Source organism: Anser cygnoides, chromosome 12 (genome assembly GCF_040182565.1).
Source record: "Anser cygnoides isolate HZ-2024a breed goose chromosome 12, Taihu_goose_T2T_genome, whole genome shotgun sequence".
In the NCBI taxonomy this organism is placed as follows: domain Eukaryota; kingdom Metazoa; phylum Chordata; class Aves; order Anseriformes; family Anatidae; genus Anser; species Anser cygnoides.
In genome coordinates this window covers 3,373,911-3,434,858 of record NC_089884.1, presented here as the reverse complement: position 1 = coordinate 3,434,858, position 60,948 = coordinate 3,373,911, and the positions used below count along the sequence as shown (strand labels likewise).

The 60,948-nt window shown below is 41.0% G+C and overlaps 1 long non-coding RNA gene across 2 annotated transcripts; it reads right to left on the bottom strand.

Annotated features, from left to right (window-relative positions):
- Window positions 1–399: 399 nt before the first annotated feature.
- On the bottom strand, window positions 400–22,062 carry LOC136791758 (uncharacterized). Of its 2 annotated transcripts, none has more exons than XR_010834336.1 (4): window positions 21,152–22,062; window positions 10,718–10,829; window positions 1,868–2,086; window positions 400–1,322 (listed from the first exon to the last, which is right to left on the bottom strand). It is a non-coding gene; the product is annotated as an uncharacterized lncRNA (long non-coding RNA). The 2 variants fall into 2 exon arrangements; XR_010834335.1 differs by having other exon boundaries at window positions 1,928–2,086; window positions 21,152–21,359.
- Between the last annotated feature and the right edge of the window lie 38,886 nt (window positions 22,063–60,948).

The following is a 60,948-nucleotide window of genomic DNA, read 5'->3' as shown; positions in this document are numbered from 1 at the left end:
CAAAACCCAGGTGGCAGAGGCATGTGTGTTTGTGACCACAATGCCTCCACAAAAATCATTCCTCTTCCTCAGATGTTGGCTTCAATGCTTCACTGGAAACCCTTCTGGGGAAAACCAGGTCTTGCAGTGGCGTTCAGTGGAAGATAAAATTCAGGAGCTACAGGGACAGAGCATGCGGGCATAGTGAGGAAGGAGAAATGATTTTACAGCAAACTGGGAGCCACCCTGCTCACCACGTTCCCCAGAATATCTCATTTAAGCAGATCTTCAAGACTATAGCGCCTTTCATCCAATTCGTTTAGGCTGACTTTATGGATTTTTCCACCTTAGGAGAACTAGGAAACATTTTCCACACTCCCTGGGCAGTCCTTCAGCCAGTAAATGGTCACACAGCTTCTTCTTGCCCGAAGGCAGCTGCCTGTCCCTTGTCTGCAAGCAGTGTGACTTGGACTGCCTCGTGCTGTAACTGCTTTTTGTTGCGCAAACGAGTGAATCCAGTCACTCAGACCTCACTGGGGATCTGGTCTTCATAAAGGAGCACAAGGTCATTTATAATAACTGGAAGGGGCTGACCCACGTGCAATATGTGAAATCCCAGTGTACATGTACATCTGGCCATCCTGGTTTTTTAAATGATGTATTTTCCTCCTTCCCCCCGCCACGTTGTCCATTATTCTGATCAGTGTGGACAAGACAAATAGCACCACACACCAATGCGTCTCTGTCAGAGGACGGAAGCGGTAACGAATGCTGCAAATGCCTTCTCAGAAGTCACTGTTGACCTTACTACTAACACAGACGTTTCTGATTCAAGAGGCGACTCCCCCTGTGCTCCATGAGTTCACAATTCCTGTATTTGCTTGGTTATTTTTCTTTATCTCCCTGCTTTTTCTGCTAACTTCTTCCATCGGCAATGGCCATCACTCACTGGGTCAGCCCAAGCCAATCTGAATCGGAGCATTGGCAGCACTTCGCTTATTAGTCAGCCAACTCATGGGATCCTGGCAACCTTTTTCTCTTTATAAGGATAGGGTCCAAGCTGCTCTTTGATGTTGTCAAACCATGACTTCCACTGGTCTCCCTGCTGATTTCTTTGCTCTTTCTCCCTGGGAGTAGAAAGCCACAGGGAAGCATTTAGTGTTGTATCAGGCATCGCGCCAATACGGTTTCAAGTCTTTGTTACTGTGCGGAGCAGACAGCCTGTCCGGTCCTGGATCTATAAGAGGGATGCTTTCATCTTATAAGAATGTTCTGTGTTTCTGTTGTTCAGGTTGTTCCACCTATAGAGCCCATCCAGGCAACCTCTGTAACAGTCAGTCTTCCTGAAATCCAAATAACAAAAATCTAAGTCAAACACAGAGTTCAAAGTTTACCCAGAATTTATGTTTTATGGATTCAGAAACATAGAGGACAAAGTGAAATCTGCATTTCTGATGGGGTATTGATTTATTTCTACTCCATTTGCCTCCTAAGGCTTGAAATATGTGGACAAAAAGGAGTCATTCTCCATATCTGAGGCAACACGAGTGAAATTCTGGCCCCTGTTAAAGTCAATGGCAAAACTCCCATTGACTATGGTGGGGCCAGCATTTCACCCCATGATTTCTCATCTTGCTTTATTTTATTGACCTTTCTCGTGAATACTAGCGAAATGCAAATATTTTTTTCCAGCACAAGTCTTTGTACTCTATGAACTCTGCTGGATCCAAAGTACTTCATATGTATATAAGAAAAACAGTTGAAAACAAAAGAGAGAAGAGATAACCGTGCAAATAATGATCTCCGCAATCTATAAAAAATGGCCACATTCAAAAACATATAGTGGTTTAAATGGTCAGAATAAATAAAACAGGCCTAATGTTTGCACCATGAAGAGCATTCTTAAGCCTGGATGGTATGGACCACACTTCTTGGGAACGCAGATCACCTCCAAGGCCACCTCAGCTTGGCTCTGTGGTGGCCATGAAGTCACAGACACTTCAATATCATCGGAGAGTGTACAAAGCTGAAGGAATCCATCACTTCTGAGCTGAGGGGATGGAGGAGGATTCCATTCTTTCGGCTTTATTTTGGTGAACTCTTCACACTGGAAAAAATGGATATTTCTTTCTCTGTGGGTTCAGTCTTAACATGGAGTGAATAAAAACAGCTGATTTCAGAGAAAAAGAATTACCCTCCTTGCTTTCTCCCAAAGTCTTGTCTCATCCTTCAAATACTTTAGAATAATCCCCTCTGTTTTGCCACTATGAATCCAGGAAAACCTCACGTTTCATGAAATTATTTTGTTGTTTTGTGGAAAAGCTCACTTGCAGTACAGAATTGTCATTGCTCTTTTACACTTTTCACAGTACTCGTCCCTTGTGCACCAACCCCAGATTTTCACTACAAACTTTACAACCAGGATCCAATGTAATATGAAAGGGCTGTGATGTACCAGGTACTCAGGCAGCACCACTGGAAGAGACCTTCCATCGGTATGGAAATGACAGGTATTTGCAATCAATTTGCACTATTTAGACAGTCATGAAAACAGTAGAAGGAGGAGAGCCTCAATAAAATGTTCTTGGTTTTACAACAAGCAAACAGAGGCACAAGAAGCCATATAAGTGACAAGTGAATTAAGGCAGCTGTGGTGGGAAGAAAGCAGAACTCTTGACTCTTAAAGCTGACATAGTATTATACCCAACACCTCAGTACGATAGAGAAGGCAGAAAAGACAAAAGCCCAACAGTTTGGATACTTTGATATTGCTTCCAGTGCAGAACAAGAGCAGAAAGCTTCTCCCAATCCAGTCTTCATTTTCATCCACTGCCCCGGTGCTTTTCAGCACTTAAATCCACAATCAATCTCACTTTTGCAGGATGTATAATCCAAGGACCATCGTGTGTAGTGCTGCTGTAAGAACTTTCCTTTGCAACCAAATAAAAATCAGGCTACATTTTAAATGCTTCAGGCTTACATTTTCTCCCTTTACACTTATTTTGTTTCTCAATATGCTTAAAAAAAAAAAAAACACAACAAAGAAATTGCAATCATCTCATGGTTCATGTTTTGATGCCTCGTGGACCACCAGTGGTTTGCAGACCACAGGGTGAGTAATGGTGCACGAGAGCCCATTGCATGTTAAGTCCTCTGCTCTGACTCCTTCTGCCAAAGGAACTCTGTTCACACCAGCGTATTCGTCCATGCTTTGTCAGACCTAATTCTGCCTGATTTGAGTTATGAAGCTTCCATCATGTCTTTGGGGAAAATTATTTCACTGTTTGCCATGTCTCTCAGGCCAGAATGTGGACTCGTGAAGCCTGCGGTGTGTATTTAGTAGAAGAGCACTTTGAAATTAATAAGGTTGAGGAAACAGGGCCAAAATTCTGTCCTCAGCCTCACTGGTGTGGTGCTTGTTAGAGCAGAGAGGAGCCGCCTGAGTGACAACGGATGGAGGGTGGGGGACTTCTACGAGGGTTGATGCATCACTGAATGTGCTTTTCCCAAAGACCTTTGGGAAATCCTTTGACCTTAATCACCCCAGCTGGGAAACCGAATAAACCATCAGGACCTTGCTAAAAAGCCAGCTCCTGCACTTAAATCAGTGTTACCACTTACATAAATAACAAACAAATCATATGATTTGGGCCCTATTTCCTGGCTGGAAGGATCGTGAAGACTGATCACTCACACAGAGCAAATTTTACACCAGTTTTGCTTTATAACAAGTGCTGTATTGGACTTGTGAACTTGGGTTAACAATATTGTTCTTTCTGAAAATATTAGCGCTCACTCAAATGCTTCAGACAAACATCCTATGAAGACTTAGTGGCCTCAGCTTGTTTGACTTGGAATCAGACTTGATTTCTAATTAGCCAATCTTCAGCACTCTGTCAGAAAATGCAATGAGCTGCCAATTTTCACACCTTAGCCCAAAAAAAGATCCCAATAAAAATCTTAAGAAAAACGGCCTATCACTTCTACTACTAGGAAATTCCCAGTATGTTCAAGGCTCTTCTCTATTCATGCACATATGCATGCAAACATTCACTTATATGTATATTCCTATGCACTCACAACTAATATCCAAATCTTTATATGAGCTTAAAGAGCCCAAAGTAAGAATATTTTCTTAATTTACTACAATTTTCCATAGACAAGGAAAGAAAAGTTTCAAGTATTTGAACAAGCCTCGACCATTTAAAATAACCAATGCAAACCAGCATTTTAGCTGTTTAAATCAAAACACATGCACTGATGTTTTTATAATAAAAAATCAATAGGGAAATGAAATAAAATCAAGAGTGTATAAAGCATGCTGAAATATAAGCTATCAAACAGCTGTTTCAGTCAAACATAGAAGTGGTACAAGTAGCATAGCTCAATAGAGTTGAAACTGCGCTCATCAGTATTTTATAGGCCTTTCAAAAATTCCATTGCAAGTCCCAAATGTATCCATAGCATTTTGGTTCCAAATTTTGTTCATTTGGATTAATTGACAGTCATTTTCCACAGCCTTCAAACCTCAGATGTAAGCGGCTTCTAAGGGGACACCAAAGTACAACCACTTGAGTGGGGAAAGAAAAAAAAGGTTTTGCTTGAGAAATGGCTCAGTAGTTTGGGTCTATCACAAATTAATTCAAACTTAACTCAGATCCAGCTTAGAGGGAATCCTTGAGGGTGTTGACCATGTCACAGATATCATGCGTTGTTCCCTTCTACAAATGTACATGAGAAGGAGCAGCCCCTACTGCTCTGTACTCTGATCCTTCTTCTTTGCAGTTGTTTGGAGGAGTAACCTTTTCACCACAGAGATTAAAAATCTGAAACCCATTTAAAAAAAAAAAAAGTATTACTCCTCAAATGGTTAATTTTCATGGAGGTTACTTCTCTACGTAGAGGTTATTTTACCCCTGGGAACCAGAATAAGCTAACATGTTGTTTTATGGAAAATGGTAGAAATGGAGACTAAATAGCAAAATTTATGCTCTTAATGGTGTTGGCATACCCAGAAACGTCTCCATCTCAGTTTTGTTTCACATTTTCAGGTACGGTTCTGTCTTCTTTTCTACCACTAATAGTGTTCAGATACAAGGGAAAATATTGTTCGCTGTCAGCCACAGTGGTTGTACAGCTTCACAAGCCCATATACTTTACGTGCCTATAAATCGCCTTATGGGGACCTCTTGACACTTATTCAGAGCATCTGGTACAAGAAAAGACAGTGGGTTTTAGTCCTGAAGACCTTTTTCAGCTGTTACAGATCTCCTACCTCCAGCAAATTCCAACTGACTTCAAGAAAAATTGGCCAATTAAAGTCTAGGTGAGAACTCCCAGATTTGGCCAATACTAATAAAATTATAGAAACGTGATTTGCTTCCTCAGCTAATAGTTTCCTTAAAGGGACTACCACATGCCACCACCTTTCTCTAACATCTCCCTGCAGGCCAGACCTGGCTCCCCTTCTTGCAATTCCTACTCTAATAGATGTCAATGGCAGTCACGTCTGCTAAGGATTATTTGCATTCTTTACACAAGCAAGACTCTTCTTTGAGCCCTCATCTTTAAATTCCTCTTTACGAAGGTTTTCACTCATATCACGATCCATTAACTAAGCCATATGTAGGATTCTCCATCCAGAACTATTCCACTCCCAGAAACACAACTGCCAGGGAGAAATGAATATTTGGATCCATTCCTGTTTTCCTTTCTGGCTGTTTATTTAACACCGGAAAGATTATTGAAGATGTTATCTCAGAGAGAGTTCACTGGGGCATTTTTCTGTGACTGTATTATTGCAAGCACAGTCGGCTGGCTCTTATCTTCAGCTAATTAAGGTGCATTAAGCAGGCAAAATTGATCAAACGTGCACTGACCGTAATTTCGTTTGAGCTTTTTTGGTAATGTAAACATGCTATTTCTTGCATCTTTTGTTCAATTTGAAATGGCTCTGCTTTGCTTCCTCTACCTATAAACTAGAGAGGTTTCACTGGGGAAAGGGCTGTTTGTGTGTCTGAAACTCCGTTCTTCACAACCACTAGCACGTATGTAAGATGGTGTAATACAAAAAGGTCCACATGTCCGCCATCAAAAGCTCTGTAGAAATCCACAGCAAGTGTAAAATCCCTGCTAGGAGAAGAGCAAAGTATTTATAAACTGATAGGAATGCCCAGATGGGACTAAGCCACGATTTACAATCCAGACTCCTGCGGAAAACAGCTTTTCTCCACCCCAGTCTCCCCAGAGACTCCTGTCCGTTTGAGAAGAGGAAATACGTATTTGCCACTCCAGATATGGCTATTTGTGGTCACTCAAAGCTGCCAGGGCTGCCACAGATTGGGAAGCATTTTTGGTGCCCCTCAGAGCTCCATCAGTGCCTGGTCCAGCCGTTCTGATGCTTCACCGTGGGATTAACCCATGCAGTAAGGAAACATGGGATTAACTCTATTAAAATGACATAAATAATATGCAAATAATGTCAAGCAGACTTTAAGACATACCTCAATGTCACCTTTTGGATACATAATGTTTAACTGTACAATTATTATTATTTTTTTTTTTGCTGCATTTTCAGCATTTTTAACAGACCGAGGCTGAATTTCATGGTCTGTTGGTAATTTGTATGCATTGTTACCACTCAATGATCGTATTATTTCTGGTGACCCCACTTGAACTTGCTTCCCTTGAGTCCATGGTGGGTCCAGGAGGCGAGGGCTTGGTTTACTGCAATGAGCCCTCAGTGGGACTACACCTTTGGACCACCCAGGAACAGCAACAAGCTGAGCACAGCTGCCCATGTGTTTCATAGCATTGCTCATATCTGGAGCCCACCTGCGCTCCTTGACCCATACTGTGGCTTCCTGTTCATTGCTGGTCTCATTCAGACCCGCCGTGCCCCCACGGTTTAGCTCACAGGTACCTCAGAGACCTCACCTCTTTCTCCCTCCCTCTCCTCACAAAATCCACTGCAGAGGTGGAGCTGACTTTATTTAACCGAGAGCAACTAAATGCAGGTGGTGTAAATGTGGCGGGCTTTGCTGGAAGCCATGGGAACTCCCATGCCAATTTGCATTCTCCAAGAGTCTGGCCCAGGATGTTTTCTATTTTAATTTTTATGTCTGCACCTAACCCTCCAGTTGGATGTATTTTAAAGTAAACAACATTGATAAATAAAAGCTTGTGCATTTCCCAGTCATCCCAGAGCATTTCTGTTCCTCCCTCCTTGCTTCCCTCCTCCTGGTCTTTTACTGCTTGTTACAGATACAACAAATAAATATGCAGCCAGCATCTCAAGTTTCCTCTTGCTCAGTCGATTCATCCTGAAATCTGGTTTTTGAATGGCCTTCTTCTAAGAGAAGAAGTGCCAAAACAGAGAATTTAGGTTCTTGGGTGGAAAACTCCTGATGCAGGACTTTTCACCCCAAATTAGTCATCAATCATCAACAGCCGCGTACATTTTACTCTGACCTTGGGCTTTGCTGGAGCCAAAATTTAAAGGCTTAACTGGCAGGATGGGAACAGAAACGCTCAACTGAACAGCAGCCAGCAAGTAGCCCTGTGATTTCTTCTGGATCCGGATGGTGGAAACAAGGGGGGAGAGTGCCCATGTTCCAGGTAGAGGTAGAGGGGTTATGGAGCCAGGGCTGCCTTCCCTGTCAACTCTCATGATGCTCACCTTCTCTGGCCTCCTACACCACCAGCTCCACACTGTGTGCTTAGGCCCTTTTCCGAATCTGTGACTTCAAGAGAATTCACCTTAGCTTGAAGCCCCGGCCTTTGATCTTGGTAACCAAGGTCTTTATTTAAGATGGTAATTAACTGAATTTAGTAATGGAAAGATTTTTGAACTTAACGGGCCTGTAAGTGTTTGAAAAGCACTGATTTTTTTTTTTAAATTTATAAATCTCACCCTTTTCCCACTTTGTGAAACTATTTTCTGTTCATCCTTTTCATTAAAGACCTCAGACTGAAATGCTGGGACTTGTGACTTGGGAAGCATATGGATTTTACAGCCCATGCAAACCAAAAGCCGAGGCATTCATCCACACAGACCATTTGTTTATTGTCCCAGCAATGGGACTTTTTGGCTCAGCAGCCATCACAGGACAGGTTCCAGACTCACAGCTTTTCAGCCTCTCACTGTGTGTCCCAGCTGCATCAAGACCCTGGCAGGTCTAATTCTTCTCCAACAGCCACCTTCCCTCACTTAAAAGAAGCCTGGGGATCGTCAGGCTTTGGTTCATTTCCAAAGCCTATTAATTGAACCTGCAGGGCTTGGTTCTCCTAACACACAAGGAGCCCAAATCTGGAAGCTTCACACAGCTGCTCTGATTATTGCAAATGCAGAGCACATGCCAGTCTTACATCTCTACATGGGAAATACAGGACTATTCCCAGCCCTGAGGGACTCAAATGGGTAATTTTTTTTTTTTTTTAAGGTCTCATTGAGTGCATGTTTCCTGGCTCTGAAGGAATTATTCCTGCACAGAAACTGTGTTTGTGTCCAAACAGAGCTGTAGAAAGGGTGGGGTGAGAAAGAAGCTTGCCTCAGAGGCCGGCTGAATAAAGGGAGACTTTCTCACACCCGGACATCTGCTGCCCAGAGTCCATCCGTCTCTGGCCATAACCAGAGAGAGCACATGGTGATGGGAGCACCCAGGGCCAGGGGGCAAAGGGACAGGAACTAGTTGCCTAAAATGGCCCTTTTGATGCAACATGTGGCAGCTCAAACATGAAATGTCCTGAGGGCAGCAGAGAAGCTCCTGAAGGCCTTGCCCACCTCAGAGCTTCCTGTAGCTGTGCTCTTTTTTTTTTCTTCCAGGCACACAGGGGAAATAGAAGAATTAGGTTTTACATCAGGGCTTCTCCAAAGCAAGGGGCTTATTCTGAGGCACTGCTAGAGAGCTGAAACTTCTGCAGACACTGAGTGAAACAGTCCCTTACCAGGCATCCTCATCTTTCCAAAGAATCTGTTTTGTGGATGAAGGCCAATATCTCCTGCCTCTGTGCCTCCTTTGTGTTTGCCCAGTTTGAGTAGTGGCCATCTCTTTTCTGTTTATCTTCCTCGGCTGGGGATTTTGAGCCTCTATGATTCCAGCCAGCCTTCAGACAGCAGCTGAAGTCAGCAACCCCCAAGTAGCTGTTTAATGTGGTTTGAGATGTCCTCAGGGGTCTCCCTGACCAAACAGTTACTCCTAAAGGATACGGGTCTCACACAGGTTCTGTATCAAGTTTGGCAGCCCCATGTAGGTGTCTCAGACACTTCAGGATGTCTCAATGCAATATACTCAAGCCCAACTATATATGGCTGTGTCAAGGTCAATCCCCCATGGCCCTGCTTGGGCATTGTTGTGTCCATAACTCCTTACAAGACATGTTTCACCTTCCAGGCACTCTGCTTAACTCTGAAAAACTAGAGGTTCCCCTCATGAACACTAATTTCACTGAATGGAAAGGGGATGAGGAGCAGGCTCAGCCTCGGCCTACAGCTGCTGTAAGTATGCAAGCTGTCCCCAACAGCTTCTGCCCAGGTAGAACCAGTTCCCACAGATGACAGGAAGGCAGGGAGCAGAAGGGAACAAGCACACAGAAAGCCATTTGTCTGAAAACTGGGACACACTGACTGCAAATATTTTGCAACATTCACTCAGCCCTAATAGGAACTCACACATTCCTTGAAATGGGCTATTCATTATACCACAGCTAGTAAAAAAGAAGGGATTTTTTTTTCCCCTAGCCCTTAAACATATGATTTTGAGCTCCAGCAAGGACTTTACGAAGTTCACATGGAGAAACTTCAACTGCAGCGTGCCCTGCCTTCAGCCATGTGCCGGCTGGGGGCACTTGCTTGGGGCTCAGCAGGCCCAGTGCAGGCCTGTGTTCATGGGCCCCTTGTGCCTAGGAAGCTGTGCCAAAGCCATGAGCTTTTATTAGCACTAACTTTCCATTTAGTCGGGAGGGACCGTTCCATTTGCTTCCCCTACAGTATAGCACTGGCTCCACCTCAACATTTGCACCTTATAAAGTGTTGTCATGACCCGACTAGAGCAGTTTATACAAGGCCCTTCAAGATCCCCAGTAATGAAGAGTAAATAACTGAGGAAAGCTTTCTCTCACTTTGCAGCTTTCTTTCAGTCTCAAAAGAAATAAAACAACTTACTTAACAGCATTCTTTAATCTTTTGCACCAGTGGCCTCCTTTATAGGGTGTTATACAGAGCCAGTGTAAATCCAACCTCTGTAATGGGGTCAGTGTTTCTCAACAGGTGTTGGGTGGATACAGCCTAAGATCTATTTTTTCAATAAATGTCAAGCCAGAAAGCTTGCTGTTCATACACAGGCAGCTTTAACATGTGGTTCTCTCACACGCTCACCCCTCCCCAGTACCCCCTTCCCAATCTTTTTTTCCCAGCAGCCCACCAAGGCCTCCAATTTAATAAAGGAAAGCAGTGAATGCCCACTGCCCAGCGGTAGGAGCTAGAGCCGCTGAGCTTCAGGCACAGACTGCAGAAAGGATTAAAGGAATCCATTTGCTGGAAACAAATCTTTCCTTCTGCTCTCTTTCCACCAAGGGGCTGCAAAACAAACTACTGGGGCAGGGGAGGTACAGCAGAAACTACTGGCTCGCCCAAAAAGACTTGCTGCATGATTTGGAAGTAGGCCCGGGCCTGATCCTGAGGCTCTTAATTATTCTTTTGCTAAGGCAAAATGCTCTTCAGAGCCAGCAGAAAGCTCACCTGTGTAAGGATGATGTTAGTGGGCCCACAGCCATCGAGTTTCATCCTGAACCAAGTTTGTTGACCAACAGATTCCTTCCAGCAGGGGCACAATTTTACATCTCCTGTGCAACTGTGCAGCAAAACATACCACAGTGAAACATGACAATTAGTTACAAAGTTAGCTCCTGGATAAGCAAGTTATTTAAATAACACATCATTAATGCCCATGCATACGACCAGTATTTTCTATGGATCATCTTATATTTAAATGAAAGTATTTAAGTCTTCAGATGAGTCTTCTTTGAATCAAGCTAATGTTCCTTCACTGGTGATTGCCAGGTAACTAGTAATAAAACAGGTCCCTCAGGACTGCTGCTGCTTCCCTGGTGCCAGAACATGCTGGGCTCCCCGTTTCCCTGCATGTCCATGCAAAGTATGGGTCCAGAGCACAAAGCCTGCTTCGCAATATTTACTTGTGGTGTGGCAGACTGTGCTGCCTCCCTGCTTTCTTATCCGAATAAGATAGGGAAATTAATGCAAAAATATTTCCCTGAGTATTCATACAAATCTGTGGGCAAAAATAATATAAAAATCACACTTTGTAGTTACTTGGCTTATTCAAAGTATTTCCTTATGTACTTACTTTAAGCATGGTTCTTGTCTTTTAATAAAAACACTTCAATATCTAAACAAATCCTTAGGCACTTGGCTTAATAAGAGGCTATAAGAATTGAAATATACTGAAAATATTTGTGGAAAGCAATTTGCAAGGTATTATAGAAACCAGACCTTAAAACATTTGCATGTTCAAGTGTCCTTGCTAGCTTTTTTTTTTTTTACTAAAAAAGTATATGTGGTTGTCAAAAGTGAACAAAGTTCTAATTTCAATATTTCTGAACAAACATGGGGGCTGATGGAATAAGATATCCAGATAAATTGCTATCAATCGAAATAGTAGAACAGATATGAGGGTATTGAGAACTGTTCAGATATTCCATGAGCCAATAGAAAAGCACATTTCAAGAAATCTTAGATATTTGTTAATTTTTATGTGGTGGTGGACATAAAATTACCAGTGGTATTTAGCAAATAAAAACCCCTTTTGTTTATATCAGTTTTGATTATAATGGTATTTTGTGGCTGCCAATCCAGCTTTGTCTGGCTAGATGTTAGTCAGTTAAAAAAGGAGTTTCTTTCTGTTCTGTTTTTATTTGGTAAACCAGAAACCAACTTACTCATTATACATTCTGAAAACAGTTTTACTAATCTCAGTCAAGTACTGCAAACATTTATATACATTTTAGGAGTATGAAAATGGGTTATGTACAGTAAAGCACAGGATCCTTTGGACTAGTGGAAGGTGGCATTTTCTATGTTTTCTTTTTTAATCCAGTTTGTATAGTCAAAACACTAAGAGTGGATATCTACCATTGTTTTTGTATTGATGCTGCTCAGCTCCTGTGGGGTTGGATCTTGTCTCTATAGTAGACAGAGTTGCAGTAGAATAGAATGTAACCCAAGGATTGGTATACTTTCACATAGATTAGGACAAAAACATGGACAGAGCAACAATGAGGTAAATAACAGCTGAGGAGCAAACCTTATCAATAACTTCCAAGAATGTTTGGACAATGCCAAAATCAAGAAGGACCTCCATCTAAATATTTTCATGCTTGAGTAATGATGAAAACAAATGATTTCTGATGAAAAACAATAAGATATTTGAAGTTAAATTGGATTATTAGGCTGTCTACTATGCTGTTGTGAATATATTTTTTCCCCAATAAAATTATGTTTGACTAAGAACTTAGTCTTGATCAGAAGACTACAGAATTTCAGGAGGCACAAGAAAATACAAATAATTCTGACAATGCAGTGGGATACTATTACTTTTAGATTTTAAATAAACACATTATTTAGAATAAGACATTTTCAAGATTCAGGAAAAGATTAAAATGCCAGAGATGTGATACCTGTATGCTTCAAGTGAAACTGTCTTTGCAAGGAAACAAGTGATGTAATTAGTGACTCACCTTGCAAAGGTGGAGCTAACGGGAGAATTCAAGCAAATTTTAACATAAACCAAATAGAGATATTTACACCAAAGAAAAGTATTCCACAGATATTTGATCTTGCAATTACATTAAGGTTCAGAGAGCTGGGTAATAGGTGCTAAGGGTGATTGTACTAAGATACAGCCTGGGCAAGAGGTGCCACATAAACCATTAATGTATTATGTGACTATTTAAATTTGAAGAATAAAAACCAACATGGCCTTATCTTTATATCCTGCCTCTGTTAGCAGCCAACACTTACTGGTTAGGGAAAAAGGTTAAAAACCAAGGACAGGAACAGAATGATCCTTTCCCTGGTTTGTCCTTCCAACTCCCAGCAGCTTAGGAACAAAGCAAACCAGACATTGCATCCAGACTCCCATGTTCAGTAGCCACCAGTGAACTTATCCACCATTAATTTGTCTAATCCCTTCCTGAATGCATTCTTTTGGCCCCCAAGACATTGTGGCAGGGATGCTGAATAAATATGATCTCTGGATATTTGCTGAGATTTTGCAAGCATAAAACAAACAGTAACATTGGATTAAGTCGTGATTGTGCAACCCAATCTCCCATGTATCTCAATGGGAGTTGCAGCTCTTCAGCTTCATTTGCAGTTTGGCTTTTCTGTAGGACAGGGGCTGTTTGTTCCTCACAGGTTTGAGAAACACTGAGCTGGCATCACCGGGAAGGAAAAATGGAGCTCAGTTCCGTATAGAACTTGGGCATTGGCACATTGTTACCCCAAGGATGTGTTTGTTAAAAAATGGAAAAATGTTTTCCTGAAAGTTACTCATGCATTTACAAACTTTTGCCACAAAATCAAAATGCTACTGTAAATACAAAAATTGAAAAGTGACTAAGAAAACCCACATCTCTTGGTTTTCATTGGAAATCATGTAAAAAGTTTGTAAGCTTTTAATTAAAAAAAGAAGGCAGCCAACACAGACACATTTTGGAGAAACTCACTGTATTAAAGCCTGTAATTTTGGTTAACTAGTTGTTTGGAGAATATTTTCAGGCAACCCAAGTAAGAAACATCTTTGCCTTTTTTTTTTTTTTTACTTCCTTACAGGAATCAAACCCTTTGACAGTATCATAGAATTTTCTTTCAACCAAGAAAGTAGTTCTGCTTTCAGGTGTTGGGACAGCCATAGCTCAAATGCAAAAGCACCTCTGAAACTAATAATTATACAGCTCAGACTTGCTCTATGTGCATTTTCATTTGAGATTTAAAGAGAAATTGTTTTTAATCTCTAAGCATAGGGATTCAAGTTACAGAGGATGTAAACAGCCATATGTGAAGATTATTCCCAAGTTCAATACTAGCATCATTAGTACTTGGTAAGCTCTTGAGCCAAAGATACCTTTATTTTATTCATTTTATAACACCCTAGTTCCTTCCCTTGTAATACCCTAGTCCACTGATTAAAGTTCTGCCATGTTATCTATCATCACAAAATTAGTGTTAAGACCAAAGTAGTGACAAACCTAATTCTCAGAAAATCTTTCACATTTCAGAGTTTGAATAGAGATCTGAAGTATTAGAAAATATAACACAAATTGTTTCGACATGTGAGCATCTAACTGCCATATACACGAGGACAAACATTACTAGTGATGGCAAGACCTGGACGGTCTAAGATGTCATTATCATTAGATACCTTCACCAAATAATCACAAAATAAAATAAATTTTCAGCTTTGTTTTGGCACTTAGAGGGGACCTTCTGGCAGAAGAGACAGAATAAAATTTCAGCCACTGTGAGATGGAATAAGATCCAAAAGTGTGTAGCTATCAGGTCTGGTCGCATACTTTTATTCCAAAGCATGATCTTTAATAATCAAAGGCTCTGAGTAGGGCAATTGGCTCCAGCACAGCTTCTGGTGACATGTTTGTAAGATTTTTGGAAATTCTGTGCACCAGAAGTAGGAAACTGATGTGGGATTTACACTGCAAATATGAGAAAAACTTGGAGGGTCCAGAGCTAACTGGGGAACTAGTTAGCTTCTGCTAGGGACAAGAATGGGGAAAAGACAAGAATGGGGAAAAAAAATGAATCTGCAAAGGAAGCTGCATTTCAGAGGTCAGCAGGCATAGGGGTAAAGTAAGAATTGCCAAAAGTCAAGCTGAGTTAGACCTTGCAAAGGATATTAAAATAAACAAAGTTCTATAATCAGAAGAATAAAAGAGAACAAGAAAAGACATGGGTTGGCTGTGCAGTAAGGATGACGCTGAGATTAAAAGAAAGCGCGTATAACTCCCAAATTAAATGAACACATTACACGTGCTTTCAGTGAGAGTGTATGGAATACAGGGTAAAAGCTGGACACTCATAGGAATTAGTGGCTGAAAATGGTTGTTACCACATCTGAGAAGGGAAGAAAACTCAGAGGACTCAATATGCTGAAATCAGTGTACAGAGGGGAAAAAAGGTCACCCAGAAGAGTGGGAAAGCTAGCACAGTCCACTAGTCAGGATAGAAATAAATGCATTCAGCTGGGGTGACCTGAACATTTACACATGCCTGCTGCTGTCCTCAGTAATCTGAAAAGCTTTAGAAAAAAAGATTACAAACATCAAGGTAAACACAAAAGGAAGAAAACGTGAAGTGAGTTTACCTGAGCAATTCTAACATGCCATCTTTCCCTGATTTTCTCCATTCTCTGAGCAGAGCTAAAGAAGCATGCAGTGCTTCAGAGGAAGTCCCTGAGTAGCAAAGATGATGGGAGCTGGCACCAGACTGCAACCCAGTAAGAAACCAGCTAAACAGAAACTGATCACATTGTCTGAAACAAATGGTAGGAGGTTACAGGCTGTTCCCAAAGATCAATCATGAGACCAATACAGTGTTGTTCTATCTACCATAGTACCAAAATTCAGACAAAATTGGACAAAGAACCAAATTTAACCCTGGAGAGCCTCTTCTGTAATGATTAATTCAAGAAAGCACTTAGAAAGAACTAGAGGACCTGGACAATTGGAGTAGTAGAAAAGAGATTTAAGACTTCAAGGTATACAAAAAGTTGAGGAAATGAGTGCAAATTTTCTCAAGTCAGAATTTACCAGTGAGAAAAGACAGACCTGAGGTATATACTCAATCTCAATAAGACTACCAGTCACTAAAGTGACTTGATTATGAGAGAGGCAAGGGAACACTAACAAAGAGGAAGATAGGAATGCAATTGTGAAAGATACTGGTCCTCACCTAAAGTTCACCATACCTTCAAGTCACTGATCTGAATGAACGCAGAGGGTGTGGCTGCTCAGTGGAATAGCAATCTTGCCCTCTTCAGTTTGGCAAAGCAGAGACTGAGCAGACAACTATTCCCTGACATTGCATCCAGGGAAACATGCTGGTGAGGACAGAGAACACTCTGGTAAAGAACAGCATCAGCATAAGTGTCACTTGCTGGCCAGAAAAGCATTGACATGTTCAGAAGGAGCAGAAACAATCTGAGAACATCTAGCTTACTGAATGCAGTGGTCTCTTCACACCGAGTCATTTCCATTGGCAGCAAGAGGCCCTGGAACAAGCTTCCTGCAGAAGTAGTGGAGTAAGGAGCAAAGTAATTAAAAAGCCTAAAGAGACCCCAGAAGTTCTTTGCAGTTCCTTATTTCTGGACCAGTAACTGGAAGCTTTGTCCAGAGCTTATTAAATTGTGCAGAATTTCTTCCATTGCTCTCTGTCAAGGCCAGCATTTTATACCTGTCCATATAACAGCCATCAGGGATCAGGAGGTACTAAATATAGCTATTAAGTAGCCTAGTGCTCTGAAACACTGGGTTTCCATTCCTTCTGAAACTTCTGAAGTCCTCTCCTTCCCACCCCTACTTTTTGAACAGACATATTAACAGAGAACTAGGAATGAGCCATAAATTAATTTTCACGGTTTCTAAGCCAGTTGGCATAAATCATTGCAGCCAAGCTGCTGAGCAAAAGAAACATACATTTAACAGATAATTTTTGTGGAACAGTGATATTTACAGTTTTGAAGAGCTACATAATTTTAGCCTCTAACAAATATTAGAAGGAAAGCTTTACCCTGTTTAACCTCGAGGCACGATCAAGAGCATATTTTTAATGTGTTTTTTTTCTGTTGTTGTTCTGTTTACTCTCCTTTCTAATGTCATCACTAACATTTAAAAGTTTGTAGAGCATTGACATGGGAAATAATGAGAAGATCAGTTTTTATAGAAAAATCTCTTTCCATTCATATGAAATGTTTTCAAATTAAATAAAGGAGTTTACTCTGAAGTTCACTTTTGGTTTTTCCCAGTTTACATGTCATGAGCAGCCTGTTTCAATGTTTTAAAATTCACATTGTGTGATTTTCAATTGAGATAAAATCTTTTAGAATGAAGTGAACCATGAATAAAATCTCAAGAACACAGGTTTAAGTGATCTTTTTTTGTAAGCTCTGTCCAAGTCAGGATGCTGGATAGTCGCTTCCTGACTCGATAAAGCAATGAAACATTGTCCCACAGTATATAGACTTAAATACTCACTATAATGAATTGCAGCCCAATATTAAATCTGTGCAATATCCCAAGCTCCAGATATGCTGACCCAATCACAAGACCAATAAATTAAGAAAATGAGAATTTCTCAAGAGAAAACATTTAAGTGCTATTTTAACAGTGCAGACAGGGTAAAAGCTGTCTTTTTGCATTTAAAAGTTGCAATTCATTCTCAGGCTAGAGTTAGATCAATACAATATACCAGACTCCATCATGTTCTAAATGCATAAAACTGAAGACCAAAAGGAACTATCTGATCATTTGCAAACAACCAGACTCTTGCATTTCACCCCGTTCCTCCACTGTTGAGCCCTATAGCTTGTACTTGGTTAAATCATTCCGTGTTCAAGGTATCCCCATCCCTGATATAAGACCACAGAGCTCATTAATTCTGGAGATGAAGCTGCTCTCATGCTGATAGCTTTTTATTTTGTGGAATGACAGTTTTAACACACAAAACCCACCATTGCCTGCACAGGCAGGCACACAAAAAACCAAACCCTGCACCAAAGATTTCTCTATATGGCCAGTTTTGCTGCAGTTAAAGGTCAACCCATAGCTGTGGGATCCCAAGAGCATCCTGATCTTTATCTCTGCCTGAGAAAATGGCAGAACGTAGCACATAAAAACGTGCTTTCTGCGCAATAGGACGAAGCCTGCTTGTTCGATGACTGCAATTTAGGGAACATGCCTTGCATTCTGCCATGGCAGGGACATCATTAACCTTCATTTTTTAAAATCTGTAATTAGGAGTATCAGTCAACTTTCTGTTTTAAAACAGTGTGTTCTCATGAGAGCTCCACAGGTTGTTTGAAATCTGGGCCTCTTCCCAGTATTTTTCAGCCAGTTTCCTGAGCTTGCTGACAGAGCTGTCTGGACGGCCACTGGCTCGCATTCCTCGCAGTCTCTGCTCCAAGCCAGCTTCTTTGGGCCCAATTTCAACAAATACAGACGGACCACCACAATCCAGAGCTCAACGTGGGACTGGCACCACATGCCTTCAAGATATTAAACATAAATCAGCTGTGGCGAGCAGAGACAGATGTGGGCGTTAAGAGAACTGCCAGCTCCATACACTAAATATGGAGTTTTACATAGGGAATGCCAAAGATCGCAGGTCTTTCTTTAATGCAAATTCGGCTGAAGGAGCAAGAACAGCAGCCAATTAAGCAGCTTGCAATAGAAAGCAGGCACTTTCTATTGAATTTGCAGATGGGAGGCCTGGGTTCAAGTCAAGAGAGAGGGCAACACTGCAAAGGCAAGTTGCCTTGCTTGAGACCAAGGAGAAAGAAGTCAGTTCAGTGTTACGGTAACACATCCTGGGAGAGCATCGTGGTTGGGGACTCCTGTAGTCCCACCGGGGTGTCCAAGCCTCTCTCCCCTGAATGGGGGAGCACTTTCTCCTCCGAGCCCTCAGAGAAGGGGCAAAAGCAAATCTGTCTCACGAAGCCTGCCTGAAGGGATGGGACTTTGTCAAATATGCTATGAGACATTAGGAGCACGGCATCAGCTTGCTCATTGCTGGAGGCTTCATGGATTTTGTAACCAGCACCAGGAACAACCCTGATTCCATGCCATAATGTAGAAATACGATAGATAACATTTATGCACATGAATAACTTCATGTGCCTCAGTCCCACTGATGCCAACAGCTTTCTGGCATGAGAAACATAACCCAAAGCATAGGGTATGTATCAATAGGACATGCTCTGAGATGTTACCATTCTGATAATGCATTTTGGTTCCAGCATACTGGCTGGTCTCTATTTGATATCTCACCTGACAGCTCTATCCTGTTTTAAAAAGCATAGATGACAAAGATTAGAAGCCGCTTTCTGTTCCAATGCCTTAGCTAAAGCAGGGCAACATCACAATCAAAGTAAAGCACTAAGCGTTTCATCCAGAAATCGGGATGTTCCACCAGATTCTGCTTGGGAAGTTTACATTGATTACAGACCAGAAACATCTTGTTAAAACTCTGAACCAAGAACGACTCGAGCAGCCAGCAGCTGGCAAATTGCAGAGGTGGACTCTCATGTTAGCATCTTAATACCATTACATCAGGTGGCTTAGAAACACAGAAGTGCTGACACACGCTCCTGACTGCCATTACAACTGACAGCGCTCCACATACAATCAGACCTCGCTTGCAGGATTTCTCCTTCTAGGAAAGTATTGTTACTGCAAAAGATATTGCAGTGAGAGGAAAGTTGACAGTTTTAAGAGCTCTGTCTGCATTCACAGGGCAGAGGTAGCAACTTTTGCCTCATTGCAAACATTTATGGTGCCAAATTTATCGACAAAGCACCACTACTGGTGTCAGCCCAAAGGTGCTGTTTTGAGTGCACTGTATCTGAGCATCAACACACAACTCCTCACTGAAAAACATTCCTCCATGTTACAGGATTTCAGAGTTTTCCATCAGATTTCTACATTATGGCATGGAACTTAGTAAGAAAGGGGAACTCACATGAAATACTTTTTCCCCCAAAGACATAAACATTAAAATTCTTTGGACAGGGTGATATTTTATTTCTAAACAGGATTCTACCCCTCCCTTCCAAATCTTCACACTCTATTCACCCATTACCAGAATATTTACAAAATATTCAATATGAAGAATAGCAAGTACTCTGCAGAGTGTTAGAAAGGAGGTGTGTTTGGAAACCTTAATCTGTAATTCAACTACTTGCACAGCTCTGTGGTTGATATCAGTGAATGCCCCCTTCCCCCCCCCAGCAGTGACAGGGTTTCTTGAATTCTCAAGAAGTCAGCAAAAACCATCAAAGGCTTGACTTAATATCTCTTAGCAAAATATTTTTTTCTCTTCGAAGAGGACAGCAAAGATATCCATCCTCAGGAGAGCAAACTGATGATGTATAGGATACATTCTGCTGGCTGGTAGGATAGTGCTATAGATTAGCACATTGTTTCTGAACTGGCCAGCAGAATAAATGCTACAACCCTAATGTGTGCCAATATTTTCCTTTTCAATAGCGAGACTATTTAGGACATAAGTTCAGAGTGTTGTTGTGTTGCAGAATTAAGACAGAGGAAAAAAATGTATATTTTCATATATCAGTAAGCTTCGTACATATCCATTCAATAGAAGCCAAATTTTGCAGCCAAGGACATACAAAAAAAAAAGAGAACAGGATGTTGCTCTAGGGTTCATTACAAAAGGTGAGCCCATCAGCAATATTTCCAAGGAAGTAGATGTTTTCACTGCTTTTATTTTCTGAGAGGCAGCACTTTGCACTCTTGGTGAATTAGGAAGCAAGATAGCAAATTTCTTTTTAGCTGGAAAAAAGGAAAGAGTGGAAGGGGCAGCTCTTTCTTTTCACATAAGAAGAGTAGGAACTTGAAATGATCCCTGCTGTACCTCTCTGCAGCCAGCCTCTCATGAGAGGAGCCTCTCTAGTCCATCTCCATTCCAGAACAGTTATCTTTCCTTTATTTTTAGGATGTTCCCTGAACCCAATTTCCCTCCAACAACATAAGCATGTGAGATGCAGGGAATAAGATAAAAATTGTAATATACCCATCAATTTTCTTATCTCTCATTAGAGATAAAGAGAAACAGCTGAAAAGCTGAAATCTTCCCTCACTCTCCTACCAGAAAACAACAAAAAAAAATTAAAACAAAAAAACTCACCCTTTTGAAGGTGTTATTTATTTGTTAGAGTATTACTGCAGCTGGGTTAATGTTGTCAAGACAGACAAAAAAATCATCATAAGAAGAAAGCCTAGAAAATAAAATTTAGGATGTTTAAGTTCTATCTGCAATGCTTATAAAAATAAAGCTACTTCCTTGGAAACAAGAGAGAAGAGAGATGATTTTCTGCATCAGAATGAAAGAAGAAGAGAGAACTGTTACCTGCTTCCTGAGAGCTGGTTTTCAGCAAAACTTGGAAAATATGCTTACCACTAACATAGGAGCAGCCTCAGCTGAGGTGACCCTGCAGCAGCACAACCTCCCCATAAATCTTTCAGGCAGAAGCTGCAAAGAGCAGCATTGCACAAATTTATAAATACCTCATTTAAATCTAAGCAGCTGGCAATTATGGAGACAGATCAGAAGGGTAATGCCCTCGTTTCCTTTTTTTTTTTTTTTTTCCCCCCTCTTTCCTCATTAACATAGCTACATTTAAGGAGCAATTATTTTGCAAACCTGCCCCACCTGCTTTGTCAATAATGCGTGTTGATGCCAAGCTCTCACTGTTTGATGAAATTAATTAGTAACAGTGGTGAGCCATGGAAGCAGCTTTGTGGACCTACCAGTGGGGCATGCAGAGGTGATGGACAGTCCTCCCCCTCCCCTCCTCCCACCTAATGCATTTCCAAGCACGAATGTGACACAGGGTGGGCTTGCACAAATAAAAGGCTCTGTCTGGTTAAAAAGACTTATCTGGTTAAAAATAAAGTTCTTGTTCTGGAGAACCCCCGGTGCATTCCTGTTTTGCAGTGGTAGCAAGTAGACTTTTTCTACAACAGACTTACCTACGGGCTCAGAGATTCAGAACATACAATGCCTTTACCTTTCTCTTTGAATAAAAGCTGAACGATGGCCCCTCTTGTTTTCTGTTACAGTACATTCTGGTTTTGAATATGTTTCTCACCGTTGTTGAATTCATATCTATTAGCAGCAAAGTTAGGGAAAAAAGATGAAGAGCACTGTCCCCTTCTTGCGTTTTGGGTTTCTTCCTTTGCTTTGTACCATTAAAAAACTTCTGGACAGTATGAGCAACTGTTTTATTTCAGATCAAGTCATAAAACACATTGGATGAAAAAGACTAAGGAGTGATTTATTTTAGCACCATTTAGAAGTATTAGGGCATGCCAAGAGATTATAATATGCCAAAAAGTTGCAAACATTCAGTATAAAAACAAAATCTGTGATGACGCTGTTGAAAATCAGGTTAAAAATAGAAACAAGGTTTGCTAGGAAAAAACTTTCAACAAGAAAAATACATGCAATCGTTTGACTGGTCCATACAGGGGCACAGGTGCTACAAGGAAAACTGGTATGTTACATGAAAATAGAAGCTAGGTTTTAAAGGTTAACAAGGTCTTAAAGATGAAAACCACAATCAGGGTTTCAATCTCTTGCATTTTGTTGCAATACTGATGCATTTGGAAATAAATAGAAAGAAAAAAAAAAGCAATAACTGTTGCATTTTGGTTTCAGACTGAGGCAGCGTGGCTGAATTGCTAATTGCTAATGAAAAACTTAGCATACTTTATGGATAATTTGAAAGGTCTGAATTTTGGATGGATATTAATTCCCTGTCACATTGTTATCACTAGTTCTGGGGGACAAACATCTTTTTTAAAAAGTTGTAATGGTAACAAATGGTAACATATGAATTGTCTCATGTAATCCTGTAGAAATCAACCAAACGAAAAAGACCCTTCCTTCACCACTTCTTGATGGGTCTCAGCCGATAAATCAATGCTCCTTGAGCTCTCAGTTTTACCCTCATATTCACCACCTTTCCATATTTCAGCCCTATTGCGTTTATAGAGAACACATTTCTTGAATGGGATTCCTCGGTTTCTGGAGTTTAAGCTTCGCTCTCCAGTGTTTTCAGCTGCTGCTGGTTTTACTAGTGGATATAATGGATGCTAAATTTACCATGAGCATGATATTTCCAGTTTGAGCCGCCTTTGATTAACTGGCACTCCAGTAATTCAAAATGCTCATGGCTGTTGCACCTAGCAGACCTTTGGCAGCTTGCGTTGGCTGCCCGTTTTTCTTGGGAGTGTTCATGGGGAAAGGAATTTTATGTTTGCTAAAGCCCCTGATGGTGAAAAATAAAACATAGCGGGGCACAAACCCCCTGGAGAGGTCAAGAGGGCAGCAAAAAAGTCCTGACTCGATTGTCCTTCGGAAAGATCTCTGTGCAAGTTGTAAATAAGCGCTCTGTTTCTCTGCACCTCTGACTGAACCTCACAATTCACAGACTGCTCGGAAATTGGGTAAGTGTTTTTTTACCCAAACTTGAGTAACCGCTTTTAAATGTATGGTTGGAAAATCTGGCTTGCACAGCAGACCTCACAGTCATTCTCCCAGTGAAATTCAATCCTCTTGGTTTATTTTGTTTTACCTAGGACACCACTGAAGGAAAAATGGTTTTGGAGGAGATAAATCTCTTTCCATCCATGTCTATGGCTTTTTTACAGAAAATCTTGTTCTTTCTTTCTCTCTCATGATTTCTATTTATTTATTTATTGGCCTTCAGCTGTAATTTGGATAATCTGTTTTCTGCCCCCTGCTTCACACAGAATGTAAGGCAAAAACCCCTTTCAGGAGAAGACCATTGGACGTGCGATTTCCTACAACCATGACTGGGTGTCCTTGCTTGCTATGTTTGATAAGTAATCCAGACAGCCAGAAATGATTTACTGTGAGTCTGCCTTTGCCCTTGTGCTAGGATTACAATCTGGGAGGTTTTTCAACAAGCATTCTCAGCCCCCATTTTTAATCAGTCTTTCACATGGATAGGCCAAGAAAAAGTTGTAAAGTCAGAAGAAACGCTGGCATCTGTTCTGTGACTCAGAACAGAGCAGAGGTTGTCTCCCTTCCATTTTCTGCAAACTCCAATTTTTTTGTTGACCACACACAAATGGTTCTAATCAGCTTCCAAAAGGCTCTTGCTGGCATTTTAAGATGTTTGCTCTTTGCATTCTTCTCAACATCCCCCTTTCCTTTCTCATCTGAAAGCAAAGAGGACGTTAAAAAAGTGGACAATTTTTTTTCTTTTTTTTTTTTCTTCTTTTTTTTTGTGCTGAGCGATTTTGGTTTTCCATTAGCTGAACACTTCTATTGAAGGGTGTTGTGCAATGAAAGTGCAACGGATATGGAAACCTCTTTATTATGTTTGGAATGTCAATTCGGACATTTGTTTTAGTTGGACCATACGAAACACAGTCATGGCAAGAACAAGCCAGCAGTTTGCTTCTTTAATGACCCTTCCTTCGCTAATGGGGCTCAGGCTGTCAAGCAGTGATGCATGTTCCTCGATCACAGGTGAATTCAGGTGCTTGTCTGTCCGGAGCCAGCTGGGAACTGACAATACCGATGTCAATCAGCTACCCAAGAGGCGTGATTGGCGATGCCTCTTCGAATGGAGCATCCTTCAATCATGCCATTGCAGCATAGGAAGCCATTAAAGGCTTTTTTCACCTCTGATGGCACGGAGTTGCTGAAGACATTGAGAGAAGTTGAAAGCACTTTGGGAAGAAGAAAAAGAAAGGTGGTTGTTGGCATGAGAGCTGTTGTGACTTCCTGTAGTGAGAGAGCACGGAGGTTGCTGAGAAATAGAAAGCACAAAAAAGAAGAGGATATAAAGCCCAGCAACCAAACAGGTTTGTCTCTTCCAAAGGATTTTCTCCTCTGCTATAATATTAACAGCGAAATATATTCCTTTATATAAACAAATATAACCCCCAAAAAATGAGCCTTTGGCATAGGCCAATAAAATCACACGTTCTGAACAGGGCCAGGCTAAGATGGAAAAATACTCAGTCTCTTTTTCCTAAAATTTACCATATTTCTCCACTCTCCTTTTTTTTTTTTTTTTTCTTTTTCCTTTTTTCTTTTCTTTCCCCAACATGAATGTGGATGTAAGACCTGCAAGATTTTGCAAGTACATTTCAGTGGCTCACAGCCTCAGTGCCAGAGAGTGAAACCGCAGTGGCCCTCAGCAGCCTGACTTCTGTGTGGTAGCACCCAAGAGTTGTTATAGCTTGAAGAACATCAGATGTTAAGTTGTAAATGTCTCCAGAGAAAGGATCCACAACCCCTTTGTAGCCCCTATGGGCAGTCTGATATCACAGAGTCCACGCCAAAATCCCTGGGCTCCTGAAGCTATTTTGTACCTGAATGATCCTTGGTTCCAGCAGGGTTTTGATCAGACCTTACACATGAACTTCTACCACAGCAGATGAAGTTCAGCCACTGATTCACAGAATTGGTCAAAAACCCACAGAAAGAGTGAAAAGACTCAGATTTTGATCTATGACAAGATGCAACAGAATGGGATGACACATGGGTAGAGAAGCTCTAGAAGCTAATGGCTCAAATCAGTGTAATTCACAGCCTTGAATAAGAAAGGGAAGATTTAAAAGAAAAATACTTTTATCTGAAATTTCAAGCAGTTATTTGCACTTTTGGAATTCAATAAGAGATTCAAAAAGCACATAATGTTAACTAACACCTTCATAACCAGAAAAATAAGCAGGAAGTCACAAATCTACTGGCTAATACACCCTAAACCATTTGTAGTTCAATATCCAGTTTGCAACCAGAGCAAATTGTTCAAAGCAAAGGAGTCACCAAAATTAGCAGGAGTTGTTCTCATACCATAAAGAGCATTTTAAATTGGTGTCACTACTGACACCAGCTGAAAGTATGACTTCACACCCCTCAGAGCCTTGTTTCTTGATGTTAGGGTGTGTAGACAGCATACTGGATGTGTGAGGTGTGTAATACTTGAGTGTTTGATGTTGCAATGGCTCCCAAAGCCATGGATTTCAAATTTTCCTCTGCCAACGCCCTTTATAGACAAATGGCAAGATTTCTTTCACAACAAAAAGAATTAGTTCACAATTGATCTCACATCTTTCTGTGGGTTGGAGAAACCTAATTTACTCTGAATGAGTCATTCCTGCATCGTTTTCTCCTTGCGGCACAGAGAACAGTTTATGAAGGTAACCACATCAGCCAGGCAGAAGATGTCCACTATTAATGAATGTTAGCAAATGTTAGCAAACCTGACCTTCAGATTTTTCCCCTTTGCACAGTTTTTCCGTCTTAGATGAGGTTTGGGATGAATCAAAGATGAATTGACAGAATGTTTGTCAGGTCAACTGGTGTTTAGACACCCCCAGCTGGCACCCACCACCCAGAACCCCACTCAATATATAGGAGGGTCCACCATCCTAATTCTTACTGTGTTTCTCATTCTTTTCCTAGCCTATAGATAGCCAGGTGAAGCAGGTATAGTAAAGCATAGTTTGGTATGTGAGGCAGGTCTGTAAAGCAATGGAGAAGTGACAAATGCAAATGATGACATACTTGAGAATGGCAAAGAATCTTTTCTCTGATAAGATAGGGTAGGTATCTGAAACAACTTAGGTACACAAAAAAATGGAAAACTGAAACTTTGCCCAAAAAGGTTGTTGATATCTACGCTCCATTGGCAGTGTCAGGTTTTTTTTTTTTGTTTTTTTTTTTCCCCTTTCTGTCTTCCTCAATGCCAACTTGCCAACTTTCAGCAACAGAAAGGTAGGTAGCGTAAAAATATAATGTTCTGTTTTCATTATTTTGAACTAATTTTCTTTTGCTATTTTTAACTACTATGAATGCTATTGCTACAGGGAATAGAATTATTTTGCCATTTTAGCAGACTGGAAAGAAATTGAATGAACTTTAGCATGCAGTGGGATCTTACTCTTGCCAACACTTAAATGAAATAGGTTTGCCTGTGTTATTATAATACCATAATAATGTAATTACGTAGTACTCGCAGGATGTTTTACATCTCTGCAGTAGTGTGACATTAATCTGTGCAGTAGCTGAATATTATCTCCATTTCCCAGATTAGGAAAGAAAGGAAGAGAGCAAATCTCTAGGATTATCAAGAGTCTTGAAAGAATATTAGCACTACAGCACAGCTAGGAGCACAGAATACTCTCTTGAGGAGCAAAAGACAATCCATAAGAATGCTCATCTGCCTTATGCAGTTTTGAAAGTAAAAAACTTTCTGAGCTTTTTTTTTTTTTTTTTTTTTTTTTTTTTTTTAATCTTGACACAGACATATCAACCTGCTTCAATATCTTTGCAGGTTTACAAGGATGTTTGTGACAAAGCAGAGGGGTTTATTTGGTTTTCAAGAACCCATATTAAATTCTTTTCGTGATCAGTGCCCAGATTCATCCAGTGCCCTCATTTATTCCCCTCAAATCCACACCCCATCTTCAGGACCACTTGCTTCACTCCCCAAAGACAGCTGCCTTTCTCCAAAATCTCTTCTGCCTTAGCACTAAGCAGTCTCGTGTGCTCTGGATAAATGTCCCTATGAGCATTTCCATGGCCATATTGCATCTTCCCCTTCTTTCCTGAACCAGTCGGAGACTTTGCCAAGTTAACTGAAGGACACCAGCCCAGTCCGTCACTCCTGGTGGAGGGACACGGGTAGGAATTTCTTGCAGCCTCACTCCTGGGTGAAACAGCCTCTGCAGATCCATAATGATTTGTCATTTCCTCATTCCTGGAGGCCTGTTCTTCTCCAGCATCCATGTGTGAGGCCATTTCTATTAATAGCTCTCAGGCTTTGCATTTCCTGCATCCAGAGTGCTAATGAAAACTCCTTCCTGGTACTCCTCCAGGGGAAAGGCGGTTTCCTCCGTCTCCCCATCCCTATCTGTACATCTGGTCATCCGACCTTCTGGACATTCATGTCCTATGGCAGATTTACATGAAACATCTGCCTCGTTTTTGGTGTGGTGGGTATTCTACAGTGAAAAGGCACACGCTGTCTCAGGACAAAAGCTGTTTCTCCCTTCCCATATGACTCTTCCCGTTCTCCAGAAGGGAAATAGCAATCAGACCTTTTGCCCTGGTTGACTTATCATACTGCTGCTTCTGCCTGAGTCAGGCTTCCTCTAGGGTCTGTTAAGTGAAATCCTTCATCCTGCATAATTAAAACTTCATCCTGATTCTGAAGGCTGTCTTGACAGGTCAAAGAATATGAGCTGGGGATTTTGGTCTCTGCGGTTGGTATCATTTGACAAGGATAGATGTATGAGCTACGTCCTACCTATGTAAAGCTCTTCACCAAGTGACAGAGCAGTTTCACATGGTGGAGGGCTGCACCACTGTCTCTGCTCAAGTCAAACAATAAAAACTCCAAAGGCAAATGAGACTTAATATTCTGCTGACCCCGTAAGAGCTTTCTAGAGCTGGTCCAAGTGATACAAGAGTTAACTTCCCCTCCCTTCTGTTCCCCTGCCCTCTCCGAAGCCAGAGCCTCTCGGTGCTATCAGACTTCCTGGAGCGATTGCCATCTCTGTGAACTGCAGTGAGAACTGCACAGCTCAGGACAAATCCTCGCTGCTCCTCACTAGGGATGCTGGACTGCTGCTGCGTGCGTGTGGCTGGCAAGCCACGGGCTGCCAGGGACCAAGATGCTTCCCGCACTCTTCATAGCAGTGCCAAACTGTTCTGAGGGCATGCAATCAAATCCCAGGGAAGGGGCAATTTGCGAGTAATTTTTGGTTTCCGCTCATTTAGGAACTGAGGAGAAAGGGATGGGATGTGTTTTGGGAGTCTGATGAAGTCTGGCACTTTTGAGGTAAATGGAGTAGCCATTTTTAGGGGGTACATTTCCTAGTTTTTGCTAAGCTTGTGTTTTCTGTAGAGAATGTGATGTCTAAAAAGCCAGCAACATTTGGTTTCCATTCCCCCCAAAGAGACACTTGTCTCCAGACTAATAAATTTGAATCTGAATTTGCAGGCTTGTAAAAAATCTGGTGCCAACATGACCTGTTTATGTTTCCTTATGTTTCCGTTTTCCTGTTTGAGGAACAAACTTTGTTAGAAGTGACAGGTTTTGAATCATTTTGGGGTTCCAAATCAATACGTCCACTGAACTAGATAAAAAAGGAACATGGAAGGAACCATTTCAAATATAAATCAAAGTACTTTTATGAAGGATCTGTCACCGACATGGTTTGGATGGTTTCACCTCAGCAAATTGTTGGCTGTTGAATATTTTCTCCTGAAAAGAAATATCTCAACAGCAGCTAGTTAAATGTTGTGATTTCATATGGCGCCTTTATTTACAATGTGGCATTATCTTTAACAGCATCTATTTATAATGATCTCTACGAGATAATAAACAGTACTATCCTATTAACAGGGACCTCAAGGTTCAGCCAACAGCAAGGGGAGCTTGCCAAAAGAGCTAGGTGGCCTTCTATGCAGCTTAGTGGAGCACAGCTGATGGTATTTTTTATGTCCCTATATTGCTGTGTTCCCACTCAAATAAATATGCTTTAAGGTGTGAAGAAAAGTTTATTAATGTGTGTGCAATCTCATGGTCATTTGGGGTGTTCCGTAAGGGGAACGGTGCTACTGAGCCTTTCCCATCAGGCAGCTCCATGAGAGGTAAACCAGCAAGTAAAGCTGGCTGTTTAATCAGGAGAAAATCATGTTATTTCCCTGAGAAAGCTCCCTTCTCTGTAGTTGCCCAGTGTCATGGACATCATGGGCATCCAGGGGCCAGAGCCCATCTCCACACTAAATCTCCTGAAAATTCTAAATCAGGAAAAAAAAAAAAAAAAGATGTATTTCTGCCAAAACATAGCCCATGTGAGATGAAGAAGATTCTCTCTTCAAGATCATGGATCTGTCCCACATTTCATGGGTCAGACAGAGGCAGCACTCATAACAGAGGATTATTTTTGGTGTGGTTTCCATGCTTTTCAGACCCGAAGATGTTCTGCCTGTTCCCTGCCATGACTACTGCCATTGCTTACTTTCCCTGATGTTGAGTCCACCTCAGTAGAAAGGGAATTTCGTAATCAGACTGGGAAGCATCTAAGACAGATGGAGGCTTGGGTTGGAAAACTATCTGCAGCAGACAGCAACCCTTGTGTGAAGGCAAGCAGAGGGTTCCCGAGGTATCCCACAGAAACAAGTCCCCTTCTATGCAGAAAGCTCAGCACCCCCCACCAGGGAAGAGCCCATCCTGTTCCAGTGCACAGCAGATGGCACATCCCACCAGAAAGCTTTCCACTCCTTTCATCATGTTATTTATTGCTTTGTTCCACTCGTGGAGGAAGAGACGGCTTTACCCAACATCTTCAATTTTCAAAGCCAAACAAGCTGCTATAAAGGCCTTCTGTCACCACTGGGTTTATGCATGTTATATGTTTGACATCATGAGCCATGGCTAAACACATCTGGGGCTATAAGCAATAATTATGGAACAGTATGGCATAGGAGGTTTTATTGTTTTAATTACAGCCTTGATCCAGCCTTGGACAAGCACCTTGGATCTGCTGCTATCCAGAGGCAGAAAGTCCAAACCTTCAGGAGTCCTCCCTGTGTCACACAGCACCTTTCATACGGCACCGTCCTTAACTACTGAGGTCATCTGGGATGCAGGACAAGCGTCCCACTGAAAGGCAGCTCCTGCTGTAATGGCTTGAAATTTCCAGCCTACGTTTACAGGCAGATGGTTTATCCTGGAGCAGGTTTGGCAACAGCAGGGATCGTCGTGGGACAAAACAGCCTGGGAAGTGTATTGTAGACATAGGGCACAGAAAGGGCTATATTCTGCCTTTCTTCTCTGAGATAACATGGGACTATTATCCATACTGTAAAATAAATGATAGCTTGGAGAAATACGGGTGAGCTCCTGTATGGGCTCCCCAGACTGCCTGCTGGGATTTATAGCAGCATGTTTCTGTGCTGGCCAGCAAGTTCCCCTGCTTTGCTGGATCTCCACTGCCGTGGGCCGGCCCTCAGAGGGGGATTGATGAGCTCCAAATGGCCTTGTCACTAAGAAGTCCCAGCCATCAAAAATCTCCGCTTAAACAGCCTGGGAACCCTCAAAACAGGAAGCGTGATGGAGTGTGTGATGCACAAAAGCATCTGAAACCTGCCTGCTGAAGGACACAGTGTTTGAGAAAGCAACTTATGTGAATATTAACACGTTATATATTAATCCCATTTGCCAAGTTGCTCTTTGAGATTAGTTCAGTCCTCTCCATTTCTATATTGGAAATGTATGAAAAAACAACAAAGCCTCACTTCTCAGTTGCAAAACGGCGATGAAAGCAAGCTGTGAAGGGTGGCTTGTCATCTTAGACGAAAAATGTGCTCCATGTCCAGGGGGTTCAGACTGTGCCTTGGGAACCCACGAAGCATAAGATGTTAAGACAAGGACTTTTTAAGATGGGCTTGAGTGGATTTACGACTCTGGAGCCTTCACTGAGGCTTTCCACAGGTCTCCCTGCAGTTCGCATAACAACAGAGTCCTGATTCACAGCCCAGTACTAAAAACTTGGACTTCCCTCAAAGAAAATGGAGGAGAGAAAAAAGATATCAAAGAGATCAAAACCGTGTTTGCTGTAACATCAGAAATCAGATGGTGGCAAGATCCTCTGAAAAAAAATGCTTCAATCTTCTCCTACTACCAGTGGCCAACCTGTAATTATTAATGTGTCAACATCTCCAAGAACAAATTATCTCAGTGACCTTCCAATTCCCCTCCTCAACTGGAGGATGCTGCTCATCATAAAAATGTTTTCTCTATGTTATTTCTTGTGATAAATTTGTAGATTTGTAGAAAAAGCAATTGCATTAAAACAGTTTTAATTGGTTTCCTGTGTAAAATTGCCTATAAAATATTTTTTATTCAGTGGCTAAAAAGACTGAAATACCCCCCTCCAAGCCTTCTGTCCTCTACACACAGCCCTGAAATCCTGCTGCTATGTGACCTGAAATATCAATTCTTTTTGGGGTAGGGAGGCAAGTTTGTACTGTGGCTGAAAGGGCACTTTTCATATCCTAGTCCGTGGTATTAATTTGTTAATAATGCATATCCAGATGAAGACTAACACTGAACTTTAACAATGGTTGGGGAAAAGTTACTAGCAGGGTGATATATCGTATCTTTTTACTTCACATATGGGCTCTCCCTAGTTCAAAACAAGATGAGGTCTCAAGTAGCCTGTTCTTACCAAAAAAAAAAAAAAAAAAAGGTTGACTTCAGAACAATGGTATGTGCCCTTAGGGCTGCTTTCCAGGCCACGCAGGGTTTAGGGAGAGGCAGAAGATATATCCTGAAATCCATGGGTGAGCTTCTGTCCACAGCCCTTCTGCAAATTCCACCACGCAGGTTTGGCAAAACACTGAAAAACTGCTCACAAAACACCATAGCTGAGGGGTTTTTACCATTAATTACAAGGGGAATAAATCCTTATGGATTGCAATTAGCTTTATTCTTGCCTACCAGTAGTACCCTACACCATATTCCCTGTCACAGCAAATTTTCGAGTCCTAAAACCTGGCACACAGATTAGCAGATTACTGATCAGTTTACTTAGCAGATTGCTGTGGTCAGCTGAGCTGTGGTAGGTTTGAAGGGATGTTTTTGATCATTTCTAGGCAAAACGTAGGCCAAAGATGTTTCCCCTCGGTTTCAAGCCTGTAGCCCCTGCTTATGCTGGAGCCTTTGCTGTGCAGAAGTTCGTCACACTGCACTTAGAGCAAGGAATTCGCTTTGCTGCTCTTCACAGGTTGAGAGCGTTGGCAGTGAGCAAGTCAGAAATTCAACATTTCTGCTATGGTATCATAACACTTTCTATTAATGTTGCATTTATAAATAGTTAACAAAGGGTAAGTTTATTTATTTGTACCAAATAACCATCTTAATAAATGGCAAATCATTTTTATAGAGACCAGAACCTTGCTTATAACCCAGGTTTATAACTAGCTATAAAACCTTGTTTGACGTGTTTAAGCTGATGTTTGACACATTCTAGCCATGTTTGCAATTTTCTTATAAAAATCTCTTAAATATTTATTTGCCATTTATAAGTCATTTACAAAGGGAAGCATTAATATAAAATATGACTACTGCATACAGATTTTAGATACCCAAATAATTGAATTGTTTATTTGCTCTCTGTCCTCATTACTAAATGAAGTGACATGATTTTTATTTTTTCTTTATTCAGTTTTTCTGGAAGACAGAGTCTCCAATGGAAAAGGATTAGTGCAATATTTAAGGCCTGAACTAGCCTTGAATTTGTGACAAAAGCATTGGTTATGGATGTGCAAATTTTTACCAGTATTGCTATAAAAGGAGTCGTTAATGTGCCCCTAAACAATTTTACACCATCATATAGCATTATAAAATATTTAACCTCCAGCCCCAGAGAAATCTGTTTTAACAAGGTCCCCAAGTGCTGCCCTCTTGCTTCTCTCCCCATTCCCTGGCTGCAGAGATGGACCATAAAGGGAGCATCCTCCCTCACATCCCCCAGACCCTGGAGGGAGATGCTGTGATGGATCCAGCTATACCAGAGTGACCACCTTGCCTCTTCCAGGCAGCTGTATGAAAGTATCGGCTTAGTATTTTTGCTTCCCTTTCTGCCTATAAATATAGTGATGTGATATACTTTGCTGGCTAGAAAAACCTCTTCTCCCTTCTATCCCCTCTCTGCAGAAAAATGGGTAATAATAGACAAGAAGATAAGAAAAAAAACAGAAAAAGATGAAAAAGAAAAAGAAAAAGAAAAAGAAAAAGAAAAAGAAAAAGAAAAAGAAAAAGAAAAAGAAAAAGAAAAAGAAAAAGAAAAAGAAAAAGAAAAAGAAAAAGAAAAAGAAAAAGAAAAAGAAAAAGAAAAAGAAAAAGAAAAAGAAAAAGAAAAAGAAAAAGAAAAAGAAAAAGAAAAAGAAAAAGAAAAAAAAAGAAAAAGAAAAAGAAAAAGAAAAAGAAAAAGAAAAAGAAAAAGAAAAAGAAAAAGAAAAAGAAAAAGAGAAAAAGAAAAAGAAAAAGAAAAAGAAAAAGAAAAAGAAAAGAAAAAAAAGAAAAAGAAAAAGAAAAAGAAAAAGAAAAAGAAAAAGAAAAAGAAAAAGAAAAAGAAAAAGAAAAAGAAAAAGAAAAAGAAAAAGAAAAAGAAAAAGAAAAAGAAAAAGAAAAAGAAAAAGAAAAAGAAAAAGAAAAAGAAAAAGAAAAAGAAAAAGAAAAAAAAGAAAAAGAAAAAGAAAAAGAAAAAGAAAAAGAAAAAGAAAAAGAAAAAGAAAAAGAAAAAGAAAAAGAAAAAGAAAAAGAAAAAGAAAAAAAAAGAAAAAGAAAAAGAAAAAGAAAAAAAAAGAAAAAGAAAAAGAAAAAAAAAGAAAAAGAAAAAGAAAAAGAAAAAGAAAAAGAAAAAGAAAAAGAAAAAGAAAAAGAAAAAGAAAAAGAAAAAGAAAAAGAAAAAGAAAAAGAAAAAGAAAAAGAAAAAGAAAAAGAAAAAGAAAAAGAAAAAGAAAAAGAAAAAGAAAAAGAAAAAGAAAAAGAAAAAGAAAAAGAAAAAGAAAAAGAAAAAGAAAAAGAAAAAGAAAAAGAAAAAGAAAAAGAAAAAGAAAAAGAAAAAGAAAAAGAAAAAGAAAAAGAAAAAGAAAAAGAAAAAGAAAAAGAAAAAGAAAAAGAAAAAGAAAAAGAAAAAGAAAAAGAAAAAGAAAAAGAAAAAGAAAAAGAAAAAGAAAAAGAAAAAGAAAAAGAAAAAGAAAAAGAAAAAAAAAAGAAGAAAGAAACATGACAAGAAGGGAGAGTGAGTTGGAGTGTGGCTGCTAAGTCTATGAATCAGACAGAAAATTCCTGTCCAGGCCTGGGAATAGGACACAGAATGGGAATTTCCACTAAATCTGTCTCCTTTACAAAGGCCCCCACATTTCCAGTGACTTTCTCACCTTGAAGGGTTTTGCAAAATGCCAGGGACACAAACAAGCAATTAGTAGTGATTTTCTTGTGCTATTTACCTCCTGTGGATAACACAAGAAATCCTCCTGCTCCCATCCTGTACCATTGCAGGGAGTTTAATTTGTCTCTCTCTAAATAAACACATTCCATTTTCAGTTCTTCAACAGAATTTGGTGAGATTTGGCTGCCTGGTGAATTTCTCTTTCTTCAGTCATTCCAAAGGTAAGAGTGGGAGAAATCACTTCCCCCTCCTTTCTGATAACAACACACTTTCTTTTTTTCTTTTTTTTTTCTTTTTTTTTTCTTTTTTCTTTTTTCTTTTTTTTTTTCCTCATAAAGTATATGTCAGATCTATGTTGGGTTTGTTAGTGGGTGAGAATGGATGTCAGGCATTCAGATGGACACAGCTATATTAGGACGTGGGGGCTAGCAGACTGGCAGCAGGAGGATGGAAATGCATTTTAAGACACTGAAACCATCTAGGGGGTACGGAGCACTCCAAAAAGCACAGAGCTGGTACACAGCACAGTGAACCAAGACACAACCTCAGCGTGCACGGCAGGACATTTCTGGGGAGGTTTTTAAAGGTTGCTGCAGAGCCATTGAAACTACTTTTCTTATAACCCTGCCAAGAGAGCCAACACCCCCAATAACCTTTGATTTAATACTGCCCTGATTGAAGTCAGTGGTAAATTTTTTTGTTGCTTGCAGTGGAGTTCATGACTCTGTAAGTATACAGGGCTTAAAATTACAGAAAGGGTAATTTAAATGTCTAAAATATATTTTCTAGACAAGTCCAAACTATAATTTTGGTGTCTTGGTGTTCAAAAGCTGAAGAATTTACCAAAGACCGAACATGACCCTTTGTAAGCCCCCAGTAGGTACAGGATAGAGTGTAAATACCACATGTGAAATAAAGGTAGGTAGTTCACTGCATATAGCTTGTTCTTATACTTCTGCAAATTATCTTTGCAAATTACTTTTGCAAATTATGCAAAGTACTATGAAAGGCTCTTTGTGAGCTAGAAAGTCCAAGTGAGAAATATATTCTTCCTGAATTATTTAGCCTAGAACTAATAATAACAAGAACAATAAAAATAAACCTAAAAAATGAAAATGGCTGCTAAGCTCTGTAATCAATTCTTCCCTCATTGTAAATCTTGTGTGGTCTCATTTCTGGTCAGCGTAGAAACAGGAAATGTTGTTTTCAAAGGAATCGTTACAAGGGACCTCTTTGTTATTCGTCCATGCAACACTTTGCACAACGAAGCCTTAATCTTGGATTAAGTAGGTGCTACTGTAACACAGTAACTAATTACATCATGTGTGGGAGCATTATTATTGATAAGCATAACGATAGTAAAAGCAACAATATTAGTAAGGGACTATTAAGTGGAAGACTTTAACTTTGGAAGGGTTTTCTTGGGAAATCAAGCCATGTGGATTCTGAACAGCTGAAGGGACCAAAAAAGAAGAATAAATGTTCAGAGCCATACCACACACCCAGTGGTTGTCATTTATGCTCTTCTCTTGGGATTTTATATAAAGGTTTTGCATTGGCTGCATCATGTTCCAGAGAAAGCAAACCTGCAGCAATTTCTTGTCTTGATGTCTGGAAGGTTTCTGTTGGAAAGATGAATTTGCATGGGAAGGGTCCAGTCTGGACAGTATGGGAGAGCTCAGGAACCAAGCTTGCTTCCCTAGTTCTTTTATAAATCTGGGAAAGAGGGGTTCAGGATTTCCCCCAGTGGAACTTTAAATATTTGAATCTCTTTCCCTAATAAACTGCTTTCATAATAAAGTGCTACCATGTGTAAATGCTAACCGTTCACTGACTCAATACCCACCTGGAGCTTCTCACTGGGGTACTGCTACCCTTGTACACGGCGCATACACCCATCCCTGTAAAAAGTAGCAGACTGTGCCCCTTTAATAAATTACACCATAAATTTTACAGACTTTACCCCGGTGACTTTTTAAATCTCACTTTGGTTATGCAACATCATCTTGCAATAGGAAACATCCTTCAAATGTTTAGGTTAGAGGAACAGAATTTAATCCACTCAAGTTATTTTAAAGTGTAATAAATAAATAAAACGTACCCTCTCTTCAGAATGAAATATGACACGCACAAAAGGGAGACAAGTACTTTTGATATCTGATAAAAAGGGTCAGTATTTCATTTTCATTTTATTCAGCATATGTTTTTTGTCCTAAAAATCTAATATCTATGACACTGACAAATTAACTAAAAATGTGAAGCACTGAAGAGGTTGTTTTGGCCTGAAATCTTCTAGCCTGAGAATTAAGAAGAAAAAAGAATCAAGTTATTTAAATAGTGCTAAAACAATCCCACCCTGTATGAGATTCTTAGTAAATGTCAGTGCCCAGGACCTGAAGTTAGGGAGAAACAAAAAAATTCAAAGCCAAATAACTGCTACAGATGTGCCCTTCTCTTATTCCTATAGTAGGTAAGGCTATGGACCCAAAATTTAACTGCTACTTTTGCTAATATGGTGATAATTTTTGGGGTGTGGATGAGCAAATTTTGCCTTTTGTGACTGCTACCACCAATGTCCACAGGGATGGCCATGCTACCGCAAAGCCTTGGTTTCCACCATGGAAAAACAGGCATTTGTGCTGACTCCAGAGGCAGATGGAAAACTAATAAACCTCTGGGAACCTATGGAAACTGAGACACAACACTGAAAGGAATGAGCATCATGGTAAAAAAAATAGACAAATCCGAAGTAATGCTGACACCAGGGTTTGTAAGCTGTATAGGTCAAATTCAAACCCAAGAAAAGGAGGAGGTCCCCCCATTTAGACCAAGGTTGAATTTGGCCATGATTCTTGTGCTCTTTGGAAGTAAGCACAAGGCCTACAGACATTCATGAGTGATCAACACTATTTTTGTGACTTTCAACGTTGCACCTCATCTTGTTTTCCATTCTGCTGCAGTTTCACAAACAAGGTCCCAAGACAAGGGGATGCTAATTGCAATTTAGGACTGGGGAGAGAGAGGAAAGAAAAGATATTTATTAAATACCATTGCCCACACAAAGACTTGTGTGTGAGCATACGCATACAGAGAATATGACAACACCACAGCCTTCCCGACATTTTCTGTTTTTTTTCTTTTTTCTCAAATGTTGTTCCCATTATCAATAGTACTATTTATAAGGTGTAACTGTCAGTGCAGCCACCTGTAGTTTAATAAATACAATTAACCAATTTTCTGCTTCCCAAGAAGAAATGAAGGCTGAAAGTTTTACTTTTGAAAGAAGCAACACCCAAGAGGAAGCAGAAGACACATTAAAGTTGCTCATGCTTGTTTCCATAATAAAATTTAAGAACCACAAACAAATTAAGCAAAACCCTTGAAAAGATAAAAAATCTGTATCAGAAAAAAATACTATTAGTGATGAATTAAGAAACTGAAAAGTATGCAGGAGACTAACAGCAATGTGCTCCCACAGCAGAAAATAAGATACCTATTGCATGGGGGTGCAACCTGACTTAGTCTTGATGCTTCCAGACAACATGCTGAAGGACTGTGAAGAAATGGCTCTGAAGACCAGGAATTGAACATTAAAAAAGCTGGGATAGAAAAATGATCCTCAGAGCCTCTGTAGATGACACAGCACTACCTGGCCCTGCTCATACACCACTGAACAGTGATTAGCTTCAAGCCAGCTTTAAGTCATGTCTCACTTCTGGAAAGCACATGAGCTTTAACCACCTCTCTTGTTGTTGGCCTTAGGACTTTTTGCTTTGCTTTAGCAGAGTAAAGGGGCCTCACCTGGGGCTCTAAATCTGGGCTTTGACATAGCAGAGTTAATCCTGATTTGGGAGGAGAGTCAGGCTCATTAATTTCATACACCTTTGTTTACTTTGAGAGTGAGCTCAGAACTGCCTTTGAGCCCTGCACTGTGCTTTTGACTGTCCTTTCTGTACGCTGTACACAGTAGTTGGACATGGTCTGTAGACCTCTGCTGTTGTTATTTTTCATCAGGAAGATGGCTTTTAGCTGCAGGGGTAAACCTCACTCCATGCTGGGCAAATGTTGGGTGGAAAAATATTTCACAATACGAAACAAGTTGGAATAAGTCAGAAAAGAGGAAGTCGACCAATCCACGGTGCTGTTTGGTCTTGGTGTAATATTTCAAAGTTCCCTGTTTTGAAATTATTAGACCACCAAAAAAGTGAAAGGCTGCCAAAAATTACTGTAAAAGGTAATAATTGTTAATAACTTGGCATCTGCTTGCTCATTTGAGCTGCATGGTTTTGGCATTCATTAAAGACAACATTGTAAGCAAATAAAAGAGCAACTGCCTGGCACATAAAATTGTTAACCACATCATAACTAAATATTAAATGCGAGTTTTTAATTCAATTTATAGTTTAAATAAGGATCTTTGCAGTAACTTTAAAAAAAGAAGAGTCAACCCCATAAACAGTCAGTCATAACAAGATTTTAAAGAAGTAATTGCAGTGTCCTTGACCTTGAAATGATCCTTTTTCTGAATTAGCACAGGAATTTAATTAAGACTTCAAAAAAATAAAAAGCTTTCATTCTAGATTTGAGTTACCAAATATTTAGAGATCCAGTGCCCAAGCAAGCCAATGGAAACATTCCTGTTCACTTCAGTGAGCTTTGGATCAGGCCCCGCATGGCTTTGGGTATCTCATTTCACAGGATGGACCCAAGGTCACTGCAGGAGAAAATGTCCTCCCTTAGCCCAATGTTATCTGAGGTTGTGTGTCCCAGGGACCCTGAAGGTGGTTGCATCACAGGGACAAGTCAGGGAGGAGCAAAAGCTCGGCTTTCATTCGTCTTGCCTTGCCACTACTCTGCAGCAGTTCCAGGGGATTGCATGAGGCTCTGAAGCCCCCTCTTCTGTCTTTTCCAGCAGCTGAGACCATTTTGACTTGCTAGCAGGTCAATAAATCTCTGCACCCAGCCGCTGCCAGAGAAGCAGCGTGTTTCTGCCAATGAGCCTCCGTCTCCCTTTTCTTTCCAACAAAGAGAGTTGTAGGCGTTACAGCTCCAGCATGTCAGAGACTCATCCAAAGGTCACTGAAGTCAGGGGACACCTTTTCTACTGAGTTCAGTGGGCTTTGGACCGGGTTCTTATTCACCATTAACAAGTCAGCATTTACCAGAAGTGATATCTGAGGCCTCCAGCTATTTCCTGTTCTCAGGAGAGGGTAAACGGCGATAGCTCGGGTGTCATCCAGTGGTTGTGTTTGGTGTTTCTGACTTATAAATGAGATACTCCATCCCAGTCCAGTGTATCCAGGGCTCTGGCTTCATGGCCCAGTGTGCAAGAGGAAGGGGAGAAAGCTCCATGAAGTATGTCTTCCCTTACTCATCCCCTTCTCATCATGATCCCAAGCAGAAGATAATTTTAGGGGGCTGTAAATCCCAAACGAAGACTGGTTCTCTAAGCTGCTGATGAAATTTCTGCCTAATTCCTCCTCAAGTCGGATCCACAGTGAAGCAGATGACAATTTTTCTTGATTTAGGACAAAATAAGGACAAACTGGGAAAGAAGCCCTTTCCCTGAATGCTCAGTCCCGGCACACCGTCAACAGTGTCATCTTTCCAAAGACATTTCTGCACACTCAAAAGGATCAGTGCTTTCTTATTTTGGTTCAACAGAGGCCTGGTTTATTACACAGCTTTTGTTTTTATTAGTGAAATACACTAAACTGTTTTCTCAAGACTTGCCAAACAGCTTAAAACGTAATACCATTAAATTTGAGGTCCTACTGGGAAAAGTAATGCAAACTTAATTAAAGTTAACCAGAGTTTTCTCTTTCTGCTGCCCCGTGTTTCACTGGGTTGGAGTTAGCTCATAAAGCACTTGCTTGCTCAGTGTGGCAGCAGAGCTCAGGCTGGAAAGGGTGATGCAATTTGCCAACGACTGCCAGGGCAATGGGAGGGAGATGGCAAGAGGAGAAAGGAGGAATGAGCAACAGAAATTGGTTGGGGAGAAAGGAGAATGACTGTTTTCTTTCTCTTGTGTAAAACATACCAATTTTCATGTTAAACTTCATAGCATCCCCACAGCTGTCAGCAGGATGAGGTTTGTAAGCAGTGCTGTCTCCAAAGGGTGTGAGGGCTCAGACTTCAGAAAAGAGTTTATTACATATAGCGTTATTACAGCATCAACCAAAAATAAGCAAAAGTGAACAATTCCTATTTCAATACATTTTCAAAAGAGACACGCATAATTTGTTTAAATGCTTGTTGTTTGTCTCCAGACCAAGGGATGTTTCCAAGCCATATCTCCTGCAAAGCAATAGATAGTGATGAATGTGCTACATTTAGCTTACAGTTTATTGAATTAGAAAAAAATAAAGCTTTCTTGTGATATATCCATCCAGTTAGAACTCCATGAACTTTGAATAATATATATATTAACTTACTAAGGGGAATGAATTATTTGCCTTAGGTAAAAAGCATATGGGAAACAAGCAAACAGAAATGGAGGTGACATTTGGCAATTAAATAATTAATTATAAGTTTATATATATATATATATAGTTGTTACCCATCTATAAGATATATCTGTGATAGCTCTGACCAGTAATTTCTTTGCCATCACCATTTCTCAGCTAAAATTTGGAGCTATAAAAATATATTGGGTACCTTGTATTTAAAATGAGTCTGAGATACTTTATTGCTGAAGAACACCACTACAGCTGAGGCTGATATTTATTTATTTGTTTAAATGTTATCAATAAGACAGAAAGCAAAATGAAATTGCCTTGTATAACTCATTAATTTGCTCATTCTCTCCCAAATTGTAAATTAACTCCACTTTGTTCCCTAAGTTTGAGAAAGAGGGTGACTTCTGGTCTGCTAGTGAAGCAGTTGGATGCTATTGAAATAAGGGTGTAAATGAGGGTGAAATATTGACACTATATAAGCAGAAAGCATTCTGGGACAAATTTCTTGTGGAGGACAAATGTAATTCATGGGAAAGTCATTTTTTTCCTTGCTGCCACCTCATGGAAACCCGAGGCAGCAACAGTGGCAACTTGTTTTTGTTTTTCCCCCACAGCACTTAGAGTAGAGCCCTGCTGAGAGCACTGCTTGCTATCTGCGTGTTGATAAGAGGGACAAGAATAGCATTTTGGCCCTCAGAGAATTCATTTATTTCCTAAAAACTGCACCGGTTGCAAAGCTATCACTTTCCCTTTTATTCCAACCTGGGTAACACCAAGCGTGAGCAGCACTGCAAAGCCACACGTCCCTGTCTGCAGGGGCACTTCCTGACCAGAAACGAGCAGTGGGACATCTCTTTCTTTCCACTACCCCTGGAGAACAACAATTTTTTGGGAGCAAACTACGCCTACATGGAAAGTTCCCATTTCCTCCTCAAAACAACCAAAAAAAAAAAAAAAAAGAGGCTCTTGTCTCCTCTGTTCCATGGCTGGGGCAGGTTCCCGCTTGCACTATACCATGGCCCTTGCCTTGGCCAGGTGCCCAAAACTCCCGTCTGTTTTCCAGACAGGAAATATGAATCAAAATAACATGACATAAAAACAGTAATTAGCTTTTGTGTGTGAGGCTGCTAAGGCCTTAATGAGGAACAGGCTTGTAATAAAACTCTTGGCTACTCTCTCCAAACCTTACTCTCTCGCTTGCTCTCTTTTCAGTTCATCATTTATTTTCTCATAGGGAGAAGTGAGGAGAGAAAGAGACGCTATCTGTGAACTGATCCTCCCCACCCTTGCTTAATTATCAGGGAGTCTGTAAATGTTTTGACACTTTTTTTTTTTCCATTTGTTTTGAGCTATTTCCCTCCCACCCACAATGCTCATCTCTGCCCATGATCCTTCTCTGCCATTAATGGCATCTTAAGAGCTCCGGCTTGAGCAATAGCTGAGCATTTAATGGATCCTGTGGGTCACCTGGGGCTACCACACTCATCCAAGGATAGTTGCTGGATATTTTCTCCATCAAGTGACATGGGGCAGTTGTGGTGTCTCCAAATGTCATCATGTGTTTGAACAGGGTGAATGGTGTTGCAAAGCAGCAGGTTCAGCATGAGGCCAAGGGAGCAGTGCCAGCACCATCGGGTCACCTCTTCCAGCACCCTTTGCACAGAAAACTTTCATCTCAGAAGGGAAGTAGCATCTTCAGCTTTTTGAGTGCAAGGATTAATTTAATTTCTGTTGGAAGAGGCTTCAAGCTGTAATAGCAAACTTTTGTCTTAAAGCTGGTATCATACAGACTAAGATTAGCACTTGAAACCTGCCTCAGTAGCAATACTGACAAGAGGGCTTGCTGAGAGTACTCAGAGGCATGCAGAGGTTTGCAAGCTCCTGGGCTTGTCTTCAGCAATACAACAGTTTGACTATAAAAATTGCTCTGCCTCCTTCCCAGACAGATGTGTCTAGTGATGACTGATAGGATAACTCCATAGAAGTTATAGGACTACAAATCCAAAGCATAAGCCTTACTTTTCCCGATATAACCATAACATCTCTTTGTATAGACCCTGACAATTTTCCTGTGCATGTCTCTGCCTGAAGGCTTCCCACCAGTTTTAATGATTTTCAGTTTAAATGAAAAGTCCCCTCATGGCCAGACTATTCAGAGCCACAGAGCAATGATGCAAGCCAATTGCACAGTTTCTAGCAATGAACAGTAGTGCTTTTCTAGGCTCAGTCATCATCCAGCCATATATTGCCTAATTGGCAGATCTAATGGGCTTCACCAGGTGGAAAGAAAGAAGGAAGCTGAATACCTGTCTCCAGATGGTTTGCTCCTATTTGCATGTATTTATGGGGACTTTGCTTCCTTATGGGACACCGCACAGGAAAAGATATCAGGGACCACAAGCTGCACATTAGACATGCCTAGAGAGAGCATCCACAGATTACCTATTTCTGAGGAGCCGACCATGGACCCTCTTGGAAAACTAAATTCCATGGTGGGACTAACCTCATGCCAGTGCTCTGAAAAGTGATGCTGACCAATTAATTAGCCATCTGTAGGAGCACCTCAGCTGCTGACGGATAGTTTCCATTGCTTTGAGCTCTACCTCACAGCTGGCAAAGCCCAGCAGTGCTGCTGGAGTCAGAGAAAATATCTTCTGGGAGACCTCAAAATGTGCTGTAATTTTTAACTCTAAGTACTGCTGTACATGATAACATCAGAACTAGCAGGGAAAAAAAATTAAAAAAAAATAAAAAATAAAAACTTTTCCCTGGCAATTTTTCAATGGAAAATGCCATCCAGTTGAAATCAAGACTTCCGATCAGAAAATGTTGTCAGTGAAGTTTTGTTTCAGTTTTTAGAAATGAACTGTTTTGACTAGGTTGAAGTATTGTGTTTGGACCTTGCTGGAATGAAATTACTTGATATTTTGTACTAAGTGTCTTTTCATAACAAATGTGATTTAATTTTACACTTTGAATAATGTATGTTTAAAAGAAAGGTATTTTGTTCTGATTTAGTTTTATCAGAACAGACTATTTTAATTCATCCCAAATAATTTTTATTGTGGTTGAAGAGAAAATGTGGTTTTCAAAAGTTTTTTTTTTTCTTTTTTTTTTTTTTTCTGATTTGGCACTATACCAAATTTTGAAATGTCAAAATTTCTAGTGGGCTTCCAGTGAAGTTCAGCCCATTCCATAGTGTAAAGCAAGAAGAAAACCCACATAAAACAATCAAATTGATGTAGACATTTATTACTTGTGAGAGTTGTAAAAGCATCACATGGCTTTCTCATAAAAAGTCATAAACCCTATTTACAGTCCCTGCATTATTATTCTAGTAACTAAAACCAGTGACTCTATGAAGTGCATGAGTGTTCAGCTAACTCTCTCACAACTAGTTTGGAAATGCAGAAAATACTTACTGTTTTCAGGGCAGAGCGAATTGCATTTTACATGTATTTATTTATTGTGTTTACCTCTTACATTTATGGCTTGGCCTCTACCCAAAAGGTCAAAGCTATAATTATTTGTACTTCATGATAACAAATTCAGAAATTAAATCGGTAAGTGCACTCATGTTTTTTGTGAAAATTAGTGGCTACATTTCAGCATTCAATAGGGTTAAATGCTTTAGTAGAAAAAGCTTAACCCTCTAGACAATGGAGCAACCAACACATGCAGCCTCAGGCAGTGTGTGGTTACAGGTGAAATTTATTTCAAATGATCATAAAGTCCAGTAAGGCATGTGAAAAAAATTCTTCAAGGTTTTAGATCAAGTCCAGGCTTTTCCTATTCAGAAATATATATATATATATATATATATATATATATAATATATAAAATAATAATAATAATAAAGAAAAGGATAGACATTCAGGAAGATTCATTTATTGTTCCATGTTCTTTACTCAGTGAAATCAATGAAAAAAGGTCAGCTCCAGAGAGAGGTTTTGGTTGTCCTGTTAACCAGCAGCGTTGCCATTGCAAACACATTGTATTTGGGTGTTGTCATCTCTGGAATAAAGTGCCGAAACTTTTAGACTGAAGCCAAAGCTTCCCTCAGACTCTTTAATGTGAAGAGCTTTTACATTGCCTGTAAAAATGACACCCCCCTCCTTCTTTAGCAAAAGTTCAAAGCAGCTCCAGAGCAGGATCAGCTGGAGATGTTTGCAGAATTTTGCTTTATTAGGGGTCTAAGTGAAGGAAAGTCCCTCTCCTCGTGTTGGCTTTGAACCTGCAAAACTTGGGCTTGTGGAACATGATCCTCTTGACTCTAACATAAATGCTAATGTTTTCTTACTTTTATTTTCTGTCATTTATCATCCTTTACAGAGCCAACAAGTTCATCTAAGAGGGCAAGTGAGCTTTGCTGTCAGTGGAAGATCTCTGTGGCAGGCTCTAATCTCTCATGGGTTTCCCACTGGTGTCACTTCACAGGCATCACTATTGCCATGACCAGCTACAGCAGCTTTTTATAACCTTGCCATAGTTATTTTCAACTTTTTGCCTCTATACAGGGCCCATATGTGAGCCCAGGCCTAAAAATACTTGATTCCAGCCAATTTTCCCCTACAGATCTGGGAACTTGCATCTGTTGACTGAGCTCAGCCAGATACCAATTTCCAGAGGCCGAATCTCAGCTCAGTATCTCAGCAAAGTGAAATATTGGAGGACTGCCCTATGCAGTTTATAGATCCATCACTACACTCCCGTGGATATAGCACAGCTACACAACACCAGTTCATCTTGTTTGAGAGTGCACCCAAAAATCAGCATACGAGTTGATAAAATGGTTAAAATATCTGAGCCAAGGAAAGCAAATGCGTATGTTTTCAAAAACAGGTAAATCCATTCAAAGTATCTTGTTTAAAGGTAGCAGAGATCCCTTGTTGGAGCGGAGATGCCCCTTGGGCTACTTTGGAGTGCTCTGCAAGAGGCATGCACTGTTTTCCCATCTGCTTGGGAAAAAGCAAAGATGACTGTGCCATGTCCTCCCATAATCTCGCGCCTGCCCGCAGCTTTCCCTAGCTCACATGCACGCACAGAAGACACGTGGTATTAGTCTTTATGGTTCAATTATTCTGCGGTAGAGCTTGGACGTGTGCAATATATTGAAAGCCTTTGGGAGACTATCAAAATTTAATAGGGAAAGTATGGCATTTTTTAATTTTTACTTCCAGCCCTTGCTGTCAAATGATTTGTTTGCTATTTTTATAAACACACTACAGTACCACTGGGGAGGTAAGGGGACAAGAATAAACTGAGTTGACTAATCCAGTCACAAAATGTAAGGAATGAGTAACCCTTGAGTGCCATTCATTGGGATTTCCAGATGTTCAAGACTTACAATCAGCTCTGACTGGCATTTTGCAATGGAAAACTGTCTTTCACTGGGCAGCAGGGCATGGTGAGATAAAAATAGCGGGTAAATCATCTTGTATCTAAACTACACTTGTTGCTATGCTTGTGGTTAACTGTCTGTACAGATAATATTTTGTAGGCAATTATTCTGCAGCCTTGACTCTGCTCTCACTCTGGGATTCTCCTAAATACCACTGGATGTGGATATGATTCGTTGTGCCCTTCCTATTGCTGGTGCTTCCTCCATTCTCTCAGCTTCCTCTTTTGCTTGTTTCTCTTGGAATTGCTCATCCAACTCTTCATTTTCTTTTGGTTCTCACAGGATTTTTAAGATTAGCTGTTGGGATCCTTTATCACCACGTTTGCTAAGGTCTTGGAGCTTGTGTCTTTCTTTTCTTCCGTATGCTTCCTACCCACTAAGTCCTGCCCAGACTTGCAGTCTCCTCTTGTTCTGGACAAATGTCCCAATCTGTTCTTGTCCTCTTTTTCCTTCTTTATTCATTCCTCCCATTTAGCTGTTGTTCATCAGGTCCAACCTGCTCTTTTCAAAACAGCACTTCTGAGATCTTGGTCATCTGCCACACAATAAAACTCACCTCTCTCTAACTCCTCTCCCTCAGGACCCCATTTCTACCTCTGTCTGTGCAACCCTTCTGTCAGCACCTGCAACTTTAAAGTCAACTTTTAAACACTTCTTTGATTTCACACTTCTCGCTCTACCTACTTAGACGCTCTGCACTGACATCTGGCACAGGCAATGTGCAAGCCAGAACTTTATTTTACACTGGAATATTCAGAAGTCCACCTCCCCACTGCCTTGTGAGTTTTTCTTTTGAAATGCAAAGGTGCAAGTCCACTTCTCCTTTCCCATGTTGACGTCTCTTTTATGCTTGGGACAAGTGGTGTTCCTCTACCAAACACTCAGCACTTCCTCCTCTTCCCTCTTATTCCATTCAGCTTGCAAGGAATTTGCTACACACTTCCTATTGAAGATCCAAAAGCTACACGACACTAATGTAGCGTTGGACTCGTCATAGGTTGGCAGCAATGAAACACCTCTTAGTATTCAGTACGTTTAACTGGCTGCTTCAACACCACCTGTTCTCCAACCCAGTCTACTTATATACCACAATTTATTTTTGTACTAATGGGAAAATACACTGAAAAATAAATTGTGTGCTTTTCATGTGCAGTTATTTCCTTGAAAGGATGGCCTTGGAAGAGAACCCTGAGTGGGTCTTTACCTATGAATCACTGTCTGCAAAGAGCCTATAACTCCAACTGCAAATCTGCAAAACTGCGCATAAAGAGGAGGTATTCTTGAATGTGTACATTTATATAGGCAGAGAAACATTGACGTTTGCATCTGCCTTTGATTCGAGGAAAGGTCAGAAAGAAGCAATATCACTTTACACAGACAGGAGACAGTTCCAAACCATGTTACTTTTCTTACAATAATGGTTTTGAAAGATGACTCACTCAGGCTCGTCAAATTAGCCATTACATTTGCATAGCTGTTACGGGGACTGTTTGAGCCAGCACAGAAAATTAAAAAACAGCACACTGAAAGCAATTTAAATGGGATTTCTATTTTGCCTTTCACCCTTAGCACTTAGTCTAGTTGCTTCCAATCAGAGAAGCAAAGCGATAGGTACACAACGCAGGCAAAACAAGTGTCCCAGACATCTTCTTGGGAGCATGTTGGAGATTTGAAAACGCTTTGGCAAACTTCATTTCATGTCACATGCCTGCAATTAAATAGCAGCTTTCTGACAAGGAAGGAGAAGTTTGTGCAGGACACAAACACACTGACCTCCTGGTCGCTCAAACACTTGTACAATATTCCTTACAGTTTCAGGCCATAGCATCGGGTCTTGGCACCGTGACTCCGGGCTCTGCAATCAATCTATAAACTGTCCTCCCCCGTGGACCCCAGCTTTCTGCCAAGGCTGAACTTGAAGGGTTTGGGGCTTTTTAAAGCCAGATGTCTCTGTAATCCTTGATCCCTGTTAATCTCTTCTCTCAAGAGGCTTTGGGATGATGAGAAAAGCTTTCCTAGCAAAGATGACAACCTGACGAGAATTGGGCCACATGGGAAGCGGACTCTGGGGGGTCCTTCAGAATTCTTTCACTCAAGTTTGAACATTAACATGTGGGTCCAGATCAGGCAGTCCTTTGTGCAAATGCCTGAGTCGCTGCCCCAGAAAGGTCCTTTGGGAAGCCTTTCCTGCATGCATCACAGTGCAGGAGATCCTGAGGATCACTTTCTCACTGAGAATGGTGCTTACTCATTGAGTTGCCTGGGAGGAGGGCAGGATGGATCCTTCTCTCTCAGCTGCCAGCTCAGAGACTCCCAACGACTTTACAGGAAGTTATCTCAAAAGATGTGTGTGATGCTAAGCATAGTAGCTCTGCCTCATGCTATCTATATGTTTTGTCATGCAAGCCAGCTATGAAGTCGATGTTTGAAACCTGTTTTAATTAGCTTCAGTTCCAGTCTTGGAGAAACATGAGTCTCAGTACAAGCAATGGACAGAAAAAACAGAATTTTTTCATCATGTCTTGGCATCTGTCTCTCTTTCCCTCTTATTCCTGATCTCGATACTTGCAAAACTTCTTTTTCCTTCATTTTTTCATTTCAACCATGACTTGAAAAGATTAAAGCCTGACATTACTACTTAGAAAAAGGGATGTTTTCCAGCAGGGTATCCTGCACAATGCAAATGGTAAGGAGCTGTGGGCGATTGAAGCTTTCTGAAACGACATCATTAATACTTGATGAATGCATTGCACACACCTTTTTGCCTGAAGATACAGGGATTGGATTCTCTCTCCTTCACTACTGCATGGTAAGACTTTCAGCCGTGACTAAACCTCAGAAGGACAACTTCCAGAGTAAGGCAGCAGGTGGAGGCTGCCAGACTGTTAAATTTGTAACTTAATTTAATGAAAATCTTGCTCCATTTGAGATTTTTTATAGCATGTCATTCATTTATATGTCTTTTTATTGTGGCTGCTTTGCTTAACCTAACACTGAACAAGGTTTGACTGGTTTACGGTAGGAAATCACAAGAAAAATGGACTCTGTGGAAGAGGGGAATCTGTTCTGGTGGAGCAGTGGAGAGAGGTGACCAAGTGGTCTGGTATCCAGAGGGCACTCAAGCTGCCACGACTGGCCCTGCAGCCAGGGCAGTGGTGGACCTGCAGCATGACACTACTGAAGACTTCATGTGTCATCACTGCTTGAAAAAAAACTTTATGGAGGAGCTCTGCAGGTTTAGCTGTTGTTGTCTGAGATCTCACTGACTCTTATGGTGTCCTTGTCTTTCTGCCAAGGATTGCTAACCTTGTAGCAAGGGCAGTGGGAATAATGTGTTTCTGTCTCATTCAGGGTTCAATGAATTGGCTAAAAGTCACAGATGAAGACATTACATGAAGATACAGGGGCTTGAACAGCCACGAAGGACACATCTACCTCTGCTTCTTGCTTTGTGTGTAGTGATGTCTTGCAAAGGGATGGTGACCACCTAAGTGACACTATTGCACTTGGACAGTCAGAGCTGGTTGCCTCACACATGCAAGACGGAGCCTTTGTTATTATTTAGGACCACAGCCAAAGTGAGCTCCTTGTTAAGTGTCACCACTGTGAATGTGCTGCTTAGGAAAGACAGCTCCCTGTCATATGTGTTATATAGACAGCATTTAATTTTGGGTTTAGAAGCAGGAGAGGAGAGCGGTCAGCACAGCTGAGCAAACAACATGGCTGATAGACCTACTTGGACTGAAAAGAGTTGTTTCAAGGGCAATGTCTATGATTAGTCCCTGGTGTAAAGTGGCTGTGAGCACACACACATCAGAAGGAGCCAGTTTTGAAGAGTAATTAATACTCCTCATGCTTGCTATATCAATGAGGGTCAAGTGTGTGCTATCACACAGCCACAGGGCTGAGGAATGAATCTCAGCTCCCTTGCTGTCATTCCCTGACTTGAAGCGCTGGTGTTTAAAAGCTGTCTTGTTCCCTGATGTATTATTACCAGTTCTTCTATAGACTTGTCAGCATCATGGCAGGCTTCATGATAGAGCACTCTCCTCCACAGAGCCAAGAGACAATCCTTTGATCCCCGCTGATATCACACAGAAAACTCCCTTGCTCATAGCCACATTTCTCCTGCTTAACAAACCAGGGGGCTTCTGCTTCTGGTTTACCTCTGACACCCTCCTTGTTTTGCATTAGCACTGAGGGGGCTCTCATCTCCTTCAGTAGTTTCTCCAGCAAAAGTGGGGAGCAATGCTGAAGACCCATGAATGCTGTCAGTGTTTTGGGAAGATGCTGTTGCCAATGCCTCTGCCCTCAGATTCTCTGCAACTGATCAAGTCAACTATCACTGCAATTATGCTTCATGCAGGTCCCCTGCTGAGTGTGATCCCTCTGCATTAGAAATAAAAATGAACAAATGTCTCCAGCTGGCTGTGGAGGCTGTTCCTCTAACCACAACCCTTTGGTATTGGCACAGCCTGATGGGGCCAGACAAAGTTTTAAGAGACATTAAACATAAATTGGACTCATACTGGGTTCCACTGAGCAAGGACTACTGTTTTTACCCCCTTTTCTGCTTAATTTCCATAAGCCTATAAACTTAGTCCTTACTTTTCCCATTAAATTCAGCCTTTCATCCACCTGGGTGGGGTTGGCTGGATTCCTTTCACAATTTATCCTTTTATCTCTCCCCGGTTGTCCAGGTGGTTTATTTTTGTCCTCTATTTTATTAATGCCTCAATCCATCTCTCTTTTCTCCCCATCCCAGGAAAAAGTGGTGTGCTCAAATAGGAAAGGCAGTCCCTGAGTACCAGTACTAAACAGTATTGCTGTCAGCAGTTGCATTTTTAAGCCAAAATTTTTCTAGCTGATTTTAATGATTGATATAAACCACATATTTTATTATCATTGTTACCTTAAATTTACATATATCCCCCTTTCCATTTGCAGATAACATTTAATTTATGCCTCTCCTTCTACAATATCTTAATTTTAGAGACAGAACTGCAATGAATTTGCTCTTCCAGAAAGAAATAAATACATAAACCCATGGCTAGGAAATAGCTAATCTCTTGTTAGACAAGAAAGACTTCAGTGAGAGGAAGAAGAACCATTTTTGAATCTGCTGTAAAAGGCAAAAACACAGAAGAGTGCCAGTGGCACCTGGCTTCATTACAAAAGCAGAGTTTACAGTCAGTTTGCCCTGGTGCAGGTCCGTTTTACAAAGGCGTGAGCTTTACACAGCTCTGTGCTCCTGCACTGCATTTACGGCGGTCTTAGGTTCACTCCACCAAATATCTTCTTTGCTCACCAGAACAGCCATCAGACTAATTCATGTAGTCACGCTATTTAGACCTTGAACAATTTTTCTCAGCTATGGTTATGTACAAGGTCTAAATATTTTCCTTGTGAAGCACAAACACCCTTTACCCTTCTGCTTACACACCCTCCCGAGGAGCTCACACGAGAACTTTTAATCAGCTCCACATTTTGAGGACAGTCTCTTTTCTTTTCTATTTCTTTATTTATATTTTTTTCAGAAAAACAAGCAGTCTCTGGTCCATGATCACATTTTTATTTTCATGTTGCCGTTGATGCATGGAATCCTGACAAGCCAAGTTGAATTAATTTCCTTGATTGGCACCAAAAGTAAATTTACAGCTCGTGTTTCATTTCCAGTCTGCTGTTCTGAATTTCAGCCCCTTCAAGTAGTAGATACAACCAGAAGAACTTGGCGAACTCCATTTGCTTAATGAAGACCGGGCTGCTTGACTTATCTCATACTTATTCTTCCATTTGTTCTTATTTTCCATCAAAAAGACAGGATTAAAGATCACCTGGAGTGTGGAGAAAAAAAAAAAAAGAAAAAAAAAGACTTCTTTTTCAGAAGAAAGATTTTCTGTTTCAAAGAAAACAGGCATTGCAGTAACTGTGGGTTTCCTCAGACCCTGGAGATTGTGGTGACCTTTGAGAGAGATTGTGGGCCACCAGAAGCTAAATATGCTTACTTTGGTTAGCTTGACATGAGTTATGACTCTGGAATGCTGAGGTCCATGTTCTTGATATATTTAGGTATAAAGAAGGGTTATAACATACATAAAATTAGATCAACAGATTGCTATCTGGCGAAATGAAGACTGGGAAATGTTACATGCCACAATGTAATGGAGTTACAGTCAAAACCTGGTAGCTCACTTGCCCACAACAACAAAATCTGCAATCTTTAAACTCATTTTCTCACCTGCATCCATCTCATCATATTGGCATACAGAAGAAACAAGAAAAAAGAAAAATCTTTCCTAATCATCCAGTATATTGGAATATAAGACAGGACTCTGGAATTTCTGCCAGGTGTCCTAATGTTTAGCCTCTAAGAAAATGTTGGGATTCATCCACCAATGATTTATGAATATGGGAAGACAATCATGAAGCTTTTCTTTGGTGTATGAAGGCTCTAGTGTGCATGAGTTCATTCTGAACCTGTCACTAGACTGTCTCTTGTTTGCGTTTGAACTATAACCAGTGTCCATTGCAAACTGCCTAAGGACAACCACCAAGGTCCTGTGTTACGTGAACAGCCAAAAATAAACCATAAGAGTTGTTTCATTTTACAACTGCAGAAAGCAGAGATAGGTCTCCGTCTGAATTTGAGGGTGGCTATGGTTTCAAAATTTGGTTTCATGCTCATGACCAACATCTGCTTGGGCTGAGCCCTGGTTGGAATACATTGTTTTCCTTGGATTTTAGAAGGTGCTAAAGTTTTTCTGAGCAGTTGTGACTGCAATACCTTTCCAAGGAACACCAATTCTGACTTTGCTTCTTGTAAATTAATGTTCTTCCACTCACTCCAGATCAGAAATATGCACACGAATGATTTAGTGCTTCATGTCAGCAAACCAGCCTGTTGCTCTTAATTATGTTTTCATTACCTAACACAAGCTAGAAGACTCAGACATGTCTGTGAACAACTTTATGTCAGGTAGGATGTGAACGCAAGCTAAAAAGATGATCTTTTCCTTCCTATTTTGTAAATCAAATATATTTCTTACTGTGTAGCCTCCAACATCTTCCCATGTCAGCAAAAATCCCCAAGAACAAAGCACGGAGCAACATTACAGCTGGGAAACTTTGTCTTCTGTTGTCAGAAGTTTTTGTTCAGAAATGAATAAAGGAAATATCATGTGTGACATGCAGAAGCATCCTTCTTAAGCCTTTTGTTTTTCAGCAAGAATAAAGGGAAAAAGACATCCAGTCTAAGTTCACCTTTCTTTCTGGGGTGCACAAACAGGTCTTTGAAAGCCGCAGAGGATGTTTGCCATGCTCAGTGCCAGCATTTGCCAAAACAAAACCGGAGTTTGACTTTTGGGCAGAAGAACAACAGGAATCGGGGGGCAGAATTTCTTGTCGCAGGCAGAGCTATGCAGTTCTGTTTGCTCTGGCGCACTGCCCTTTTATTTATATGAACTTGCAGCCGTTTTTCACTGTGCAGGGCCATCCCCTAGAGAGTCTATTTCAGAAGGAAATCTGTCTAAACTTTGATGAAAACTGTCATGTTACCTCCCTCTCCTAATTTGCCTTGGGTATATGGGCCATATAAAAATGTAGCAACCCACAAAATGGTGAGAAGAAGTCCATCTACTGATAATAAAACTGTTCAGTGATTATTATTATTATTGTTTTATTTTATTTTTTATTTTTATTTTTTACTTTACTTCTCTCTGGGTTAGCACCTACACAAGCCAGGCAGCAGTAAAGCTGTTTACCATCAAACAAGACTGGGGCCACCTAATCAACCATTGCTATAGCCATTTTGGCTCCTGGTTTGGCTGGAAAATAAGTTTTCAGCAGCACATTAATGAAACAGAGCTACCACACAGCAGCTGTAAACACGTGTTTGCTGCTGTGGCCATCTGCTCCCGAAGGCCACCGAACAAAAGATATTTTCAGGAAAATGTTCAATTTCTTATTGGTAATGTCTTTAATCAAAGCCAACCCAATAGGGAGATCATATGTTGGTTGGTGGGTGGCCTTAATGATTTTACCATAAAAATAATTCCAAAAATATACATATCAGGCGCTCCAGCTAATTCTGTAGCTGTGTTTGTCATGTATGAACCAATATAGTAACCAGGCAGTTATTAGTGGTAGGGCAACAGCATTAAAGCTACTAAAATTGTCTTGGCACAAAAGCCACTCTGGTGCTCCTGTTTAAAGTCACACGGGAAGCCTGATTTTCATGCCATTTCTAACATTGCCTCTTTTCTTGGAGAAAAAACCAAGGAGACAGCACGTGCTGTGGGCTCATAGGATATTATCCGGAGTCTTTTCCCCCATGGTACATGGTCAACGCCCTCATTGCAGGGATGATATTGGCATGTAGAAATGGTTTTTCTACAGCTCTCCTGAACCTTTGGAGATTTATGGAAATCTCTGAGGTTCACAGCCTCTAAGGGCAGAAGGGACCTTGAAAGTCCATCATGTTAAGAGCTGCTGTGGGAAGACCCCATGGGGACACTGACACGATGGTGAGCAAGTCTTGGAGAATGGTGTGTAATCCTGCTTCCAAATGGCTCTCCCTTGCCTGTTTTCTCCTTCTCTTCAATCTTTTAGTATTTCCAAATTTTTCTTTCTCTTGTGTTGTCTCCTCAGCCTATCACTGGCCTTGTCCCCCATGCATTAGGGAAAATTAGGAAACCTATTTATCAAAGACACTTGCATGGTCCCCACAGAGTAACTGAGCACCTCCTGCCTTTCCTTTCTTTTCTCTCTCTCACCCATTGGAGATAAAATTGAATTAGTATCCCCATTTCAGAAGAAACAGGGTTGAAGTGACATGCCCAATGTCACTTGGCAGGTCGGTGGCAGAGGAGGGGCTCTGTGCCAAGACCTCAGCAATGGGTCAAGCTTCTTTTTCCGTCTTTTATGGAAAATGTCTTTCCAAACAGACAATCTGAAAAGACTAAAAGGTAGCACACTTACACCATGAGACCATTTCACCTTTCCTTCACAATGCTATATAACACATAAAAATGTGGGCAGGTCAGCTCAGGGAAAATATCCAAGTGATGTAATAGCCAGTTTTAATAGCCAGGCTGCAAACCAGAAACCCAGGAACCTCATCCTTTACTTCGAACAGCGCAAGCTATGAGAGCAAAGAGCAAGAACCAGAGGAGAGGAGCACTCCTGGAGCAGCACGGGAACCCCGTGGGTTTCTGCTGACCTCAGGGCATGCAGTAACATTAACAGATAGCAGGGCTTAAGCACAAATCCAGAAAGTACTGTTTTGTTCACACCATGAGCTGCTCATTGTCACCGGATATTGGAGAGTAGGAATGGCTTGAAAAAGAAGTTTGAGAAATTCCCCTGGGATGTATCCATCAGTGACCATTAATAGTAATGGCAGCCTCCAGATGAGGAAATCCCTGCTCTGGTGCTAGCCATAAACTGGGAGAATATTTCAGAGGAAAGGCTGCTCTTGGTTTTCCTTGTTCTTGTGGTATTTCCCTTGGTGCCTGTAACTGGTCATGTCAGAGGAAGATAACATGTTCCTGTGTGGCCGTTCTTACATCCTTGCACATGTACATGGCCAAATGCTTTGAACCCTAAATTTGCTGTCAAGTCTAGTGGGAAGAAGGTTTAGGGCTAGAGCATTGGGGAACATCTGTTAAAGCAGTGTGTGCACAGAGCATCTCTCTCTGTACCTGGGCCACCTTGGTAAGGACCTCAAGCATGTGCACTCCGTGCTTCCCAGAAAATTATTTTCCTTCACGTTGAGGGAGCTGAAAATGCTTTGTCCTTCTCTATCATGCAAGTAAGACAAAAGAGCCTGAATTACAGTGAGCACCCATTAATTTCAAAACAGATGAAGGGAAAAAAGGATGTTGCAGTACATCCCAGGTAGCCCTCAGAGCCAAGCAATGCTGTTCATGCTTGTAGTTGTGCTGCACATCAAAGTCACCACCTGCCTCATACAGACCCTTCACCTCCAGTTTTACTTTTTATTCACAAGGATACCTTAATAACGCAATTTTTTTCTTGTTCTTCCTGGCATTGGACAATGCTAAAAGCCTTAAGAATATTACAAAGTTTCAACAGGCTGGTTTAAAGAGATATATGTGTGCATGCGTGTGCACATAGAAGTATTGTGGTGAAGGTAAGTCATTTTGTTTCTAATAGGCACAGTACTTTGGGCACATGCATGTGCGCAGAGACAATGCTCTCATTTTTCTGCTGAGATACATTTTGCTGTGATTTGTGTAACCTTTCTTTTCAGTTTGTTAATCAATTATACTGCTGGCTTCATCAGAGGGGTCCAAACTGTAACAGCAGCCGCTATTGTTACGAGGCAAAGAACAAATTGATTGATGGTAGGTAATCAAAGTAATATAGAGACTTGGCATGGGTAATATTTACTTTACATCTGTCACTTAAGACATTTTACTGCCAATCAGTGCCTTCAGAAGGCTGGCTGGAACAATAGAGGTCTTTCTACTTAATTCCTCCTATTGACTAGGGCTTACGCTGACAAAGTTCACTTGCTATGTAATCCTCAAGGCATGCACTCACTGCCGCAGCCAAGTTTTTAGATATATATCCCCCTGTGTCAATGAATTGGAAAAAAGCAGCTCTTCAGAGCCAAAGCATTGAAGGTGGTCCCTGAAACACAGCCCATGACAGCGTACAATTGGCGTTGTCCACTTCGGAGGTGTCAAAGTGATAGGAGCGCTTACAGGAATCCTCCCTGCAGCTGCTGGAGATGTGAAAGGCCTTTGATGGTTCACTGGTGACCACTGTTTGCAGGTCAAGTCTGGCCAGGAAGATCCGATGCAATAACAAATGTGAGGGGCGTTGGTGGGAAGCAGGAGGAGGAGGGGGTCATTTTTCTTCTTTTCTCTCACTTTTTTTTTTTCTTTCTTTTTCTTTTTGTTGGTCCCGCTTGCTGCAGGGACTGGTATTTACAAGATGACTCAGAAAAGCCACAGAGCAGGCCTGGAGCGGGCGAGGGAGAAAACGATGAAAAACACCCTGTGTGATTCCTCTGATATTTCATCCCCTATCCTTGTTCATGCATGATGCTGTTGTTAGATGCCCAAAGCCAGAGAGGAGGGATGCCAGCCAAAGCTGTCATCTCAGGCACCACTGGGAACAGGACAAAGGATGAAGCTGTTTTCACCCTTCTTGGTTAAGGGGAGGAGTGTGGCAAGTACAGGAAAAGATGCAAATGACTCTTTCAGCTGGAAGTCATTTGTACCTCCAGTGCATTCATCTTCCCTGACCTGGAAGATGAGGACACCTGAATTAGTGAGCATTTTGGGATGGTGGGGCTGCAAGACTGGACTCTTCCATGTTTACAGGGCAACCTGATGCCTGATCAAAGTCTACATGAACTCAACAGAAATGCTTTTTTAAACCAGAATTTGAGAGACATCACCTTGAAAAGCTCATACAGATAAATTCAGTTATTCTCTAAAATATCAGAACAAACACACTTTTGAAGGATTTACAGCCTTAACACAGATACAAGTCTCTTACTCTCCACTTAAGAAACAGATGTATTTGTTGTCACTGTTCTTCACAGCCCCAGTGGACATCTATCCACAAAGATCTGGTGCACATTTTACTTGGAACTGGTTCTGACCCAGTTTCCCATTGCTGCTGGCACTCAATTCCTGCAGCAATTCAGCTCCTGGGTTAAACACTGGGTTCAAAGCTTTTGGTCACAGGCTTTGCAGCCCCTTCACTTACACAGCAAAACCAAATCTCTGCCTTCCCTAAAACACATGGAGCTGTTGCAGCACACATCTGTTGAGAACTTATCAGTGAGATTGCAATATTTCACTAAAGATTAAATTGAATGAAAGAAGCCACAGAATTTTTACACATTAAGCTCCAAAGAGAGCCTAGCTGTTCTAGGGGTTTCTCTTATTTGGAGTTTTCTGTCTCATAAATGACATCGTTTTCTGTGTGTAACAGCTTGAAGAACAACAAATATCTTCCAGAGAGTTGAAAGTGAAGCACCAGTGGGACTTCCTGGGTTTCAAGACCCTCTGCTCCAAAGACTTTTCCTTTTTTTTTCTTTTTTTTTTAATCAGGGTGGTGGGGAAGAAAGGAAAAAATATCTTGGGTCCCTGCCAAAATAACTAGCTAACTTCCAAGACATGTCTGTCAGTAAGCTCGTTCTGGAATTTCCTCTGCATGTACTGCAGGGTTCAATTTTTCCATGAAACCCAGAGCTCAGTATTATGTAAGGGGCACTGACAAATATTTACAGTTGGACCCTGGGATTGCAAATGTGCCTGTGGAGAACTGACGAGAGATAGAAGCCCAGATTCCCAAATCAGTGCTGTCACCCAGTCGCACAGAGAAAACTTGTGGCTCTTTTACTTCTCCAGGAGTCAAAAAGAACCAGAACTTCAGACTCCTCTTTGTTTTATAATAGAGATAAATAAAGCTTAATTGGATTTAAGAGTCATTAGTATGCAAGTGGCAACACAGTGGCCACTCAGCTTTCCCAGTACCTGGAGCCTAGCACTACGTTTGCAAAACAAATGTGATTGCTCTGAAATGTCCCCAAATATTGCATATCTGTACACAGCAGGGATTTCAGTGTCAGCACATTTTTCAGTTTTCACTGAGGGCTTGGAATGGCAGAGGGTGTTTCAAGGTCAAGGCTGGGAGACATTGGCAGAGCTATGCGTGGGAAAGCTTGACATTGCGATATGTCTGGCTGTAACCATCGCAGTCAGACTGACCTCCCCAGGAACCAAATCCATCTTGTAATTAAAAAGGGGAAAGTAAAAGTTAACTGGCATTGAAGTTTGCAGCTAAGAAAGAGTCCAACATGTAATCGTACATGTATATTTATAGACTCATGTGCCATCTCTTCCATAAAAGCCACATGTATAAGAGCAATGCTATGGTATGCGAAAATAGAAGTGATGTACATAGATGAGAAATTATAGGATATCTGTCCATGGTTCTTTGCCCTCTCCCAAACATTTCTTGAAGGACTATAATATTAGCTGAAAGACTTGAAAGACTGAGCTGATCTGGGACATATTCATTCATGATCGCTGCATTACTTTCTTTTGTTGATGCCTTCTACTTAGTGCAAGAGGGGTTGCAGCAATGCACAGGGGCACCCAGGTGTATCTTAAATGTGTCTCTCTCTCATTTGCAAAGTGCATTTGTTGTTTGCTTCCTCCGTGGCCCATGTAGTCCTGGGCACTTTGCTGGGAGTTCCTTGAGGTATACAATCCCAACGAGCCTCCACGAGAAGCTCTGGTGGGTTTCTCCGACAGGACCTATGGACATGATGGGAGCAGCGTGCTGCCATCAGCTAGTCAAAAGTGGTTTGTAATGCAACACAAATCAAAAAGAAATAAAAATGTGCTTGGAAAAGTGCAGGACAGCACAGGAAGGTGGGATACTGCCCCAAGCCTGCTTCAGGCTCCTGTCACTACCCCAGACTGCCACAAATCCTGACAAATCCTGCTGACCTTTGAGGCTTCAAACCCTTCTTTGAGAAAGCCTCCTGACTCCTCTTCTGGCTGCTGCTGTCACTCAAGGGAATACTTCATTAGATCACCCACACCATGCAAATGGGCTTTAACCTGAAAACCCACCCAAGGTCCTGAGATACTCTTCAGTATTTCAGGTGGCAGCAAAGTGTGAGCAACACAGCAAGGAAATCTTGTAGGCAGGGAGAAATTTTGCCATGAGGCTATGCTGGAGACCTTTCTATGACATGGTGAGGATAGGGTCTCCACTGCTCCCTTCCAGCTAGTTCAAGTGAGTCGCACCAAGGGAGAGAAAGGGTGAATGAGCCGCAATGCTGATAGGTAAAAGGTAAAAGTTCACAAGTCCACGCACACACATGCCGAATACCTCATGAACTTAGAGGGATACGGTTTCAGATCATACTGCTGGAATGCGGCCCCAGCTGCAGTGGCAGGGAGCAGGAGGGATGTCTTATTAGAAGAGGGGACAAAGCCAGGACTTCACACAAGGATGGTACACAGACAGGGGATGCGAAAAAAGGAGAGAAAGGGAACTGCTGGGAAGAACAGTGCAGGGAAATGTTGCGAGCATCAGCTCCGGCTCACACCCAAATTCTGGTAGTTTTAGTGATCCCACCGGGAGCAGGCTTGAGCCTTTTCTCTCTGAACCTACCTGCCAGCCATGCCCAAATAACTGGTCCTGGTAGGCTGCTTAGCCAGATGATTCTAGTTAAAAATTCAATAGTAATTTCTTCCCTCTGAATAAATAATAGTAATTCATACAGTCACAAACATTTTTTTCCCCCAGGAAAGCTGTCCTTCATATTCAGCCACT